A 72,089-nucleotide genomic window follows, 5' to 3' on the forward strand; every position below is an offset into this window, starting at 1 on the left:
CACTTCTGGAAGTTCAATTGAATATCCAGTAACAGACTCTCCTTAAGACCTTTAAGAAAGAACTGCAGATGCTGGAAAAATCGAAGGTAGACAAAATTGCTGGAGAAACTCAGCGGGTGAGGCAGCATCCATGGAGCGAAGGAATAGGCGACGTTTCGGGTCAAGACCCTGCTTCAGAAGGTCAGTCTGAAGAAGGCTCTCGACCCGAAAAACATCACCTATTCCTTCGCTCCATAGATGCTGCTCACCTGCTGAGTTTCTCCAGCATTTCTGTCTACCTCCTTAAGAGCTTGCTTGTTTCATTCAGATCATCTTTCATTCTTCCAAAACCAGGGAATTTGATGTAAGTTCCATAGATACGATCTGATTTCAGTGTGCATTACCACGGGATGGTCAGTTTAGACTTTATTTTACTTCAGAGATACAACATGGAAACAGGCCCCTCGGCCCACCGGGTCCAAACTAATATTTTCCATAGCCTACATAGGTACATACTTTGCAGGTAGCACCCCATCCGTTCTTGAAAAAGCAACTTATTCTGATTGAAATTAATTTTTAAACTCATACCAGCTTCATGCAGAAGAGAATAAAAGATGCATGCCTTCATTATGGGAGCAGGCTGCGAATGGAAACTGTCAGTGAGTTACTTAGATGAGGAATGGTGTTGAAATGAATACATTAAGGTACAGGTGGAAATCTGAATTCATTTTCCTACAATTGGTGCAAAACGGAACGGTGACTTGACGTCACCAATGTGTTTCCACGAATGTTACGTCACACCAAAAGACAGACTTTATCCACCGATAGTCTCCTTCCAGAATGCTCATAAGTTCTAGGAGCAGAATTGGGCCATTCGGCCCATCACGTCTACTCTGCCGTTCAATCATGGCTGATCTATCTTTCCCTCTCAACCCCACTCTCCTGCCTTCTCCCCATAACCCCCGACACCCGTACTAATCAAGAATCTGTCAATCTCCACCTTAAAAATATCCATTGACTTGGCAATGATTCCATAGATTCACCACTCTCTGACTAAAGATATTTCTCTTTATCTCCTTTCTAAATGTCCGCCCTTTTGTACTGAGGCTGTGGCCTCTGGTCCTAGACTCTCCCACTAGTGGAAACATCCTTTCCACATGCACTCTATCCAGGTCTTTCTATGTTCGGTAAGTTTCAATGAGGTACCCCCTCATCCTTCTAAACTCCAGCAAGTACAGGACCAGCGCCGTCAAATTGTACGTTAACCCAATCATTCCTGGGATCATTCTCGTAAATCTCCTCTGGACCCCCACCAACGCAAGAAAAGAGGTTAGTTGCTGCATGCCTTTTCTTTGGAAATGTATTTTTAGACCCATGTTAGAGGTTTGTATACCCTCACCTTTCCTCTTGAAATGCCTTGTTAGACCCACACGCTCAAGGCTTGAAAATCCTGCTGACCTGATGAGATTTCTCTAATTGGAGAAACATGGAACTGCAGATGCTGGTTGACAAAATAAAAACAACACAAAGTGCTGAAGTAACCCAGCAGGTAAAACAGCATAGACACAAAAAACTGGAGTAACCCAGCGGGTCTGACAGCATCTCTTGAGAAAAGGAATAGGTGACGTTTCGGGTCGAGACCTTTTTTCACCTATTATTTTTCTCCAGAGATGCTGTCTGACCCGCTGAGTTACTCCAGCTTTTTGTGTCTATGGTATAAACCAGCATATGCAGTTCCTTCTATAGGCTAAACAGCATCTTTGGAGAACATGGATAGCTGGAATAATTTCAGGTCTTCAGATGTCACCCATCCATGTTATCTAGAGATGCTGCCTGACCGGCTGAATTACTCCAGAGGTTGCTCTAAATGAGAGAAATAAACACTCTCAACATTTAATTCTCACTTAATCACGCTTGGTTTCCCATTCTCATGGTGTCACCTGCATGAGACACAAATAAGCAGCCACGAGGGAAGTAAATACACACAATAATCAGAAAACATAAACTGTTGTTTGGCATTTCCAATTTACTAATCTGTAATATGCCTTGTTATGTAATTGGCAACATTTGGTTTGAAGCTAACGCTAATGGTGAACAACACGTGCCATGCTGTTGCCCGGGTACTCAAGTACCCACTTTGCTCTGATGTGCAACAATTGAATATTTACGGTATATCTATGCAATGCAGGGATATTTAGATCTGAATGCCAGGTTTCATCTGTTCCTCGATTCACACCCTACTTTTACCTTTACATGGTCCACCTATGACTCCTTTCCATTCCCAATTTCTCGGCCACCATCTTAAGAGATAAACCAGTGACAAATATCCATTGTTTAAGAAAGAACTGCAGATGCTGGTAAAATTGAAGGTAGACACAAAATGCTGGTGTAACTCAGTGGGTGAGGAAGCATCTCTGGAGAGAAGGAATTGGCGACGTTTCAGGTCGAAATCTTTCTTCAGACCCTTCTTCAATCTGGAGAAGGGTCTCGACCCGAAACGTCGCCAATTCCTTCTCTCCATAGATGCTGCCTCACCCGCTGATTTATTCCAGCATTTTGTGTCTACCGACAAATATCCATTCCCAGTCCTTTCTATTCCCAATCTCTCGGTCACCATCTTACGAGATAAACCAGCGACAAATATCCATTGCCAGTCTATAGACTGCTACAGCTATCGTAATGTACTTCCCCACCAACCTGTCTCCTGTAGCAATTCCATTCAATTCATCAACGTCCTCCGTCTCCATCACATTTACTCTGAAGATAAATATTTCCCTGCCGATGCCTCTGAACTCCTATGCATGATCTTGAACCAAGGCGTCTCCTCAACTCATCCATATCCCATCCATTATCGCAGCTTCAATCCTTCTGGATTGAAGTCCACTGGAAATCCGAACCAGGAGACATCCTTCACAATTTCTTCCATCCTCCATGGAAAACCATCACCAGATATATTTTCATATGTTCATAAGTTTGAGGACCAGAATAAGCCATTTGGCCATCAAGTCTACTCTGCCATTCAATCTTAGTTGATCTATCTTTCCCTCTCAACCCCATTCTTGTCCTCCCAAGCCCCTTCCACCCCTTGTTCTCTGTGCAAAGACCTACTCATCATGTCATCTTTAAAACTCCTCTCTCACCGTAAACCAATGCCCTCTTGTTTTTTAAACCCACACCATGAGAAATAGATTTTGACTAAATACCCTATTTCTGCCTCATAAAGTAATATACATCTATCAGGTTAACCCTCAGTCTCTTTCTCTCTGAGGGAGACAAATGTGACATCCTGACCTCGGGTGCTGTCTATTTGGAGTTTGCACGTTTTCTCTCTGCGACTGCATGGGTGTCCTCCGTGCTCATCCCAAAGACGTGCAGGTTAATTGCCGCTAGTGTGTAAGGAGTGGATGCGAAAGTGAGATAACATCGAACTAGTGTGAATAGATGATCGATGGTCGGTGTAGACTTGGCAGGCCAAAGGGCCTGTTTTCACGCAGTATCTCTCTAAACTCAGCCTATAAGTGAAGTCCTTCAATCTAGGTAACACTCTGGTGAATCTCCTCTGCACTGAGTCTAGAGTAATCAAATCCTTCCCATAGTGTGGTCTAACAATGCTTTGTGTTTAAGAAGGAACTGCAGATGCTGGAAAATCGAAGGTACACAAAAATGCTGGAGAAACTCAGCGGGTGCAGCAGCATCTATGGAGCGAAGGAAATAGGCAACGTTTCGGGCCGAAATGTGGCTACTGAATGCCCAAACACTCCTATTCTATTTTAATTCTCCATCCCATTCCCACTCTGATCTATCACTCTTTTACCTCCTGCACAGTTACAACAAGGTCTAATGTAAGACCTCGAAGAACAGTACCTCGGTCTGGACCGATTGTGCCTTTTCAGAATCACAAAACACTAAAGCACAGGAACAATGATCCACATTGGCCCACAATGATCGTGTCAAACATGATACAAAAGTTAAACTAATCTCTGCCTGCATGTAATCCATATCCCATTCTGAGCAAATCCAAGCATCTTTCTTAAAAGCCATTAGAATATCTGTCTCCACCATCACCTCTGGCAGCGCATTCCAGGTACCCACCAATTTCTGTCCAAAAATCTTGGCAATCCCGTCTAATCCAGACAGCATTTTGGTTAAAAAAAAATAGAAACAAAGAACACTGGTTTGTACCAAAGTGCTGGAGGAACCTAATGGGTCATAGGATCATAAGTGATAGGAGTAGAATTAGGCCATTCGGCCCATCTTGTTCACACAGAGAGTGGTGAATCTCTGGAATTCTCTGCCACAGAAGGTAGTTGAGGCCAGTTCATTGGCTATATTTAAGAGGGAGTTAGATGTGGCCCTTATGGCTAAAGGGATCAGGGGGTATGGAGAGAAGGCAGGTACAGGACACTGAGTTGGATGATCAGCCATGATCATATTGAATGGCCTACTCCTGCACCTATTTTCTATGTTTCTATTAAGTCTGCTCTGCCAGGTCAGGCAGCAACTCTGGAGTAAAAGGATCAGTGACATTTCATGTCGGGACCCTTCCTCATTTTGTTAAACCTCTTCCCGATGTTGGGGGAGCCCAGAACCAGGGGCCACAGTTTAAGAATAAGGGGTAAGCCATTTAGTACGGAGACGAGGAAACACTTTTTCACACAGAGAGTGGTGAGTCTGTGGAATTCTCTGCCTCAGGGGGCGGTGGAGGCTGGTTCTCTGGATACTTTCAAGAGAGAGCTAGATAGGGCTCTTCAAGATAGCGGGGTCAGGGGATATGGGGAGAAGGCAGTAACGGGGTACTGATTGGGGTGGATCAGCCATGATCACATTGAATGGCAGTGCTGGCTCAAAGTACCGAATGGCCTACTCCTGTCTATTGAGCAACCTGTCCAAAGCCTCCACATCCGTCCTGCAATGAGGCCATCAGAAATGCGCACAATAATTCAAATGTGGCCCAACCAAACGACCATAAAGTTATAACATGACTTCCTAATGGGCCTGTCCCACTTAGGCGATTTTTTAGGCAACTGCCGGCGACTGTCCTAGTCGTAGCAGGTCAGCGACAACCTACGTCATCCTGGCGACACCTTACGATAGCACTTACGCCAGGAGAAGTCAGGCCATGCTCATTGGCTTAAAGCCACTGTCCCCGAAACATGTTGAAAATTTAGCGGCGACCAGAAAGACGCTACGACTTTTTGCGCGACGGAGGAGACTACTCTCGGCGACCACCGGCGAACATGTGGCGACAAACTAATCGCCTGTAGTTGCATTTTAAAAATTGCCTAAGTGGGACAGGCCCATAACTCTTGTACTCAATACCTCAATTCAATATTAATTTCTACAACTTCTGCTCCCCGACTTTCTTGGCCCATGTCAGTTCTGCTGTAGATTATCTATCGGTTATCTTTGCTCAGTTTTTCTCACTCTGGTAGCATATCCTGCAGTTCTGCACTTTGCAGTATCTTGTTTATGTTCTCAGTCTCTGTTATAGTTGTTGGCTGTGTGTCCCTGTGTGTTCCTCTCTGTGTGTCTAATTATCCTTTTAGCTCATCAACTTGAATGACCACATCCCTGACATATCCCCAGTGGCCTCCCCTAATCAGAGATGTTTATTCCACCCATCCCTGTTCACTCTCTCTTCAACATCCTGCTGCTTCTGTCAAAACATGTTTGGATGGGACCAGTAAATTCATAATTTCACTGATGCTGCCAGATATGTTGTGTATTTCCACCATTTCCTGTTGTTTATTTCAGATTACCATCATTTATTTTAGTTTAAACGTTTTCCTTTACAAGGAATTGAATTCCCCACAGCAGGTTTTCCAGCTATTGCCGGCACCTATCATGGTACAAGTTAGTTTAGTTTAGAGATACGGCATGCTTTGTGAAAAGCATATATAATTGCATTTTTGAGTTTGGTTTATTCGAGTTACTTATCCCACAGTGAAATAAATGTATTTACAATACAATACAAACAATACAATATTTATTGTCATTTGAGCCTCATTAAGGCTCAAATGAAATTCCGTTTCCACAGCCATACAAACAAAGACAATTTCCTACAGACATACACACAATTTAATTCACACAAACATCCATCACAGTGGACCCACTGTGATGGAAGGCAAAGTCTTTTCTCTCCCCTGTTCTCCATGTCTCTCCCGATGTCCAAGCCCCAGGCGGGAGATGAAGAGTCCCACGGCCATTTTAGGCCGTGCCGGGCGATTTACGACCCTGCTCCCGGTCTAAAAGTCACAGGCGGGCGCTGGAATGTCCCACGGCCATGAAGCCGTGCCGGGCGATGTACGTCCCCGCTCCGGGTCATTCCAACCCCGCGACACGGGCTGCAGAAGTCGCGTTGCGGGAGCTCCGGAAAGTGGTCTCTCCCCCCGGACCCGCGAGCTCCCGATGTCCCAGTCCACCGGACCTGCGGCTGCGTTGCTGGAGCCTCCGAGCCCCAGGAGTCGAGTCGCAGCAGCGAGTCACCGCCGCTCCACACGCTCCAAGGCCGGCCAGCCCCACGATGGTGAGTAGTCCGCAGCTCCGCAGTCTCCCGAGCCCCCGGGTCGTTCAGGTTGGAGGCCGCTCCACGGTGCTAGGCCCCAATGACAACGGAGACCCGACAGGGAAAAAGTCGGGTCTCCCGGACAGGGAAGAGATTTTAAACGGTTTCCCCCTTCCCCCCCCCCCCCCCGCCCCCCACATATACATATTTAAAACCAGTATTAAAAAAAAAACAACACTACATTTAACTAGACACTAAATAAAAAAAAGACAGACAGGCTGTAGGGGCCGCTGCAACGGGTGAGTCGCGCCGCCAAATTCTTAACTACGGGTTAAGAATTTGTTCCCTATTGTTCTGAATTATGCATGTATTTGTATTTTCTTTGGTTTTCAGAGACACAGCATGGAAACAGGCCCTTTGGCCCACTGAGTCCACACCGTCTGTTCACTCTAGTTCTATATTTCCCACTTTCTCATCCACTCCCTACTCTCCAGGGACAATTTACAGAGAGCCAATTGAGCTACAAACCTGCGCGTCTTTGAGATGTGGGAGGAAACCGGAGCACCGAAATCCACACAGTCACAGGGAACGTGAAAACTCCACACAAACAGCACCTGTGGTCAGGATGGAACCTGGGTCTCTGGCGCTTGTGAGGCAGTGGCTCTACCAGCCGTGCCAAAATTGGATAATGACACATTTTCTGTCTTCCTTATTTCTAGAAAAGTAACTTTCATATATTTACAAATTTAACACATTTAATCAAGCCAAAGGTTTCGAATGTCTTTTATTGACACATGTGCCAATTAAGGTTGTGATATGCGAATTACCATACAGCCGTACGAAAAAAACACAACAAGACACACAACTACATAAAAGTTAACATAAACATCCACCACAGCGGATTCTCCACATTCCTCACTGTGATGGAAGGCAAAAAAGTCTAATCTTCTTTCTCTTTATTCTATCGCGGACGGGGCAGTCGAACCATCCGTTTGAGCGATCGAAGCTCCCGCAGCTGGCGGTCGAAGCTCCCGCGTCGGGGCGATCAATGCCCCTGCGGCTTGGAGTTCCGAAGTTGATCTCTGACCAGAGATCGCGGGCCCCGCGATGTTAAAGTCCGCATGCTCCCGCGGTTTGAGCTCTAAGGTCGATCCCAAACAAAGGGATCGCGGGCTCTGTGATGTTAAGTCTGCAGGCGACCGCGGTGGATCTCTCGAAATCAGACTCCAGCAAAGGCCCCCAACTCCTCGATATTAAGCCGCAGTGCAGACGGAGATACGATACGGGAAATAAATTGCATTAGAAAAAGTTTCCCCCAACACCCCTCCCCAACCCCCTACATAAAACAAGCTAAAGAACACTAAAAACATACATTTAACACATACTATTAAATCACAAAGAAGGAAGGGCATTCAGGTTATTGGCGAGGCAGCCATTGTTGGCGCCATCCAGTGGTTAATGTGGTCAATGATTCCTCTCGAGTAATCTTTGATTTGAACAGGTTTCAGGGGTTTTGCGGAGAAGGCAGGAGAATGGGATTAGGAGGGAGAGATAGATCAGCCATGATTGAATGTACACAAAAATGCTGGAGAAACTCAGCAGGTGCAGCAGCATCTATGGAGCAAAGGAGATAGGCAACATTTCGGGCCGAAACCCTTCTTCAGACTAATAGGGGGTGGGGGGAGGCGGGTAGAAGAAAGGAAAAAGGAGGAGGAGGAGCCCGAGGGCTGAGGTAGGAAGGGGAGGAGACAGCAATTGGGAAAATTCAATGTTCATGCCACCAGGATGCAGACTCCCCAAGCGGAATATGAGGTGCTGTTCCTCCAATTTCCGGTGTTGCTCGCTCTGGCCGTGGACGAGGCCCAGGAAAGAGAGGTCGGATACGGAATTGGAGGGAGAGTTGAAGTGCTGAGCCACCGGGATGTCAGGTTGGTTAGTGTGGACCGAGCGGAGGTGTTCGGCGAAACGATCGCCATGTTTGAACTGCAGAGTAGACTTGCTGGGCCGAATTACACTCCCATTTCTTATGACCTTATGAGTAGCTTGTGGGATGCCAGGTGGCGCATCCCGTGCAGTGCTGATGACAAAAACTGTACCACATTGACTGACTGAAGTAGCCAATTCTGCAACCACCACTGCAACCATCAACCGTCACTGACCGACCGGAAAGACGTAATATGGAAGATGGCCGGACACGAGGAAGAAGAAGTAACTTGTTACGTGGTACATTTGTGAGCAAGAAAGTTTGTGTTTTATTTGTGCCAGGCCCAAGTTCTACCAAGAGGATTGTCTTCCAAGGTATTGGAGATTAGACAAAAAGAGGTGTCAGTGATAGTTCAAGTGAATTTGAGGTCAGGGTGGAAGTTAGTGGTGAAGTTAATGAAATCAACAAGTTCTGAACGGGTGCAGGAGGCAGCCACGAAGTAGTCGTTGATGCTCTCAGCAGAGTCTTGATCCGAAATATCACCTATTAATTTTCTCCCTGCAAGCTCCCAGCTAGCGCTGTGTAGCTGACCAGGACTGAGTAAGGAGAGACGTTGGCGAGCAAGAGGGTCATCGGACCAGTAACCCGCCCGAACGCTCGGTCGGTGGGACTGGGAACAGGCACAAAGGCTTGTCGGACGGCGTAACCGGGAGGGAGCTGGAGCAAGGGCCGGCAGGAGGGTGAACCGCTGTAAAGCCTCCAGCGCCTTCAAGGTCGGCTGCAGGAGGAGGCGGCCTCCGGGACACAAAGATGGCCGGGAGAGGAGAGGGACGTCAGATCGCAGGAACTGTGCTCCAGCACATCAAGGGCATGGGCCGACTGGACTTTGAATAATGGCGCCAAAACATGGCGGGGCCCGCACGTGTAATATTTGCAAAGTGAATTTCACTGTGCAGTTGCACATGTGACAAATAAACACCATTCACCTTGTCTACTGAACCTCTCCAGAGATGCTGCTTGACCCATTGAGTTAAGGGCCTGTCCCTCTTGCCGATTTTTTCGGCGACTGCCGGCATCATTGACTGACGTATCAAGCCACCGAAAACGTAGCGGTGTGATGCGGGGGTGACGCGGCGTGTTGACGTATTAACGTGCAGTGTTTCCTCAGGTGTCGCAACATTTATTTTTGTTGCCACTGGATTTTGAAATGTTTCACCGGCAGTCGGCAAAAAAAAAATCGCCAAGTGGGACAGGCCCTATACTCCAGCCCTTTGTGTCTAATTCAAAGTCAGCTGCTCCCATCCCTGCAGCCAGACTCGCCGACACAAAGCCCAATAAAAGCAACTGTGCCGATGTCATCCGTTACAATGCATTTAGTATCGGCTGCAAAATAATTGTCTGTCACTGTGAGGCTGCTACCTCATTTAGTACAGTGACATGTGATTTGCCTGCTGTCTGTTTATAGCGATCGTTTGCATTATCTTGCTGAACCACTCTGCAGAAGCCCTGGACAGGAACAATGGAGCAGAGACATAGAATATAACTCGAATTAATGTATAAATGCTGAGAATTTTCGTTCAGTTTAGAGACACAGCGTGGAAACAGGCCCTTCAGCCCATCGAGACCATGCCATCCAGCGATCACCCCGTGCACTACTTCTATCGTACACACTAGGAACAATATACAGGAGCCAATTAACCTTGTCCGAAGAAGGGTTTCGACCCGAAACGTTGCCTATTTCCTTCACTCCAGAGATCCTGCCTCACCCGCTGAGTTTCACCAGCAATTTTGTCAACCTACAAACCCTCATGTCTTTGGAATGTGAGAGAAAACCGCAACACCAGGAGAAAGCCCACGCCGTCATGGGGAGAACGTACAGACAGCACCCGTAGTTAGGATCGATCCCGGGTCTCCGGCGTTGTAGGGCAGCTACCACAGCACCACCGTGCTGCCTGGGAAGGTCAGAAGAGTTTTTGCACTGTTCCTGTTTCGTATATAGTTATTATCCTGAGTAAAGTTTATTTTTTAGGGGGTGGAAAAAAAGACACCCCTCAAACAAGGGAAGGGATAGCAACCCAGTGCCCACATGAGTAGCAAGGGTGCTTGGTTTGAGGATAGTTTTGTGTACACGACCGAATATAACACTAATGAATGTATAAACCCTGAGAATGTCGGCCTGAGAGTTTTTACACTGTTCCTGTTTTGTGCATTTTTATTATTCAGAAGAAAGTTTATTTTGGGGAAAATGAGATGCGTCAATAGACAATAGGTGCAGGAGTAGGCCATTCAGCCCTTCGAGCCAGCACCGCCATTCACTGTGATCATGGCTGATCATCTACAATCAGTACCCCGTTCCTGCCATCTCCCCATGTTCCCTGACTCTGCAATCTTTAAGAGCTCTATCTAACTCTCTCTTGAAAGCATCCAGAGAATTGGCCTCCACTGCCTTCTGAGGCAGAGAATTCCACGGATTCACAACTCTCTGGGTGAAAAGGTTTTTGCTCATCTCCGTTCTAAATGGCCTTATTCTTAAACTGTGGCCTTAAACTGAGTCTAGTCGATTCTTTGCCCACGAGATTATACATAAACCCCAGGGATTGGCAACCAGGATGTGAGTATCTGGGAAGGTGAACCATGTAAAGAAATATATGGTGTGTTGGGAACATTGGAAGAAAAGACAGCAAAACCTTGTCCAGGGGCTTGTTGTGTGACTAAAGGTGGCGCGGTGGCACAGCGGTAGAGTTGCTGCGTTATGCCCCTGTCCCACTTAGGAAACCTGAACGGAAACCTCTGGAGACTTTGCGCCCCACCCATGGTTTCCGTGTTGTTCCCGGAGGTTGCAGGTGGTTGCCGGAGGTTGTAGGTAGTGGAAGCAGGTAGGGAGACTGACAAAAACCTCCAGGAACTGCACGGAAACCTTGGGTGGGGCGCAAAGTCTCCAGGGGTTTCCGTTCAGGTTTCCAAAGTGGGACAGGGGCATTACAGCGCCAGAGGCCCAGGTTCGATTCTGATTTTAGTGATACAATGTGGAAACAGGCCCTTCGGCCCAACAAGTCCATGGCGACCAGCGATCACCCCGTACACTATTTCCTACACACCGGGGACAATTTAACAAATTACTGGAACCAATTAACCTACAAATCTGTACGTCTTTGGAGTGTGGGAGAAAACTGGAGCACCTGGAGAAAACCCACACGGTCACAGGGCATGGGTGAGTAAGGCCAAAGGGCCCGATTCCATTCTTCGATGACTCTAAAGCATGGAGAATATTACAATTTGAAAACAATGGGACTGGAGAACATAGAACAGTACAAGACTGGAACTTGCCCTTCGGCCCACAATGTCTGTGATGAATAAGTTGCCAAGATGAACCAATCTCCTTAGCCTGCACATGATTCATATCCCAATAATAACATTAAGATAGAATATGGGCGCTGGGGCTAAAGGTCAGTCCATCACTGTTAACTTGCCTGTCGAGTGTCCTTCAATGTAAATTGTGGATCAAATGAAGAGATGTGTCTCTTAAAAAAGACATTCTGCTACAGAAATACATTTGTCAGAATATCCTTGAAATAATATTTTGTCTCCGGCACCCACCGTGGGCTCGTCCCATGTTTCAAGTCGGGACCCTTCTTCGGACTTCAGAAGGGACTGATGTTGGCCCCTTCTTTGTTCGTTCTGACACAAAAGGTCTGCAATCCACTGAGGCGATCAATTAAATGCTGCAGTGTTACAGTGTGCTTAGACAGGTGAAGCGGAGGTAGCGGTGATGCCTCGCGGCGGTGGGGCCTTGGCGGTAGTGGTGGAGCCTCGCAGCGGTGGGGCCTAGCGGCGGTGGGGGCCTTGGCGGTAGTGGTGGGGCCTAGCGGCGGTGGGCCCTTGGCGGTAGTGGTGGAGCCTCGCAGCGGTGGGGCCTAGCGGCGGTGGGGGCCTTGGCGGTAGTGGTGGGGCCTAGCGGCGGTGGGCCCTTGGCGGTAGTGGTGGAGTCTCGCGGCGGTGGGGCCTTGGCGGTAATGGTGGAGCCCCGCGGCGGTGGGGCCTAGCGGCGGTGGGGGCCTTGGCGGTAGTGGTGGGGCCTAGCGACGGTGGTGGAGCCTAGCGGCAGTGGGCCCTTGGCGGTAGTGGTGGAGTCTCGCGGCGGTGGGGCCTTGGCGGTAGTGGTAGAGCCTTGACGCGGTGGGGCCTAGCGGCGGTGGGGCCTTGGCGGTAGTGGTGGAGCCTCGCGGCGGTCGGGCATTGGCGGTAGTGGTGGAGCCTCGCGGCGGTGGGGCCTTGGCGGTAGTGGTGGAGCCTCGCGGCGGTGGGGCCTAGCGACAGTGGGGCCTTGGCAGCAGTGGTGGAGCCACACCGGTTGACCCGCAATCGACGGTCGATGAGAGCGTGGGGGGACTGCCGTGAGGAGGGGAGGAGAAGAACAATGGAGGACCCGGCGTCGGGGGACCGCCGTGAGGGAGGGGGAAGAACAATGGACAATGGGGTGGAAGGGGGGTGAGGGTAGGAAGAACAATGGACAATGGGAACCCAGCATGGGGGAACCGCTGTGGGGGACAGGGGACCGCAAACAAGGAGCCGGCGTACTTTGTAACTTTCTCAGCACCTTAGGTGGCCGCTATTTGCATACCTTGGGTATGCAAAGAATTCCACTGTGCCTTGTCAATAATGTACTCCATTCCAAGATCGATGGGGGAAATGTGCGGTTGGAATCTGATGGTCATGGATCCACCTACAGTACAACTAATCACGGCCTTTCCATTGACATGCCTGGTGAAATGCTGAAGTATACAATTAAAGAGGAGAGCAGCAGAAGACAGATGGATGAGCGCAATGGGAGTGCGATCGATGAAAGCACTCACTGCAAGACATGAAAAGCCACAATAATTTGGCCTCAAGGACCTCGCGACCAAAGAAGATGCAAAATCAGCTCAACCAAGAATGAATACTGAAAAGCAAGACCACACAGCAATGATCAGCCCACGCAAGCATGGAAAGCAAGGAGGTCAGGGCGAAAGGATGCAAAAGTGGAAAGATGCAGTGTTTGGTATAGACCGAAGATAGACACGGAAAGCTGGAGTAATTCAGCGGGACAGGCAGCATCTCTGGAGAGAAGGAATGGGTGATGTTTTGGGTCGAGACTCTTCTTCAGAGTGAGAGTCAGGATAGAGGGCAACTAGAGATATGGAAAGGTACAAAGGGTTTGTAAGGTGAAAAAAAGACAGATCAATGTAGACGATGACAAGGAAATGTACAATGGTTCATTGGTGGCTGAGGGGAAGGTGACAACGAGGCATAGACTGACAGACTAGAAACAGACCCATAGGCCAACCCAGTCCACGCTGACCATCAATCGCCCATTCATTCTCGTTCTATTTTATCCCACTTTTAATCATTAGGGGCAATTATTACAGAGGCTAATTGACCTACAAACCCGCACGTCTTTGGGATGCGGGAGGAAAAGGAAGCACCAGGGTGGAGCTCACGCGGCCACAGGCAGAACATGCAAACTCCACACAAACAGCACCCCAGGTTGAGATCGAACCTGGGTCACTGGCGCTGTGAGGCAGTCCCTCTACCAACTGTGGCAGTGTTGGAAAATGACACACAGTATTGATGCGAGATACCTGCTTCATGTAACTGCTTAAACGTGGATGAAGTGGAAAAAGGTGACTAATTACAATAGACAATAGGTGCAGGAGTAGGCCATTTGGCCCCTCGAGCCAGCACCGCCATTCAATGTGATCATGGCTGATCATCCCCAATCAGTACCCCGTTCCTGCCTTCTCCCCATATCCCCTGACCGCTATTTTTAAGAGCCCTATCTAGCTCTGTCTTGAAAGCATCCAGAGAACCGGCCTCCACCGCCCTCTGAGGCAGAGAATTCCACACTCACAACTCTCTGTGAGAAAAAGTGTTTCCTCGTCTCCGTTCTAAATGGCTTACTCCTTATTCTTAAACTGTGGCCCCTGGTTCTGGACTCCCCCAACATCGGGAACATGTTTCCTGCCTCTAGCGTTCAGGACCCTTTCTTCAGACTGAGAGGAGGAGAACTTCTTCAAAGTAGGCATACCTTGATGAAGGTATGCTTCCTTAGGGTGATCGCATCAGAGCTTTGCCGGCTGTCTCACACAGGAGAACAAGGGTGACAGGGTAGTGGTTCAGGGCGGCACGGCGATAGAGTTGCCACCTTACAATGCCCCTGGGGTAGGAGAGGGGGAGAGAGGGGGGAGAGAAGGAGAGAGGGGGAAAGGGATTCAAGTAGCCCTTGCTTTCCCTCTCTCTCCTGCCCCTCCCCCTTCCCAGTTCTCCGACCAGTCTTACTGTCTCCGACTACATTTTATCTCTGTACCGCCCACATCTGTCTGAAGAAGGGTCTCAGCCCGAAACGTCACCCATTCCTTCTCTCCAGAGATGCTGCCTGTCCCGCTGAGTCACTCCAGCATTTTGTGTCTAACTCAGAACTCTAATGTTAGCGGCTTGTTTTATTTTGAAGGTAGTATATCGTGGTGCGTTCCTAGGATACTCTAATGGAGGGAACACTCCATTCTACTTAAAAGATGCCTATGTTCCATGTTCTGTGCAAAAAGCTAAGCTAGGTAGCTGTCAAACTCTACCAGGTTCCCTGTTGTTATCCTCTGCCATCCTAGCAGGCTCTACAATCACAGCCAACCTGCAGTTTAATCAAGATATTGATTAATCACGAATATTTTGTCTTGTGCTCACAGATCTGTTTCATATTATCTTATCCCCAGCGCCGACTACTGGGCATTTTTTGTTTGGATTTTTTCATTGATTGAAAGATACAGCATGGAAAACAGGCCCTTCAGCCCACCGAGTCCACGCTGACAACCGATCACCTGTCCACACTCGTTCTATGTTATCCCACATTCTCACTCACTGCCTGCACATCACGGGCAATTTTCTTTTCGCAGAAGCCAATTTAACTTACAAGCCCGCACGTCATTGGGATGATGGGAGGAACCTGGAGGAAATCCATGCGGTCTCAGGGAGAACATGCAAACTCCACACGGACAGCACCCAAGGCCAGGATTGAACCCGGCGCTGTGAGGCAGCAGCACTACCAGCTGCGTCAACATGCCTTTGTGTGTTGCTGTGCATTTACATCATGTGTTTCTCCAGATGCAGATGACATCTTAATCCAAGGCCTTACAATACTCAGACTATCCCCCTCTGAGCCGGGTGGCTGCCAATTCCAGATGCGATGCCTGTGTTTCTTCGCATTCACTGCCTGTTTTCTTTCCCTTTGCTGATAATAGCTCTTGGCCAGCTGGGATGAAAAGGGGTCAAAGGCTGAGCTGTGATAGAGCTCACAGGACAACAACGAAAGAGATAAGAAAGAAAGACTGCACATATCTATGCCATCTGCAGCTGCTTTGTGTCACAAAAGACTGTTGGAGAAGTGCAGAGATTGAGGAGTCTGAAGAAGGGTCTCGACCCGAAACGTCACCCATTCCTTTTCTCCAGAGATGCTGCCTGTCCCGCTGAGTTACTCCAGCTTTTTGTGTCTGTCTTTGGTTTAAACCAGCATCTGCAGTTCCTACACAGAAGGAATAACTCTGTAGATGCACTCACCAATGGACTTTCCTGCCCCAGTCAGTCACAGAGTCTTTACATCATCGATAAAACGTAATGTGAAATAATGTGCGCGCAGAGCACATCATGAGCGCAAAGCGTGAAGTCCCTCGATTCCAGGGTCCAGGGCCCGCTTAAGGGCCCTGGAAGCTCAGGGGTATTAGATGCTCTCTGGTGCATTCTGAGCCTTGTTTTGGAGCATTTTTGCACCAAATTTATGACCAATATTTCAGAAATTAACAGGGATCTGAGGTAGCTTTTTCACACCAAGGGTGCTGGGTGTATGTAACGAGCTGCCAGAGGAGGTAGTTAAGGCTGGGACTATCCTAATGTTTAAGAGACATTTGGACACGTACATGGATAGGACAGATTTAGATGGATATGGGCCAAACGCGTGTGAGTGGGACTAGTTTAGATGGGACATGTCGGTCAGTGTGGGCAAGTTGGGCTGAAGGGCCTGTTTCCACACTGCATCATTCTATGACTAAAAAGTGAAGAAGAAAAATGCATGTAGATAAGTAGAGCAGATTTGAAAGAGGAGTGAAATGTAAAGGCAGAGAGAGGTTTATGGGTGGAAAGGATGCGGAGAATGTGAATAGGCGACGTTTCACAGAGTGCTGGAGTAACTCAGCGAGTCAGACAGCATCTGCGGAGAATATGAATAGGTGACGTTTCACAGAGTGCTGGAGTAACTCAGCGGGTCAGGCAGCATCTGTGGAGAACATGGATAGGTGACCTGACCCGCTGAGTTACTCCAGCACTCTGTGAAACGTCACAGAACAGGGCAAGATTAGCAAGTTTGCTGATGATACAGAAGTGAGTGGTTTTGCAGATAGTGAAGATGGTTGTGAAAGATTGCAGCAGGATCTGGATCAATTAGCCAGGTGGGCAGAGGAATGGTTGATGGTTGCATGGTTCCTTGAAGGTCGTGTCGCAGGTATATCAGGTGGTCAAAAAGTATTTTGGCACTTTGGCCCTCATCAGTCAGAGTATTGAGTATAGAAGTTGGGAGGTCATGTTGCAGTTGTATAAGACGTTGATAAGACCGCATTTAGAATATTGTGTTCAGTTCTGGGCACCATGTTATAGGAAGGAATGTCAAACTGAAAAGAGTACAGAGATCCCCATCCTGGATCAGTCCAATCAGGGTTGTGTCATCCGCAAACTTGAGAAGCTTGACGGAGGTGTCTGTGGAGGTGCAGTCATTGGGTGTGAAGTGGTGATTGGAGTGGGGGTGGGTGTAGAAAGGCCCAGTCTTTGCAGACCGAAGTCAGGCTGTGAGTGGGTGTGAAGTGTTGGTTGGGGTGGGAAAGGGTCCACTCTTTTCATACTGGAGTCTTGCCTTAAGTAGGTGTGAAGTGGTGAATGGGGCAGGGTCCATTCTTTGCAGACTGGGGTCTGGCTGTGTTTGTTGGGGAAGGGGTACCAGGATTACGTTTCTGATTTTCAAGCCTGCAGTAAAACTCATTCAGGTCGTTCGTCAGCTGACGATTGTCCAAAGAGCGGTGGGCTTTCCTCTTATTGCTGGTGATTTCTTGCATGCCCTTCCAAACTGAAGAAGAGTCATTAGCTGAGAACCTCAACTTCTCAGAGTACCTTTCCTTGGCAGCTCTGATTCCTCTTCTCAGCTCTTTATCGATTAGGCTATCTTTTAACTCTTTAACGATTAGGCTATCGGCTTGATGCATATTTTCCCTCAGCGGGGGCCCAGCGGGCGGGGGGGATGAAGCTGGTGTGGGCCCAGATGGGTTGGAGGGGGCCCAGCGGGTATCAGTGGGGGTGGCGTGGGCCCAGCGGGGGTGGCGTGCGCCCAGCGGGGGTCAGCGAGGGTGGCGTGGACCCAGCGGGGGTGGCGTGTGTCAGCGGGGGTGGCGTGGACCCAGCGGGGGTGGCGTGGACCCAGCGGGGGTGGTGTGGAACCAGCGGGGGTGGTGTGGAACCAGCGGGGGTGGCGTGGAACCAGCGGGGGTGGCGTGGACCAAGCGGGGGTGGCGTGGGCCCAGCGGGGATCAGCAAGGGTGGCGTGGACCCAGCGGGGGTGGCGTGTGTCAGCGGGGGTGGCGTGGGCCCAGCGGGGGTGGCGTGGGCCCAGCGGGGGTGGCGTGGGCCCAGCGGGGGTGGCGTGGGCCCAGCGGGGGTGGCGTGGGCCCAGCGGGGGTGGCGTGGGCCCAGCGGGGGTGGCGTGGGCCCAGCGGGGGTGGTGTGGGGGGAAGATGGCTTGGGCCCTGGTGGCGGGGGGAGGCGAGGGGAGCGGGCTCCGCCACAGCGGTGTCTGGTGTTGGGGTTACAGCCGTCGGGTTCAGATTCAGCCACTCCCGCCCGGGGACAGGAGAACAGAGAACTGGCCGTTTCCAAAGTGGAAACGTTAATTTTCTTTCCCGATTTAAAAAAAAAAAAGTTTTTTACCGATTTTTTTTTTTTTTTTGGTGACTTCTTTCTTAAAGGGAAAAAAGGGGGGGTGCGGTCGCACCCAACGCACCCCCCCCCCCCTTCGGACGGTCATGGTTACCCAACCAGATGCAACTAAATTTAAAGTAGCTCTTTCTTCCCTCCCTTTACCACCTGCAGTTTAAATTCCATTTGGAATATTTTGGAGGACCAAGAAACCAAGAAAGGCAAAACTTCTTAGAATCTGAAGAAGGGTCTCAACCCAAAACGTCACCTTTCCTTTTCTCCAGAGATGCTGCCTGGCCCGCCGAGTTAACCACGCTTTTTGTGTCTATCTTCAGTGTAAACCAGCATCTGCGGTTCCTTCCTACACAAATCTTGTTAACTGGGATTCGAAGGTTTCAGTGAAGCACATTCTTATTGTCATCTCTACTTTTAATAAATGTCTTCACTGCAGTGCTCCACAAAGTGAAAACAGGTACCAACATTGCTTGTTATTTTGTCAACTGCTTTGTGGGAGAAGAGGAGGATTGGAGCAGCACTGGTTGTTTACACTAAACAATACAAAAACATTGAACTCAGAAAAACATATTATTCAATAAGTGAACAGGTCAAAGTACTTACTGTGAGCTCCTGGCTTGCTGTTGTGTGTGTGTGTGTGCGTGCGGTTTAAACACATTATGCCGTCTCTTGCCAGCTGTTCGTTAATCCAATTTGTTGTTGCATTACTCCATTGATTGATAATAAAGGAGAATAAAAGTTTCTAAGCTGCTGCAGGTTTTCCACCGGCCACTGCCTAGGTTGCTTACCTCATATCTTCAGACTGCAAAACGGCCAATGAGGGCTGAAGTTTTGCTTCCTTAATCTGCACCAGGAGCCGTCGGCTTGTCTGGGACAGAGGAGAGGGGAGCAAAGCAGTGCATAGAATAATAGTCTTGCAGCGTGGAAACAGGCCCTTCGGCCCAACTTACCCACACCGGCCAACATATGCCAGTCCCACCTGCCTGCGTTTGGCCCATATCCCTCCAAACCTGTCCCATCCATGTACCTGTTTTTTAAATGTTGGGATAGTATCTACCTCAACTACCTCCTCTGGCAGCTCCATACACCCACCTCTCTTTGTGTGAAAAAGCTACCCCTTAGATTCTTATTAAATCTTTTCCCCTTCACCTTAAACCTATGCCTCCTCGTTCTGTGAGCGATGTTATTGCAGAGAGGTCAGATAGCTTCGAGGTTGGAGTTGTGCCATCGTCGGAGTTTTAAGGTCGGGCCCAGGTGGAAGGCCTGCGTCGCCAAGAACATATGGGGACCCGGCGTGGAGGGGCCGCTGAGAACCAGTGGGGAGGGGGAGCGACAAAGAAGGAACGAGTACTTTTTGTAACTTTGTCGCCGCCTTTGTGGTGACTCTTTCGTGCACTGTGTATACAAGAACAAAGAATCTCACCGTGCCTACGTACGTGTGACAATAAAGTACCATCATCATCATTCCAAGGATTGGAAGATTTTGTTTAGTTTAGAAATATGGCATAGAACCAGAAGGACTCAAAGTGCTGGAGTAACTCAGCGAGTCAGGCAGCTTCCCTGGAGAGCATGGTCAAGTGACATTTCGGGTCAGGATCCTTCTTCAGACTGGAGTGCAGTAGAAATATGGGGTGCCACAGTGGTAGAGTTGCTGCCTCACAGTGCCAGAGACCTGGGTTCGATCCTGACCTCGGGTGCTGTCTGTATGGAGTTTGGCCATTCTCCCTGTGGCCGCATGGGTTTTCTCTGGGTGCTCCCACACCTCAAAGACGCACAGGTTTGTAAGTTAATTGGATTTTGTAAATTGTCCCTAGTGTGCAGGATAGTGCTAGTGTTAGGGGTCATCGCTGGTCGGCGTGGACTCGGTGGGCCGAAGGGCCTGTTTCCACACTGCATCACTGAAATCTAGTGAAAGGGAAAAGGGAGAGCAGTGAGAGATGGTCCAGTTTGAAGAAGGGTCTCAACCCAAAACATCTCATATCTATGATCTCCAGAGATGCTTCCCGACCTGCTGAGTTACTCCACCTTTTGCATATTAACCAGAATCTGCGGTTTGTTTCCACAGCATGGAAACTGTCGCATCAGCCCACCAAGGCCACGCCGACCATCGATCACCTGTTTACACTAGTTCTATGTTACCGAACATTCCTATCCACTCTCTACACACCGGAGGCAATTTAGAGAGATCAATTAACAGTCTTTGGGATGTGGGGGTTGTTCTGTGAAAGATTCTTTTAGTGTACGTTAGTGACTCAGCTAGTCAGTCGGCGGATGATGAGAGAATCTTCTACATCCGGAAGAGATTCCTGTGTGTTTTGCAGCCAATGTTCACAGAACATGTAGCAGACAAAAGACTCCCGAAACAGATACACTGCCATGCGAGGAAATAGATAAATGGACAGAAAAAACGTCAAGAATATGTTGCAAGATGCCTTGGAGAAGTTCACCTTCTCTGTTGACAATTTTAGAGATACAGTACGGAAACAGGCCCTTCGGCCCACCGAGTCCACGCCGCCCAGCGAACACCCCATACACCACAGCACTCTCCTGCACAATAGGGAAAATTTACAACTTACCAAAGCCAATTCACCTAGAAGTCTTTGGAGTGTGGGTGGAAACCGTAGCACCCAGAGAAAACCCACAAGGTCACGGACAGAAGGTACAAGCTCTATACAAACAGCACCCCTAGTCGGGATCAAGCCCAGGTCTACCGTTGCGCCACCGTGCTGCCCAATGGGAGCATTTGGCCTGTGACAGCTCAAAGTGGAGGAGGATTATTGGGACCGGTATTGGGAACCACAAGGCCCTGCGTTAGGGGACAGCATTGGGGAGCGCACCACCTCATAAACCACCACCCCTCTGCCCCATCAGACATCTCCGGCTGCACTTGGATGGGATACTGGCCTCAACAGCCACCTCAGAACCGACAAAACCAAAGTGGAACTTAGACATCCTCAGTCCTGAGGGACGGCCTGCGGGAGAAGAGATGCCTGAAGTGATAATTTGTAGGCAGAGGAACGAGGTTCCATAAATAACAAATGAATAAACAGCCATTTATCAAGTGCTATAAATATTTGGACAGAAACTGGTCATCTATCCCAAATGTCTGCAGTCGATTTTTACGCAGCTCACAAGCCACTTGCCGCTAATTATCTATTCCGACTCTGCTCCTGCATTCTACGGTATCTCTTCCCTCAATGTTCCCAACCTCCCAAAAATACTTTATCACCACCAGCTTCAGGAATAAAATCGTAATCAAACAACACCACTTCCATCAGTCCATGCTGCAGTGGGTTTCAATCTTTCACCACTTTCTTCATGAAGAAATTATATATATGTATACATATATATTTGGACCATTCTTCGGAAAGTGAACCAAAATGTCACACACGTTACAAAATGGCATCACATAAAGTAATACGTTAAAACATTCTTGTAAGAGATGAATCTTATTAATTGCTGTTTTCCTACCTACAGAACCATAATGCATGTCTGCTGAAGATATGAACATTCTAGCCTTTTAAAATTCACAAGAGTTTGTAAGATAATTTATGAAAAAAACGCTTCCGTGTGAGGTCACACACGTGACCAGTCATATTTGACCTTTGACCCTAAACAATCATTTTGTCAGCATTACAAATATTTCACTGAAAAAAATAAATATACAGTACAAAACAATAAACCCATAATGCTTTCAGAATCAGAAGAGACGTGTTCCACATTTTTCATATCTTTTGGTCACACACGTCTGCAGGCCATTTGTGAGTGTGTGTGTGTGTGTGTGTGTGTGAATATATAAGCACACACATATTTCTTTGCATAGAAAGTGTTGAAAATTTGAATATAAATATATAAAACAAACATATCCACATATATATTTTCTTCCTGAGTCAGCCAGAAATGGAAGCTTTTCATTCCAAGAGCAGCTCAAATTTGAAACAATAAACATCATCTCTCGTTCCCTCGGTCTGAAGAAGGGTGTCGACCTGAAACCCCACCTATTCCTTTTTTCCAGAGATGCTGTCTGACCTGCTGAGTTACTCCAGCATTTTGTGTACATCTCCCATTGATCTCTCCAAATCAATTATCTTGTCTTAGAAGGATAGTATTTATGATCTCGCCACAGTAAAGACGTAGTCTGGAGTGGAGCCATAATGGTTCCATCAGAAAAGTAAGGTTTCCCAATTACTAAAGGTTGCTGAGGTGATCTGCAGCTGAAGAAGGTGCAAAAAAAACTTTGGAGATTGAAATGAAAAAGAAAATGTCGGAAAAACTCAGCATGTCATGCAGCATGTACAGAAAGTGAAATTGTTATGTGTAGTAATTTTAAGACCCTTGCTGTATATAATCTTTTGCCAGCAATTCTGCAGCCATTGCTACAGCACATGTGAGCAGAAGGGGTGGCACAGTGGTAGAGTTGCTGCCTTACAGCACGAAAGACACGGATCAAATCCTAACCATGGGTGCTGACTGTACGGAGTTTGTATGTTCTCCCTGTGACCGCGTGGGCTTTCTCTGGATGCTCTGGTTTCCAACCCACCCTCCAAAGACGTATGGGTTTGTAGGTTAATTGGCTTCGGTAAGTTGTAAAGTTGGCCCTAGTGTGTTGGATAGGGTACAGGATGATCGCTGGTCAGTGTAGACTCAGTGGGTCGGAGGGCCTGTTTCCATGCTGTACCTCTGAAACATCTAAAATCAGAACAAGCAAATTTGCGTGAAAGACAGATGCCAAGAGTAAGAATAGTGACGATTAGTTGATTTTTGCATGTAATTTAAAATATCAACTTGGTTCCGTTTTGCATTCACTAGCTTTTGTTATGATAAACAGTTGAGTGAAGGTACTTTATTGTCACATGTGACAAGTCACAGTGAAATTCTTTGCTTGCACACCCAAGGTATGTAAATAGTCGCCAATAAAGGGCTCTGACAAAGTAACATAGTATCAGCGCCAGGTCCCCTTTTCTTCCCCCCCCCCCACGCCGAGTCCTCCATTGTGCTTCCCCCTCCCTCATGACGGACCCCCACGCCAGGTCCTCCATTGTTCCTCCCGTCGGCAGCGGTGCCCTCACTTCCACATGTCCGTCCTCGTCCACCGGTCGGTGTCATCGTCGACCTGCACCAACCTCGTCACTATCGCTGCCGGGTCCTCTCCGGATCCCTCTGTGGCGCCGGCTCTGGCTGTAGCAGCCTGCTGGTAGGCGTCTGCCACAGATGGAAACGATGGGGATTTGTTTCACTATACTCATAAATGGAGTGTGGGCATTACTGACTGTTGCCCATCCATAATCTCCCTATATAAGGAAGTGAGGGATTACCTTCTTGAGTCTTGGACAGAGCAGCTGCCAAACCAAATGTATTGACACATCCTGGTAAGATGCTTCTAGAGTGCATTTGAAGAAATCGGTAAGTCATTGAAGACATGCCAATCTGTCCAAGTCTTCTGAGAAAGCTGAAGCACTGCACCATCTCTGTAGCTGTAACATAATTTTGAACTCTTTATTTTCCTCTTTGCACATCATCTCCGTCTTTTTCTTTACTTGCTTCATAATAATATTTCATCATAATTAGTGAGTGCAACAGTGCGATATTTTGTCATATTATTAAATTAAGTATTATATGTTTTATTGTACTAGTTATACACTGGGATGTAGTGATAGGCTATAATATTGTTTGACCCTCTTGGGAGACCAGCTTGCCCCCCGCAGCAAAACCTGAAATGATGCTCCTGTTTGACAACTCCAGCACCTACAAAATTAGCACTGCAACTGTCCAGAGGTAATATTGTAACCCTAAGTATTCCAGTGCAGCTCAGTCTGTAGATTCAAACATAGTCAAGTATTTCTAAACTTCCTGACCTTAAAACACATTACAGTAGTATAACGTGTGTTTATGTATAATAAAATTAATTTTACAGCGAGTCTGAAGAAGGGTCTCAAACCGAAACATCACCTGTTGCTTTTCTCCAGAGATGCTGCCTGACCCGTTAAGTTATTTCAGCTTTTTGTGTCTATTTACAGTGAACCTGTTGAGTTCAATGAGCATTCTGGACTCCTGTTCCAGCCACAATCTAAACCTCATTTCTAATAAGACGATTGTGGAAATCTGAAATAAAGATGGAAAATGCTGGAAGTACTCAGCTTGTCAGACCACATCTGTCTCTTCCTGCAGATACCTGATCTATTTAATATTTCCAGCTTTTCTTGCTTTTTATTCCACATTCTGGATCAAAGCAAGGCTGCAGCCACACTCCAGACTCCCACTTCTGATGCACACCCTACTTGGTGGTGAATCTGTGGAATTATTTGCCACAGAAGGCTGTGGATGAAAAGTCAGTGCATATATTTAAGGCAGACATAGATAGATAGATTCTTGATTAGTGCGGGTGTCAGAGATTACGGGGAGAAGGCAGGAGAACGGGGTTAGGAGGGAGAAATAGATCAGCCATGATTGAATGGCGGAGTAGACTTGATGGGCCAAATGGCCCAATTCTGCTACTACTATCACTTATGATGATCTTGCATTCAGCACTAATGAGTGAACCAGACGCAGTACAATCAGTATTTCTGAACACTCAATATCATAGTATCAGAGTTTTAATTATAAAAGATCTAATCTAGCCTCCAACAAAACCATGAAGTTGCAGATGAACCACATTTTACTCATTAGTGCAGCACAGTGGCGTATTTCCCATTTGTATCTTTTTGCCCGTACAATTTCTCAGTTCTATCCACAATAACTCTACATCTTCTGATTCTATGTCACCCCTCGCAAAGGACTGAATTTCATTCCTTACCAACAGTTCCCATGCCATACAAGGTACATCTGCCCATCTCACTGCCCTTTACCTTTACAAAATGAGGTTTATTACAATTATTACGTAATATTTACAAACCCACAAACCACTAAAACACCCACCAAAACACCACACGATCATAAATCTTAGACACAAAGAACCACAGATGTCGGTTTACCAAAAATAGACAGTCAAGTGTGTTTTATTGTCATAAGTCCTGAAAAGGAACAATCAAATTCTTACTTGCAGCGGCACAACGTGTATGTAAACATAATACCCAGTATTATACATAATAAAAAAACAAGTTTAATAAATAAAAAAACAATATAGTGCAAAAAACAAAAACATTGCCTGTAGTGCTAGAGTGTACTCGTGTGTACTGCATCAGCATAATCTATATTCTTACACCTTTTCCTTAAGTATGATTGTACTTATGTATAGAGGAATTTCTTTAGTCAGAGAGGGGTGAATCTGTGGAATTCATTGCTACAGACGTCTGTGGAAGCCAAGTCAATGGATATTTTTAAAGGGGTTAAGGGGAGAAAGTAGGCGAATGGGGTTGAGAGGGAAAGACTGAAAAATTCAGCCTTGGATTGAATGGCAGATTAGACTTGATGGGTCAAGTGGCCTAATTCTCCTCCTATAACTTGGGAACATGAGTAAGATCTTATGGAACTGTATGCAAATAAAGAAGGCAAGGGGAAAAAATTTTTTCACTGTACTTGTATGTGGCAAAAAAAGTACCATTGATGGAGCAACTCAGTATCTGGCCTCAAACGTCGCTTGTCCAGTTCTGCAGTGATGCTACCGGACCTGTTGAGCGACTCCAGCACTTTGAATGTGTTTTTTTATCTTCCAGAGCATAAATCTCAAACGACTAGTGTTTGCAGTTCTCAGTGTAAATCAGTAACCGGAGTACTCTCCCTGTACCAACTATAATTCAACACCGCTGCACAACCACCCACCCCTCCCTCCCTCCTTATCACAGCTACACCGGGTTTATCGCAAAGGTAAACCCCCTCCCTTGTGCAAGTACTTGTAAGCCGAAGCTTGAAGCCGCCGCGGCATCCAGCGGGGAGAAGGAGAAGAGGAGGCGGCGGCAGCGGCAGGGGAAGTGATCCCATGTCGACTGTCTGGGGCAAGGCCGCAAGCCGCGGGCTCGGCCGGCGTCCGCTGCTGGTCCTCTGGGCTTGTCTCCGGCTGTGCTCCACCTCCACCGACGGTCGAGGCGGAGGTTCTCCCTGGGCCGAGTATTACGGCACCAAGTCGAGATACCGGGCGGTGGAAGGCGGCGGCGGCGAGGACGGCCCGTCACCATGGCGACCGCCGGCCCGCTGCGTCCAACTTCACCTCAGCGGCCTCATCCGCCACGGCACCCGCTACCCCACCAGCAGGAACGTGCCCCGCATGGCCGAGGCTCACCGGCTGGTGAAGGAGCGGGCGGACACCGGCCTGGGGCTGGTGCGGGACCTGGCCGCCTGGCGCATGTGGTACGACGGGCGGATGGACGGCCGCCTCCACCAGCTGGGCGCCTCCGAGATGGCGGCGCTGGCCGAGCGGCTGTCCGCCGGCTTCCCGCGACTCCTGCGGCCGCGGGGAGCCGTGAGACGGAGCGCCTCAAGTTCTTCACCAGCTCCAAGCACCGCTGCGTCAACAGCACCCGCTCCTTCATCCGAGGCCTGGAGGGAGCCTCGGGCCCAGGCCCAGGGGGCCGCTGGCAGGTCGACGACGGCCTCCTGCGCTTCTACGACACCTGCCAGAAGTTCATCCGGCAGGTGGGAGACAACGACACCGCCCTGCACCAGATGGACAAGTTCAAGCAGGGCCCCGAGATGGGCCGAGTGGTCGGCAAGATGGCGAAGAAGCTTGGAGTGTCACCGGACGCCATCAGCGCTGGTGAGTACCCTCATCATACATGTTCATTTCTCGGTCACTCACCTACAAGTAACTCACTCCTCCCCCTTTCCCACCTCCTCCCCTTCTTTCTCTTGGAAAATAAGTGCAGGAGTCGGCCATTAGGCCCCTCCCCCCACCGCCACTCAATATGATCATGGCTGATCATCCAAAATCATTACCTTGTTCCTTCCCAATCCCCCCCCTTCTCATTCCCCCCTCCCCTTCTCATCCCCACTCCCCTTCTCATCCCCACTCCCCTTCTCATTCCCCCCTCCCCTTCTCATCCCCCCTCCCCTTCTCATCCCCCCCTCCCCTTCTCATCCCCCACCCCTCCCCTTCTCATTCCCCCCTCCCCTTCTCATTCCCCCTCCCCTTCAGCATCCCCCACCCCTCCCCTTCTCATTCCCCCCACCCTTCTCATTCCCCACCCCTCACCTTCTCATTCCCCCCACCCCACCTTTCTCCTTTTCCCCACTTTTTGTCCCCTCCCCTTCCCTCTCATCCCCCTCCCCTTCGTCAATCATTGTAGACTGATTCTTGATTCTGGTTGATGTATTACTGCCTGAGAACGCTGGTGTGGTCACTTTCAACTGCTCTGGTGAAGTAGATGCAACACAAAGTCTTTAGAAAGTTTAGAAGTAGTTAGAAAGAGGCATTGTGTTCACTTACGTTATACGGCATGGAAACAGGAACATGAACAAAGTCCTATAATTCTTGCTTAACAACAGTGAAAGAAATAACAACAGGAATGGACCATTGATCCATTCTTGCATGCTGCACTATTCAAAATCATGACTGGTCTTCTCCCTTAGGATAACTCTCCTGTCTCAACCCCATATCCATGCAGACTTGGGCTGCATGGTGACGCATTGGTAGAGTTGCGACCTTACAGCACCAGGGACCTGGATTTGATCCTGACTATGGGTGCTGTCTATACAGTTTGTACGTTCTACCCGAGACCTGCATGGGTTTTCTCTGGGAGCTCCGGTTTCCCCCCACACTCCAAAGACATACAGGTTTTTTAGGTTAATTGGCTTGGTAAAATTGTAAATTGTCCCTAGTGTGTTTGCAAGCGTTCATCGTCAGTTGATTAATATCATGAAAAAATGTTAACAGTTGAGATGACCTCTTGCAGTTCTCAGCTTCTGAGGTCTCTTTGTTTATTAGGGTCATAGCATGTCCTTTCATGTATCAACCCTTGTAAAAACTCTTAATCATGTTTCAGCCATCTGAAGTTGGCAGCTATCCAGTGGAAATTAATCGGTGAAATTAATCTGTATTTTGTCCCATCGGTCGCATGTTTGGAGAACACGATTTTAATCAAACGATCAGGTTGCAAGACATTTTCAAGGTTGAAATGAATACGAGGTAAATCATGAAGCAGTGACTAAAAGTCATTTATCACAGATTTACAAACTTATAATCGGTGAAAGAATTAAGTTTGAAGGCGAATCCAACTTTAACTATGTTTAGCATCAGAGAAAGTTTTGTGGTTCAGCATGGAAACAGGCCCTTCGGCCCACCAATTTCGCACCGACTAGCGATCCCCGCACATTAACACTATCTACACACACTAAGGACTATTTACATTTGTACCAAGCCACTTAACCTACAAACCTGTATGTCTTTGGAGTGTGGGAGGAAACCGAAGATCTCGGAGAAAACCTACGCAGGTCACAGGGAGAACATACAAACTCCGTACAGACATGCACCCGTAGTCAAGATCGAACCCGGGACCCGGGGCTCTGGTGCTGTCAGGCAGCAACTCTACCGCTGTGCCACTGTTAGTCACCCAGAATTATTTAGATCAGGAGAGTATTTGCTGCAGGTTGGTACAGTATATCGAGAGCCAAGAGTGTTTAATTGTTAAATGTACTGAGTGTTTCACGGCACTGGGCCTGTGCTCACTGGAGTTTAGAAGGATGAAGGGGTACCTCATTGAAACTTACCGAATAATGAAAGGCTTGGATAGAATGGATGTGGAGAGGATGTTTCCACTTGTGGGAGAGTCCAGGACCAGGCTGAGGCCATAGCCTCAGAATAAAAGGATGTACCTTTAGAAAGGAGATGAGGAGGAATTTCTTAAGTCAGAGGGTGGTGAATCTGTTGAATTAATTGCCACAGAAGGCTGTGGAGGCCAAGACATTGGGTATTTTTATGGCTTAGATTGAAGATTCTTGATTGGTACGGGTGTCAGGGGTGATGGGGAGAAGGCTTGAGAGGGAAATATAGATCAGCCATGATGGGGGGTGGAAGTGGAAGATTGCAACCTTCACGTGGTCCACCCTGTTTCGACGAATGCAATCAACTCGACTTGCACAAACGGAAGATCATTGTGCAATTGAGGTTGCATGCAAAAAGATTCAAGATTCAATTTAATTGTCATATGTACCAATTAAGATACAGTGAAATTCGAGTTACCATACAGCCATACTAAGTAAAAAGCAAAAATACACACAGCACATAAAATACAGTTTAACATAAACATCCACCACAGTGGAATCAACATTTCTCACTGTGACAGAAGGCAATAAAGTTCAGTCATCTTTCTCCTTTGTTCACCCGTGGTCGGGTCCTTTGAATGGGGCCGTTGCTGACAGTCCGCTCTCGTCGGAATGATCGCAACAGCGTCGGGACAGATCGTGGAGCTCCCGAGTCGGCCGCTTCTTACCGGAGACCGCTGCTTCACGGTGTTAAAGACCCCAGGCCGGTCGGAGCTGTAATGCTGGCGATCCTCAGCAAAGGATCCCAGGCTCCGCGATGGTAAGTCCGCGCCGCATCCGCGGCTTGAAGCTCCGGGCCGGTCTCCAGGAAAGGCCGCAGCACTCCACATTGTAGGCCGCAAAGGGGGCGGAGATGCGACATGGAGAAAAATCACATCTCCGTCGAGGTAAGTGACTGAGAAAGGTTTCCCCCGATTTCCCCCCCCCCCCACACCCCCTACATAAAACATAATAAGGGACATTAAAACAAACATTCAAGACATACTCAAAATAATGAAAACAGAGAAGGGACAAGACAGAGTGCTTGCGAGGCGGTCATTACGGGCGCCACCCGTTGGTGATGCACTACGCACAGTGATGAAAATTCCAAGCTCCTTGTGTCCATTCGGCAGATGTTCTGCCATGTGCTGGGTGAACCACAAGGTGGTGCTAAGTTGATGTGCTTACTTTGTTTGCTGGTGCAACATGATAGATTATTGTGGGAGAGGGGGAGAGGGAGAGAGAGAGAGGGAGGAAGGAGGCAGAGTGAGTCACAGAAGTGTCACTAATGTGAAGGCAACACATTTGATCACACTGAGCTATAAATTCTGATTATGAATTTATAATAGATTTACAGAGCTGTTTATGGAGTTTAAACTGTACATGTCCAGGAGTAACTCAGCAGGTCAGGCAGCATCTCTGGAGAAAAGGAATAAGTAACATTTCGCATCGAGACCCTTCTTTGGACTGAAGTAGTCTGAAGAAGGGTCTCGACCCGAAGCATCACCTATTCCTTTTCTCCAGAGATGTTGCATTTCTTTTCCTTTGCTATTCCTTTTCTCCAGAGATGCTGAGTTACTTGTGTCTATATTCAGTGTAAACCAGCATCTGCAGTTCCTTCCTGCACATATCCAGGTGTGAATTAAGTCCCGACGAATTGCAGCAAGAGTTTTGGTCTCCTAGCCCTTTGCAGTAAAGGGCAATGTACCATTTGCTTTCCTAATTGCTTGCCCTACCTGAATATTTATTTTCTGCACTTTATTGGACTAGTCTATCAGAGTCCCTCTGCACACCTGAATTAAATAGTTGAAACAAAGAACTGCAGATGCTGGTTAATACACAAAATGATATCAAGTGCTGGAGTAACTCAGCGGGTCATGGGCAGCTGACGCTTTGGGTCGAGACTGAAGAAAGGTCTCGACCCAAAATGTCACATGTCCATGTTCTCCAGGGATGCGACCTGACCCGTTGAGTTACTGCAGCACTTTGTATCCTTTTGACTGTTAATAATTTATTGTATTATTGATTGTTATATATCTACATGCGTGTTATTGCGTTAATGGTCCTGTTAAACTGCAGCGCGTAAGAATTTCATTATTCTGTTGCCAGTATATATGACTATTAAACAATCTTGACTCTTAATCATTACCTGAGATCGGCCGATATTATACTTTATCTGTTTCCCCTTCATTATAACCTGTCCATATCCTTTTGTAAACTCATTGTGTCCTCCCAACATTGACCCACGGATCAACAGAGAAGTTGTCTATACTCTAATTAGCAAACCTGGATGGTCATGTTGTTTTTATTTTTGTATTGCAGATGTGGTGGAAGCAACATTTTATCTCTGCATTTACGAATACATCCTTAAAGGCATCGTTTCTCCCTGGTGTGATCTTTTCGATAAGAAAGATGCAGAGGTAAAAATGAATTCATTACAAATAAACTCTTAACAATTAAAGATAGACACAAAATGCTGGAGTAACTCAGCGAAACTGGAATAACATTGAACTAGTATACGGGTGATCGTTGGTCGGCGTGGAGTCGGTGGGCAGAAGGGCCTGTTTCCAGGCTGAATCTCTAAACTAATCTAATTCAGCAAATGCTGCCACATCTCAAGTGTTCAAGTGTTCAAGTGAGTTTATTGTCATGTGTCCCTGTATAGGACAATGAAATTCTTGCTTTGCTTAAGCACACAGAAAATAGTAGGCATTTACTACAAAACAGATAAATGTGTCCATATACCATGATATAAATATATACACACATGAATAAATAAACTGGTAGTGCAAATAACAGAAAGTGGTTGCTAATAATCAGAGTTGTGTCCGAGCCAGGTTTAATAGCCTGATGGCTGAGGGGAAGTAGCTATTCCTGAACCTGGTTGTTGCAGTCTTCAGGCTCCTGTACCTTCTACCTGAAGGTAGCAGGGAGATGAGTGTGTGGCCAGGATGGTGTGGGTCTTTGATGATACTGCCAGCCTTTTTGAGGCAGCGACTGCGATAAATCCCCTCGATGGAAGGAAGGTCAGAGCCGATGATGGACTGGGCAGTGTTTACTACTTTTTGTAGTCTTTTCCTCTCCAGCCTGGTGATTCATCTAAATATAATACATTCATACACCAGTTATTGATCAAAATGGCCACTGCAAATAATGGCTCAGTGCAAGGCTTGGATCGAGTGGATGTGGAGAGGATGTTTACACTAGTGGGAGAATCTAGGACCGGCGGCCATAGCTTGAGAATAAAAGGGTGCACCAGTATTTTCAGCAGTGGGAGACTCCAGGAACGGAGGGCACAGCCTCAGAATTAAATGGCATATCTTTAGAATGGAGATGAGGAGGAATTTCTTTAGCCAGAGGATGGTGCATCTGTGGAATTAATTGCCACAGGAGCCTGAGGTGACCAACTCATTGGGTATTTTTTAGGGATTGATAGGTTCGTGATTAGTAAGGGCGTCAAAGATTACAGGGAGAAGGCAGGAGAATGGGGTTAAAAGGAAAAAATGAATCAGCCATGATCAAATGGCGAAGCAGACTCGATGGGCCGAATGGACAAATTCTGCTCCCATGTCTAATGATCTTATGTTTGTAATGCAGTGAGAGCAAAAAAATATTCTCGTCATCGATACCAAAAAATGTCTAAACAGTACACTCATTTAAAATCAATTATCGCTCTCCAAGGGCTAAATCGGGCATCTGGCATATCACAAAAGGAAATATTGCTTTGTTGTCTAGAACACCATCTGTTACATCTGTTCATTCACATTTAATGTTTTTGCTTGCTTTGCATGAGTAATGCTTCAACTGGGAAATCTAAAAAACCAATAGACTGACTGTTCCGATTATCTGTTTGGTTCTCAGGTACTGGAATACTTGGGTGACCTAAAGCAGTACTGGAAGAGAAGCTATGGATATAAAATAAATGGTCTCTCTAGCCACAAGCTATTCCAGAACATATTCCAATATATGGACCAGACCATCGAAGAGAATGAGAGGTAATGATGATACCTTTGAAACAGAAGGTACACAAAAAAGCTGGAGAAATTCAGCGGGTGCAGCAGCATCTATGGAGCGAAGGAAATAGGCAGACTGAAGGGTTTCGGCCCGAAACGTTGCCTATTTCCTTCGCTCCATAGATGCTGCTGCACCCGCTGAGTTTCTCCAGCATTTTTGTGTACCTTCGATTTTCCAGCATCTGCAATTCCTTCTTAAATACCTTTGAAACATGTCACAACACTGGATTAACTGTGTGTCAGCGTAATCAAGCCATGATTCTTGTGCAGATACATAATAAGCACAGGAAAATACTTTATGTTTTAAAATTGACTGCTACGATTAAAGTTTGTACATTGTTTATCCCCCAAATTATACTGCACTTAATCCCAAGGGTAACCAGAGCGCTGGGGGGGGAAAAAGTCCCGATCTAAAATGTCACCTATCCATGTTATCTGAAGATGCTGCCTGACCTGCTTAGTTATACCAGCACTTTGTGACATTTTTTTATAGTGCAGCATCTGCAGCACTTTATTTCTACAGCGAAATGGGATGTATCACCTGGCTGAAAGAGAAACAATAGTCTGTGGTCTCAGTGTCAGCAATGTGGCTGCACGCTTAGAAAAATGAGGTAAAATGAAGGCCAAATGCATAGAACTTCTTCTAAGATCTTGTAAGAGGACCTTTCCAAACAAAACTCAACTTGCACTCCTCTTGAATCTTTCTTTTTAAATCATCAAATCTAATGTTATTATCTCAGCGACATTATCTGCTGTTCCAGGTGTGGGTTCCTGTAGGTGAGACCAAGCGCAGGCTCCGCGATCGTTTCGCTGGACACCTCCGTTCAGTCCACCCGGACCTAAGCGATCTCCCGGTTGCCAAACACTTTAACTGCCCCCATACTGACCTTTCTGTCCAGGGCCTCCCCCACTGCTATACACAAATTGGAGGAACAGCACCTTATATTTCGCTTGGGCAGCTTACAACCCAGCGGTATGAATATTGATTTCTCTAACTTCAAGTAACCCTTGCTTTCCCTCTCTCTCCGTCCCTGCCCCACCGTAGTTCTCCGACTAGTTTCACTGTCCTCCTGATTCATTTTACTGATTGTATGCTTTGTCACCTTTCCCTCAACCAACAATGTACATTTCCTTCATCATCATCTACTCTGATCTGTCTTTTTTTCACCTTACAAACTCTCTGTACCCTTCTATATCCCTAATTTCCCTCTCCCCTGACTCTCACTCCGAAGAAGGGCCTCGACCCAAAACGTCACCCATTCCTTCTCTCCAAAGATGCTGCCTGTCACGCTGAGTTACTCCAGCTTTTTGTGTCTAATCTAATGTTATTATCTTTTGTTATACAAGTTTCCTGACAGCAGATGGGGATGTGAAACCATGATTAGTCAGATATGCTGCCTTTCCATAGCCCTGTGGAGAGGAAGCTCTTTTGATGTCAAAGAATTCCAAGGGCCCTTCTTCGCTTGGGTAGCTTACACCCCAGTGGTATGAATATTGACTTCTCTAACTTCAAGTAACCCTTGCTTTCCCTCTCTCTCCATCCCTCCCCTTCCCAGTTCTCCGACCAGTCTGACTATCTCTCATTACATTTTATCTCTGTTTGCTTTGTTGTTACCTTCTCCCAGCTAACAATGATTTATTCTACGTTTTCCTTTATCTCCACCCCCTTTGATGTCTTGTTCTCACGCCTTACACTTCCTTATCTCTCTATCTCACCCTCCCTTGACTCTCAGTCTGAAAGAAGGACCTTGACCCGAAACGTCACCCATTCCTTCTCTCCAGAGATACCGCCTGTCCTGCTGTTACTCCAGCATTTTGTGTCTATGGAATTAAAACACTTTGTTTTACGAGCTTTTGTTCTTCATGGGGAGTAAATTTAAATCTGTACATGGGTGAATCTCTTTTTAGCGTTGTTTTGTTTGTAATGTTGAACTCCTAAACCAAAGGATACCATCCTAAAGTCTGTTTTCAAGGTCCCTTTTGTGAATTCTAGGCCAAAGTCAATAATTAAATACGTGGGTGTACTAGGGCACTGTACTATACTGTAGAGCTTCCACTATTAATGATCTCTAATTGTTGAAATTGTGGTGCGTAGGTCCCGAAACGAAAGAGAGGAGTCAGGTATTTCGAGAGGCACCTTTATTTATGTTCTTCCCGGTTGTAGGGAAGTCCACGAGAGAAAGATGGCACCCAAACCCTTGCCTTTAAACCCTCTGGTTAAGGGCCGCCTCTGGACTGAATCATTCCCGTGCCGAGGGGTTTGACAGTTAGGATGGCCCGACCCTTGGGAGCCGCCACAGGACCCCCCCCCCCCCCCAGAACCCAAGGCACGAAAAGCACCGGTGGGCACACAACCGGCGGAAGTCAGCCGACCGGGGGGCTGGCGGAGGGACAGGCGGAGGGACAGGCGGAGGGACAGGCGGAGGGACAGGTCGAGGGACCGGCGGGAGGACAGGTGGAGTTACAGGCGGAGGGACAGGCGGAGGGACAGGCGGAGGGACAGGCGGAGGGACAGGTGGAGGGACAGGTAACGGGACAGGTCGAGGGACCGGCGGGAGGACAGGTGGAGTGACAGGCGGAGGGAGCCGTGAAGGGGGGCGCCCTCGAGGCCGAGGTTGGGCAATCAGCACCGGATTTTGAGCCGCCACAAAATATCCAAATGCTTTATGTACTCAACATATAGTCCTTGGAAGAAACATAAAATCCTTAAGGGATTGGACAGGCGAGATGTAGGAAAAAAGTTCCAGATGATGGGTGAGTCCAGTTTAAGAACAAAGGGTAGGCCATTTAGGACTGAGATGAGGAAAAACGTTTTCACCCAGAGAGTTGTTAATCTGTGGAATTCTCTGCCACAGAAGGCAGTGGAGGCCAATTCACTGGATGTTTTCAAGTGAGAGTTAGATTTAGCTCCTAGGACTAAAGGAATCAAGGGATATGGGGAAAAAGCTGGAACGGGGTACTGATTTTAGATGATCAGCCATGGTCATATTGAATGGCGGTGCTGGCTCGAAGGGCCATATGGCCTACTCCTGCACCTATTTTTCTTTGTTTCTATGCTGGTTTACACCGAAGATAGGCACGAAATGCTGGAGTAATTCAGTGGGGCAGGCAGTATCTCTGGATGGAAGGAATGGGTGAAGTTTCGGGTCGAGATCCAATTTCAGACTCAAATCTCCAGCCTTTAAAAACATTTTTGATATTCAAGCGATTGGAGTGGGTTGGAATGCAGTGTCGCAATCAGAACATTCAGTCATTATCTTACTGTATGTGGAGAAGAATTCTGGGGCCTAATAGCCTACTACTGCTTCTGATGTAGAAACAAGGAACTGCAGATGCTGGTTCATTTTGAAAAAGAGTTCTGGTGTAGTTCGGCAGGTCAGGCAGGATCTCAGGAAACATAGAAAATAGGTGCTGGAGTAGGCCATTCGGCCCTTCGAGCCTGCACCGCCATTCAATATGATCATGGCTGATCATCCAACTCAGTATCCTGTACCTGCCTTCTCTCCATACCCCCTGATCCCTTTAGCCACAAGGGCCACATCTAACTCCCTCTTAAATATAGCCAATTAACTGGCCTCAACTACCTTCTGTGGCAGAGAGTTCCAGAGATTCACCACTCTCTGTGTGAAAAATGTTTTTCTCATCTCGGTCCTAAAGGATTTCCCCTCTATCCTTAAGCTGTGACCCCTTGTCCTGGACTTCCCCAACATCGGGAACAATCTTCCTGCATCTAGCCTGTCCAACCCCTTAAGAATTTTGTAAGTTTCTATACGATCCCCCCTCAATCTCCTAAATTCTAGCGCGTACAAGCCGAGTTTATCCAGTCTTTCTTCATATGAAAGTCCTGACATCCCAGGAATCAGTCTGGCGAACCTTCTCTGCACTCCCTCTATGGCTATAATGTCCTTCCTCAGATTTGGAGACCAAAACTGTACGCAATACTCCAGGTGTGGTCTCACCAAGACCCTGTACAACTGCAGTAGAACCTCCCTTCTCCTATACTCAAAGGAGAACCTGGATAGGTGATGTTAAGATGCCGAGATGCTGCCTGACCTGCTGAGCTACTCAAAGTGCACCATCTCACATTTGCTCAGATAAAATTCCATCTACCATTTCTCCACCTTACCTGTAACTGGTCTATGGCCCGGTGTATCCTGTGACAGCCTCTCACGCTGTCCATAGCTCCATCAATTTTGTTGTTATCTATAAACTTACAAATCAACCCATCCTCCTAACCCCATTCTCCTGCCTTCTCCCCATAACCTCTGACACCCATATTAATCAAGAATTGATCTATCTCTGCCTTAAATATTTCCACTGACTTGGCCTCCGCAGCCTTCTGTGGCAAAGAATTCCACAGGTTCACCACCCTCTGACTAAAGAAATTTCTCCTCATCTCCTAATTCTGAGGCTCTGACCTCTAGTCCTAGACTCTGCCACTAGTGGAAACATCCTCTCCACATCCACTCTATCCATTTAATCTCTATCTATTTGTTGTGCTTTGATCGCCGATAAAGTCAGGGTTTGACTAGGACTGGTGGCTTCTGGCCTGGAATTTGTTTTGTCTCCACGGATGTGACTGGATTTAAACGTAGAAAATCCTACCACCGTACTGGCTTCAGCTCTGCTGTTGTAGCCAGCATCGATCAAGATGTTCTAGAAGATTTGAGAAAAATAATAAACAGGTGCTTGGTCCAGAATTCAACAATCACAAATTCCAGGCCATCCTAATCAAATATCAAGCATATACTGTAAGTGCCTGTGATTCCGTACATTTTCTTCTCGTAAATATGCTTTAAATTTCTTCATTACATGGCAAACTTTGCTCACAACAGTAGTTTAGTGTAGAGATACGGTGCGGAATCAGGCTCTTGAGCCTACCGAGTCTGTGCCGACCAGCGACCACCACACACTAGTGCTATTGTACACCCGCCTGGGACAAATTACGATTTTGCCAGGCCAATTAGCTTACAAACCTGTACGTCTTTGGTGTGTGGGAGGAAACCGGAGCTCCCGGAGAAAAACTACACTGGTCGTGGGGAGAATGTACAAACTCCATACAGACAGCACCCGTAGACAGGATTGAACCCAGATCTCTGGCGCCGTGAGATCTGGGTTCAATCCTGTCTACGGGTGCTGTCTGTATGGAGTTTGTACATTCTCCCCACGACCAGTGTAGTTTTTCTCCGGGAGCTCCGGTTTCCTCCCACCTGAACTCTACCGCTGCGCCACCATTCCTCCAAGTAATTTAGTTTAAGGATTTTATAATAGGAAGGTTCTGCTGATGCTGGTTTAGACCAAAGATAGATGCAAAGTGCTGGAGTAACCCAACGGGTCAGTCAGCATCTCTGGAGAAAAAGGATAGGTGACGTATCAGGTCTGACAGTCTAAAGAAGGGTCCCGACCCGAAACGTCATCTATCCTTTTTCTCCAGAGATGCTGCCTGACCTTGTGTGCTATCCACTCAAAGAAAATAATCAAGAATCAATGAATACAATCAACCCATCCACAGTGCTAAGATAAAGGATAAAGGGGACAACATTTTGTGCAAGATATAGTCCAATAAAGTGTGAACAAAAATAGTTAAAGGTTTCCAATGAGATAGATAGGTCAGGTCCGCACTCTGTAACTGATGAGAGGACCGTTCAGTATTTTCAAATTATGTCTTGAACAGTTTGGTTTACTTTGTGATTACCCATTTTTTGGCCTTCATTCTGATATGCTATTTGTAGACTGTTTCTGGTGTTAAATGTTGTGACTGTGAGCAGTTAACTCTGTTGGCCCAAGCTGTGAACTGCCCGAGGCAACGTTCATACATATTTATATCGGTGAACCTTGTAGCATTGACTGATGCATTATATAAATGAACATCTAGCCCTGTCCTGCAGTTCCTTGCAAAGATCATAGAGCGGAGCAAGATGGTCCACTTGGCGAAAAAGCCGTAGTAGGTCATGGGTAATTTTTAGCGCCATCTTCGGAACCGGCTTTGCGATTAGTATCTTTACCTGCAAGTGCAGAGAATGCAGCGCACCTTTGGTTTCTTGTGTCTCCATCTAACCTTGTGAAGTGAAATGTACAGTTTTGCTCCTAAGAAAAAGAATGTATGTATTTCTATGAAAAGTAATACATATCCTCTTTATGAAGGTGCAGCACAGTGGCACCGCGGTAGATTTGCTGCCGCCTTACAGCTCCAGAGACTTGGCTTCAACCCTGACTACAAGTGCTGTCTGTACGGAGTTTGCATGTTCTCCCTGTGACCACGTTGGTTTTCTCCGGATGCTCCGGTTTCCTCCCACAGTCCAAAGATGTGCAGGTTTGTAGGGTTAATTGGCTTCCGTAAATTGTCCTTAGTGTGTAGGATAGAACTGTGTGTACCAGTGGATTTATTTCAGAGATAGATAGATTCTTGATTAGTACAGGCGTCAGAGGTTATGGGGAGAAGGCAGGAGAATGCAGTTAGGAGGTGGAGATAGATCAGCCATGATTGAATGGTGAAGTTGAGTTGATGGGCCGACTAGCCTAATTCTGCTCATTTCACTTGATCTTATAATCTTATATTGTTGACAGGACTGTGCTTGTGTATTATGAGCTGTCATTCACAATAAGTCAGATGATGTTTAGTTTAGAGATATGGAGTGGAAACAGGCCCTTCGGCCCACCGAATACATGAAACATGAGATTGCGCGAGGGCGGGGGGGAGAAGGGTGTCCGTCTACCCCACGACAAAAGGGGGAGGAGTTGTACAGTTTGATAGCCACAGGGAAGACTGATTTCCTGTGGCGTTCTTGGTGGAACCAGTCTGTTGCTGAAGGTGCTCCTCGGGTTGACCAGTATGTCTAAGAGGGGTCATTTCCATTTGTCATTTCCATTTTTGAAAAAATTATACACATTTCAGCTCTAAGCAAACCTTTGTATTCGTAATAATTAATTTAATAAGGGTAATGAAGGGTTGATAAAGGGATAGGGTTAATAAAGATTCAGACATTTTGTATCAGATATGTGACTTCCTTTGTATGTTTGCTCAAGTTGAGCAAAGGAATTTGTAACGTGGATGTATACCAGTCTATGACATTGCCTGTGTCTTGCATAGAAGTGTGACACAGGATATGCATCCTTGAAGCACCATGCTTAAACCATACGATAGATCTTTATTCATCCCCAGAGGGGAAATTGCCAACAGTCATAACACACAACAAGGTACACGAAAACTTGACATTATAATTAAGTTAAAAGTGAAAGTAATAATAATAATAATAATAAATTTTATTTATGGACGCCTTTCAAGAGTCTCAAGGACACCTTACAAAATTTTAGCAGGTAGAGGAAAAACATGTAAGGGGAATGAAATAAATAGTAGAGACATGACTAGTACACAAAGTAAAGACAGAATTCAATACAAAACACAATATGAGGCAATTAATGCACAGATGAAAAGGGAGGGGGACGTAGGGCTAAGGATAGGCAGAGGTGAAGAGATGGGTCTTGAGGCGGGACTGGAAGATGGTGAGGGACACGGAATTGCGGATCACACTGGGTCCCCCTTTGTTCTCCCACCGTCCCACATGGCGGCCCCCCCGCGCCGGGTTCCCATTGTTTTCCCGTCACAGATCGATATTGTCACAGGTAGATAGAAACATAGAAATTAGGTGCAGGAGTAGGCCATTCGGCCCTTCGAGCCTGCACCGCCATTCAATATGATCATGGCTGATCATCCAACTCAGTATCCTGTACCTGCCTTCTCTCCATACCCCCTGATCCCTTTAGCCACAAGGGCCACATCTAACTCCCTCTTAATATAGCAATGAACTGGCCTCAACTACCTTCTGTGGCAGAGAATTCCAGAGATTCACCACTCTCTGTGTGAAAAATGCCTTTCTCATCTCGATCCTAAAAGATTTCCCCCTTATCCTTAAACTGTGACCCCTTGTTCTGGACTTCCCCAACATCGGGCACAATCTTCCTGCATCTAGCCTGTCCAACCCCTTAAGAATTTTGTAAGTTTCTATAAGATCCCCCCTCAATCTTCTAAATTCTAGCGAGTACAAGCCGAGTCTATCCAGTCTTTCTTCATATGAAAGTCCTAATATCTCAGGAATCAGTCTGGTGAACCTTCTCTGTACTCCCTCTATGGCAATAATGTATTTTCTCAGATTAGGAGACCAAAACTACGCAATACTCCAGGTGTGGTCTCACCAAGACCCTGTACAACTGCAGTAGAACCTCCCTGCTCCTATGCTCAAATCCTTTTGCTATGAATTGTTGTGCTGGGGAGGAACTTAGTGAATGTTCAGCATGTAATGCATCCTATTTTTAAAATGATTGCAATCTTTGTTTTCATTCCTAGTGCATTCTAAGATGGCAAGATTTAATTTGTGTTGTACTGTTCAACATGGTTGAAGTTTAACATTTGCCGGTGTTGTTCCATTGAATCACATACAAAGGTTAAAATAGTAAGCATCACCCATACCGACAGCCCAATTGTCCCAAAGGCTAATAATTAAATATTGGTCTAATTAGTCTATTGTTTGAGGGAATGCCTTGATCAAGATAGACACAAAATGCTGGAGTCACACAGCGGGTCAGGCAACATCTCTGTAGAAAATGACTATTATTTTTCTCACACCAGTTTTTCTCCAGAGATACTGCATGACTCCAGGGTTTTCGCTTAACTTTTTTTCCCTGTTGCCAGCCGGGCAACCTTGGCAGCTTTTTAGGATGGTCATTTAAGATGGCTTGCATGACGCGTGCGATAATGTGCTCGGAGGAAGTGCGTAGTTACCAGTCGGAATTATACTCAATGAAGCATTCACATATTATTTCTGCTTCAAATAAAGTCACAAACTAAACATTCACCAATCAAGATCTGTGCAGGATGAATGGGGTATCACTACAGGATGAATGAGGGGAAGGTGCAGGGTAAGTGGAGGGTGGGTCAGTATGGGATGAATGCGTGGATTAGTACAGGATGGATGGAGGAGAAGTGCAGGATGGATGGGAAAGGGGTAAGTACAGGGTGAATTGGGGAACCAGTGTAGGATGGGGGGTGGCAGGAGAATCAATGCGAGGTGGATAGGGTGATCAGCGCAGGATGAATAGATTGGGGGGGAGGGGGGAGATGGGGAGGGGAGCACAGGGGATGTCAGTGAGGACTGAATAGAGGCGGGAATGGGGATCAGTGCGGGATGGAGAGGAGGGGTCCCAGGATAAGGGGGCGTACAAGAGAGAGAGAGAGAGAAGGGGGGGCGAGGTGGGGAGGAAGGAAACATAGAAACATAGAAATTAGGTGCAGGAGTAGGCCATTCGGCCCTTCGAGCCTGCACCGCCATTCAATATGATCATGGCTGATCATCCAACTCAGTATCCCGTACCTGCCTTCTCTCCATACCCTCTGATCCCTTTAGCCACAAGGGCCACATCTAACTCCCTCTTAAATATAGCCAATGAACTGGCCTCGACTACCCTCTGTGGCAGGGAGTTCCAGAGATTCACCACTCTCTGTGTGAAAAAAGTTCTTCTCATCTCGGTTTTAAAGGATTTCCCCCTTATCCTTAAGCTGTGACCCCTTGTCCTGGACTTCCCCAACATCGGGAGCAATCTTCCTACATCTAGCCTGTCCAACCCCTTAAGAATTTTGTAAGTTTCTATAAGATCCCCTCTCAATCTCCTAAATTCTAGAGAGTATAAACCAAGTCTATCCAGTCTTTCTTCATAAGACAGTCCTGACATCCCAGGAATCAGTCTGGTGAACCTTCTCTGCACTCCCTCTATGGCAATAATGTCCTTCCTCAGATTTGGAGACCAAAACTGTACGTAATACTCCAGGTGTGGTCTCACCAAGACCCTGTACAACTGCAGTAGAACCTCCCTGCTCCTATACTCAAATCCTTTTGCTATGAAAGCTAACATACCATTCGCTTTCTTCACTGCCTGCTGCACCTGCATGCCCACTTTCAATGACTGGTGTACCATGACACCCAGGTCTCGCTGCATCTCCCCTTTTCCTAGTCGGCCACCATTTAGATAATAGTCTGCTTTCCTGTTTTTGCCACCAAAATGGATAACCTCACATTTATCCACATTATACTGCATCTGCCAAACATTTGCCCACTCACCCAGCCTATCCAAGTCACCTTGCAGTCTCCTAGCATCCTCCTCACAGCTAACACTGCCCCCCAGCTTAGTGTCATCCGCAAACTTGGAGATATTGCCTTCAATTCCCTCATCCAGATCATTAATATATATTGTAAATAGCTGGGGTCCCAGCACTGAGCCTTGCGGTACCCCACTAGTCACTGCCTGCCATTGTGAAAAGGACCCGTTTACTCCTACTCTTTGCTTCCTGTTTGCCAGCCAGTTCTCTATCCACATCAATACTGAACCCCCAATGCCGTGTGCTTTAAGTTTGTAAACTAAAGGTCAGCGCTCCTCGGACAATATCGCCCCGCTGCCTTGGCCGTTGGGAATTCGTCGCCACCGCCTCCCTCCTCCGCCAGCCAACAGCAAGGTGCGGGGCCGAGTGGTGCAGCACAAAGATCCCATAGGATCTTTGGTGCAGCTGCTTCAGAGGTGTCGGAGCGAATGACGGGTCCCGCACAGCAGCAGCAGTGGCTCCATCTCCTCCTCCTCCCTGATAGCGGCCGCTGCTTGCAAACCCGCTAATGGCGATAACCGCTTTTTTTTTTTAAACCCTCCCGCACGCCGAGGCCTCCCCCTCCCTCCCTCCTCCCGACCTCGGGAGGGTTTTTTTTTAAAGCGCCGTTAGCGGATTTGCAAGCAGCGGCCCTTATCAGGGCGGGCGGGGTGCGGGAGGAGGAGGAGATGGAGCCGCTGTGCGGGGCCCGTCATTCGCCCCGACCCTTCGTCACCCCGCACCTAGTATCTTTCCCATGCAATACAGCCGTCATCGCCAACACAAAACGTCGCGTTCCTTTTCTCCAGAGATGCTGCCTGACCCGCGAGTTACTCCAGTTTTTTGTGTCTATCTTCGGTACAAACCAGTATCTGGTTGCCAAGCCGGGCAAAATGACTCGGTGTTTATGTTGCCCGGCGGCGCTTTGAGTGGTCAGTGGCACCCGGGCAACCGTTAATTTCGAGCCTTGGACTCGCTGAGTTACTCCAGCATTTTGTGTCTATCTTCGGCATCAGCATCTGCAGTTCCTTCTTGGACATGCCTTGATTAAGGTCAGGAATACTGAGGCTGTACCCAACACACTGCCTTTAGTTTAGTTTAGAGATACAGTGCGGAAACAGGCCTTTCGGCCAACCGAGTCCGCACTGACTAACGACCCCCGAACATTAACACTATCTTACACACACACACACTACAGGCATTTTACATTTATACCAAGCCAATTAACCGACAAACCAGAACGTCTTGTGGGAGAAAACCAAAGTTCTCGGAGAAAACCCACATAAGTCACGGAGAGAGAGCACACAAACTCCATACAGACAAGCACCCGCAGTCAGGATCGAACACGGGCCTCTGGCGCTGTAAGAGCCGCAGATGCTGGATAAAATTGCAGGTAGACACAAAATGCTGGAGTAATTCAGCGGGTGAGGCAGCATCTATGGAGAGAAGGAATGGGTGACATTTCAGGGTGACCTGTCTACCTTTGTTGTTGAATCATAACTGAGGTTCATCAAGTTTACCTATCTACCTGGAAGGTGTTCAGATGTTTCAGATGTTAAAAGTATAATAGCTCATAACTTTGAAAACTTTTGTCTTTCTCGGAGTTATGCTGAATTTCGATTTCTCCACTTGTGGGAGAGTCTAGGATAAGAGGTCATAGCCTCAGAATTAAAGGACGTTACTTTAGGAAGGAGATGAGGAGGAATTTCTTTAGTCAGAGGGTGGCAAATCTGTGGAATTCATTGCCACAGAAGGCTCTGGAGGCCGTCAATGGATATTTGTACGGCAGAGTTAGATAGTTTCCTGATTTAAACAGGTGTCGGGTTATGGGGAGAAGGCAGGTTATGGGGCTGGGGGGGGAAAGATAGACCAGCCATGATTGAATGGCGGAGTAGACTTGATGGGCCGAATGGGCTCATTCTGCTCCTATCACTTATGACATGATTTCTAGCTCTTTTACAATTTGACTATCCTACAAAGCACACACTTTATCAAAACTGTAAGAATGAAAAAAACAATTTGTGTCAATTGATTTGCAATATTCCTTTTGATTTTAAATTGAATGGCCTTTATATAGTACTGATCTACTGCTCGAGTTACACAGAGGCAGTACAGTGGCCAAATGGTGGAGTTGCTGCCTTAGAGCACCGGAGACCCGTGTTCGATCCTGGCTACGGGTGCTGTCTGTACGGAATTTGTACGTTCTCCCTGTGACTGCGTGGGCTTTTTTCCGCTTGCTCCGGTTTCCTCCCACATTCCAGAGGCGTACAGGTTTGTAGGTTAATTGGCTTCTGTAAATTGTAAATTTTTCCTTCGTGTGTAGGTTAGTGCTAGTGTTTGGGTGATCGCTGGGCAGCACAGTGGGCTGAAGGGCCTGTTTCCACACTATCTTTAAAGTCTAAAGTAAAGTCTAAAAAGTCCAGTAAAGGGCCTGTCCCACTTTCATGACCTAATTCACAACCTTTTTTACTCGTGGACATTTTTCATCATGCTAGAAAAAATGCCCCGACCTACTTGATGCCATGAGTACCTACGACTAGCATCACGGCCTGCTACGACCTACCTACGACCTACGACCTCGTGACGACCATGCTGCGAGTATGAGTCAAAGGCAAACTAGGCAGAGGTCGTGAATTAGGTCGTGAAAGTGGGACAGGCCCTTACAAGGATGATTCCATACTAAAATTCTTGAGGTAAGCTGTGCTATTCTTCACACTGTTATTGCAAGATTTGAGGGGGGAAATGGTGAAGTGGCTGCAGTTTTAACCACTATCTTTGGCCACATTTCCTTGTTGCACAACACACTAATGTTATCTCTGTCAACGGCCCAGGATTTCAGTTAATAGATGTAGCCATGAGTATCTCATTCAGGAGCCCTTTCTCAACACGTCATCAAGTGCTGGCATTTGAACGTGAGGCACAACGTTGCTGAGCCAGGCAAATGGACTTTGGTCAATCTTGTCACCTCCTTATTTTACACCACCGTTTATTGTTTGGTGATTAGAAACATATAAAATAGGTGCAGGAGTAGGCCATTCGGCCCTTCGAGCCTGCACCGCCATTCAATATGATCATGGCTGATCATCCAACTCAGTATCCTGTACCTGCCTTCTCTCCATACCCCCTGATCCCTTTAGCCACAAGGGCCACATCTAACTCCCTCTTAAATATAGCCAATGAACTGGCCTCAACTACCTTCTGTTGCAGATAGTTCCAGAGATTCACCACTCTCTATGTGAAATATGTTTTGCTCATCTCGGTAGCAGAAGCAGAAGCATTGGCTGATTTTAATCTACCTCTCCTGCCCAAGGAACGTTGGAGCCATTTTGAACATGCCAATGACTGATTTATTCCTTTTATTCCATTGTTCTCTGTACCTTTTCACACCTCTAGTTTCCTTCTCCCCTTGTCACTCAGTCTGAAGAAGGTTCTCGACCCGAAACGTCACCTGTTCCTTCTCTCCATAGATGCTGCCTGACCCCCTGAGTTACTCCAGCATTTTGTGTCCATCTTCGGTGTAAATCAGCATCTGCAGTTCCTTCCTACACGCCAATTGGAAAGTTGGAGTTTCATGTGATTTTGTTAATGATTGGAGCTCCCATTTCTAGTATTTTCAAAAATATTTCATCTTAACCTTTGGGACCCGACACTGAGCCCAGTACATTTAGTTTATCAACAGTTCCAGTCTTTTATCACACGTTTCCAGGATTCTGAGATTTTTTTTCTCTCTCTCTCTCTCTCTCTCTCCTGGCATTTCATATTTCATTCACCTCCTCCTACTTTGTGCTACTTCCTTTCAGCCCACTGCCAAGTTGTGTCATTCCATCTCCCCTGATCTCCACCCTGTCTCACACCCTCCCTTTTGTTCCGCTTGCAACCTGAAACCTGCGTCACTTCTAAATTTTCCGTGACCTGCTAAGTTTATCCGGCCTTACCTGTTTATAACTTCTGTAACAAAAGGGCGCTGTGTCGCCAGGTGAAAGAAGAAAGGTATTGAGAAACCTGTCACTTTTCAGGGTGAATGAACAATTGCCATTGTAGCCCAGGGCTGCTGTCTTTTTCGTGAGACACTAATTGCAAGTTATGTCCACGCTCCTACATGAAGAAAACACGCAATTGTGCTCAGATGCATAAAAGAATGCAGCACCGGCAGAAGCCATTAGAACGGTAAAATAATTGCAGATGCTTCAAATCCAAAGAAGAAATCAAAAAAATTAGAAATGCTCATCAGGTCATAGAGTCATAGAATGATACTGTGTGGAAACAGACCCACACCGGCCAACATGGCCCAGCTACACAAGTCCCACCTGCCTGCGCTTGATCCATATCCCTCTAAACCTGTCCGATCCATGTACCTGTCTGTTTCTTAAACGTTGGGGTAGTCCCAGCCTCTGGCAGCTTGTTCCATACACCCACCACCCTTTGTCATGCAATATTTGGAAAGAGAGGGGGGGAAAAGCTTAATAGTTTAGGTGACCTTGCACCATGTTAGTGCTGGTACTTTGGAATGCGCTGATAATCCCAGTTCCACCCACTTTCCCCATGTTCCACGAACGTCTATCACCTTTAAACATTGAACAGAATAGAAGAGCACAGGAACAGGAGAATGAGGGGGGACCTCATTGAAACGTACAGAATAGTGAAAGGCTTGGATGGAGTGGATGTGGAGAGGATGTTTCCACTAGTGGGAGAGTCTAGGACTAGAGGTCGTAGCCTCAGAATAAAAGTACGTTATCTTAGGAAGGAGATGAGGAGAAATTTCTTTAGTCAGATGGTGGTGATTGATCAGCCATGATTGAATGGCAGAGTAGACTTGATGGGCCAAGTGGCCAAATTCTACTCCTATCACTAATGATCTTATGATCGTCCCATAACCTCCTTAACCTGCACGTGATCCATGATCCCTCCAGTACCGGCAGATCCATGTGCCTATCTAAAAGTCTCTTCAACACCACTATCGTATCTGCTTCCGCCACACCCTGTCAAGGAACCCACAACTTTTTACGTTTTAAAAGAAAACTTGTTCTGCACATCTCTTTAAAACCTCCCATTTGTGCCCTTAAAGCAACTTTGACATTTCCACTGTGGAAAAATAGTTCTGACTGTTTACCTGAACTATGACTTTCATAACTTTATACACTTCTAGTTCAAGTTCAAGTGAGTTTATTGTCATGTGTCCCTGTATAGGACAATGAAATTCTTGCTTTGCTTCAGCACACAGAACATAGTAGGCATTTACTACAAAACAGATAAGTGTGTCCATATACCATGATATAAATATATACACACATGAATAAATAAACTGATAAAGTGCAAATAACAGAAAATGGGTTATTAATAATCAGAGTTTTGTCCGAGCCAGGTTTAATAGCCTGATGGCTGTGGGGAAGTAGCTATTCCTGAACCTGGTTGTTGAAGTCTTCAGGCTCCTGTACCTTCTACCTGAAGGCAGCAGGGAGATGAGTGTGTGGCCAGGATGGTGCGGGTCTTTGATGATACGGCCAGCCTTTTTGAGGCAGCGACTGCGATAAATCCCCTCGATGGAAGGAAGGTCAGAGCCGATGATGGACTGGGCAGTGTTTACTACTTTTTGTAGTCTTTTCCTCTCCAGGGCGCTCAAATTGCCGAACCAAGCCACGATGCAACCGGTCAGCATGCTCTCTACTGTGCACCTGTAGAAGTTAGAGAGAGTCTTCCTTGACAAACCGACTCTCCGTAATCTTCTCAGGAAGTAGAGGCGCTGATGAGCTTTCTTGATAATTGCATTAGTGTTCTCGGACCAGGAAAGATCTTCAGAGATGTGCACGCCCAGGAATTTGAAGCTCTTGACCCTTTAACCCGTTGATATAAATGGGGCTGTGGGTCCCCCTCCTACTCCTTCCAAAGTTCTATCATGTCTCCCCTCGACCACGGATAGCTCAGAGAAAACAATCCAATTTTGTCCAACCTCTCCTTATAGCTAATACACTCTAAATCAGGCAGTGCCTGAAGGAACTGCAGATGTGCAGGAAAGAACTGTGGATGTTGGTTTAAACCGAGGCTAGACACAAAATGCTGGAATAACTCAGCGGGAGAGGCAGCATCTCTGGAGAGATGGAATGGGTGACGTTTCGGGTCGAGACCCTTCTTCAGACTTCAGAAACGTCACCCGTTCCTTCTCTCCAGAGATGTCGCCTCTCCCGCTGAGTTACTCCAGCATTTTGTGTATAAATCAGGCAGTGTTGTGGTAAGCCACTTCTAAACCCTATTTTAATCCTCGAAACATCCTTCTTGTAATGGTTCATGGTCATTTATTGTCACGTACCAATTAAGGTACAGTGATATTCGATTCACCATATAGCCATACTAAAGAAAGCAACAAGACACACAACTACATAAAGGTCAACAAAAACGTCCACCACAGCAGATTCCCCACATTCCTCACTGTGATGGAAGGCAATAAAGTCCAATCTTCTTCCCTATTTATTCTCCCGCGGCCGGGACAGTCGAACCATCCGCAGTCGGAGTGATCGAAGCCCCTGCGTCGGTGCGGTTGAGGCTCCCCCATCTGTAAAATCTGAGCAAGTTAAATCATTTTACAAAAAAAGTTACTGGAAGATTAGAGATAATTACACAAGGTTTGTTATAATCCTTTAACATTTCTTTCCCATTATTTTTTTCCTCCCTTTGCATTCTCGGGTTTAGTCAATGTTCCTTTTAGCCTGACTACAGGAGGGGACGGGGATGGGGACGGAGGGGGGGGGGAGCAAAAGCAATTTGAAAATTATTGGTGTAGAATGTTGTGTTTTTGACAACCAAGAAAAATCATGAGTTGGCAAAAGCACACCTTTGAAAGGATAAGCGGGGATCTCATTGAAACCTACTGGATCATGAAAGGCTCAGATAGAGCGGACGTGGGAAGGATGTTTCCAGTAATGGGAGAGTCTAGAACCAGAGGACACAGCAAAAAAGGACTTACCGTTAGAATGGAGATGAGGAGGAAGAGGGTGGTCCCGGAACCCAGGCTGTTGAAAGCCTCTAGCGGCCCACTCCACCATCGAGGCCGTGCATTCTCCCCCGCAGCCACTCCGCCTACCGGCCCTCCGTCTGACTCCGTTCCCTCTGGGCGGGTGAGCTGTGCCTGCCGAGCAGGTCAGAAGGTCATAATTGATAGGACTAGAATCAGGCCATTTGGCCCATCAATTCTACTGTCATTCAATCATGGTTGTTCTATCTCTCCCTCCTAACCCCATTCTCCTGCCTTCTCCCCATAACCCCTGACACCCGTACTAATCAAGAATCTCTATCTCTGCCTTAAAAATATCAACTGACTTGGCCTCCACAGCCTTCTGTGGCAAAGAATTCCACAGATTCACCACCGTCTGAAGATATTTCTCCTCGTTTCCTTCCTAAAAGAACGTCCTTTAATTCTGAGGCTATGACCTCTCGTCCTGGACCCTCCCACGAGTGGACCAATCCTCTCCACATCAATCTGAAGAAGGATTTCAGCCTGCAACGTTGCCATCAGTCTGAAGAAGGGTTTCGGCCCGAAATGTTGCCTATTTCCTTCGCTCCATAGATGCTGCTGCACCCGCTGAGTTTCTCCAGCACTTTTGTCTGTCTCTCTCCTCTCCATATCCACTCTGTCCAAGCCTTTCACTATTCTGTATGTTTCAATGAGGTCCCCCCCCCTCGTTCCCCTGAACTTCAGCGAGTACAGGCCCAGTGCCGACAAAGGCTGATTGTAGGTTGACCTACTCATTCCTGGGATCCTCCACCCTACGTGAGTGAGTCCTCGGTCCGCGGCGGGTGAGCCAGGCCCACCGAGTGATGCGGGCCCGCAGTAAGCAAATCTGCAGGCACTGGTGATGTACTTCCAAATCAAGATAATGATAGAGTATGTGACTTGGGATGATCCTTTGGGCGGCGTTCCCATAGGAACAATGCCTCTTTGTTGCATAGAGCTGCCATCAGAAGAAAAGAATGGATTGACTGGGCTTATATTCACTGGAATTTAGAAGGATGAGAGGGGATCTTATAGAAACATGTAAAATTCTTATGGGATCGGACAGGCTAGATGCGGGAAAAATGTTCCCCATGTTGGGGGAGTCCAGAAACGGGGTCACAGTTTAAAAATAAGGGACTGAGATGAGGACAAACTTTTTCACCCAGAGAGTTGTGAATCCGTGGAATTCTCTACCACAAAAGGCAGTGGAGGCCAATTCACTGGATGTATTCAAGAGAGAGTTAGATATAGCTCTTAGGGCTAACGGAATTAAGCGATATAGGAAAAAAGCAGGAAAGGGGTACTGATTTTGGATGATCAACCATTGAATGGCTGTGCTGGCTCAAAGGGCCATATGGCGTACTCCACCTATTTTCTATGTTTCTAAGAGTCTCAGCGAGTAACTATTGGATATTTATGGAGATGGATATTAATTCAAACAAATGCGAGATATTGCACATTGGTAGATAAGGATAGAGGGGAAATCCTTTAGGACCGAGATGAGAAAAACTTTTTTCACACAGAGAGTGGTGAATCTCTGGAACTCTCTGCCACAGAAGGTAGTTGAAGCCAGTTCATTGGCTATATTTAAGAGGGAGTTAGATGTGACCCTTGTGCCTAAAGGGATCAGGGGGTATGGAGAGAAGGCAGGTACGGGATACTGAGTTGGATGATCAGCCATGATCATATTGAATGGCGGTGCAGGCTCGAAGGGCAGAATGGCCTACTCCTGCACCTTTTTTCTATGTAGGTCATTCGAATGTAAGCGGAAGGTCTATGGTGAATGGCAAGACCCTCAACAGTATTGATATGCAGAAGTATCATGGGGACTATGACCACTGCTGGAAAGTGTTAAATTGGTAAAGTTTGTACGTTTGCCTTCATCGGTCGGGGCATTATGAGGTGATTGAGAGACTGGTACTCAAAATAATCCTAGACAATACTTTGGTATATTGTGGCTCCGTTTTCATGTGTTTAAAAGAAAAAGCCCTTTGTACCCTATCTGAAAAGTGCAACACGCACAGTCGGATAAAGTGCACAGAAATGTTAGTGTGCATAGGGGGGGAACATTAGCAGACGTATTAGCAAAACCAATCCTGCACAAATATCGCAATGCTGTGTCTAGGTTTGATCATAACCAGATTTAGATTGCATTACATAAAGCACATTTAGCATTCCAGTGATTAGGAGATTCAAAATAACAATATTCAACATATTTAATAGTGACCTTTGATTTGAGAGTATGTCGCCGACTAAAAAAGTTTTTATTAAGTAGCCTTTCCAAGAAAGTAATAGGCAGGAAAATAAGTCTTCTTGCCTAGAAGGTAGATGGAGTGCAGCTGTTACACAATTGAAAATGTATTTCACCGACTGAAGCACAAGTACAATAATTTCAGGATCATTTGGTGTCGTACTTGTAAACTTGATTAACATTTCCCAGAATGTATTGCATTTACATTTTGGTTGAAGTTTCCATGTCAGAAATTAGTTTAGTTTAGTTTAGAGATACAGCGCGTAAACAGGCTCTTCGGCCCACCGAGTCCGCACCGACCAGCAATCCCCGCACATTAACACAAGCCTACACACACCAGGGACAATTTACACTTATCCCAAGTATACAAACCATAGCCAATTAACCTACAAACCTGCACGTCTTTTGTGTGTGCGAGGGAACCGGTGATCCCGGAGAAAACTCACGGGGGAGAACGTACAAACTCCGTGCAGACAGCACCCATAGTCGGGATCGAACCCAGGTCTCCAGCTTTGTAAGGCAGCAACTCTACCGCTGTGCCACAGTGCATGTTACATTATTATTTCGAAAGACACAAGTGCTGGAGTGACTCAGCAGGGTCCCACTGAGTTCCTCCAGCATTTTGTATATATTTTTCGTATACCAGCACCTGCAGTTCTTCGTGTCTCCTTCTTACATTATTGTTTGTTCATTACTGTTTTAGCGATCCTGCTGAAGAAATAGGACAGCTTGGGCAGCTTACAGCCCAGTGGTATGAATATTGATTTCTCTTCAGAGATGCTGCCTGTCCTGCTGAGTTACTCCAGCTTTGTAACTGTCACTGTATGTCATATTGTTACTTGTGGGCGGAGCACCACGGCAGATTCCTTGTATGTGAATTCCTTGGCCAATAAACTTACTTACTTTTTGTGTCTATCTTGGGTTGAAACCAGCATCTGCAGTTCTATCTTACACACTAAAATAACTCCTGTACTTACAGGTTTTCCTTTGGTCTTCATAACTCGCCCCGCTCCAATCTCTGTCCTGCTTTACTCCCCCACACCTTGTCCTTCGCGCCTTCTCCATACCTTCCCTGGCCTTAAACCTCCTGATCAACCCAAGCTCCCTGCACTCCCAGCTTTACGTCTCAGCCTAATGTTTTTTCTGCCATATGTGAAGAAGTCTGTGTTTAGGCTTCGATTGACATTTCAAAAGATTTTTGTTCCAATGTTTTAACCTCTTTGAAAACCAATTTAACTAAAAATATAATTGAGTCATAATCATGTAACACCCAACTTGCCCATACTAACCGGGATGCCTCCCCCATCTATGCTAGTCCCACCTGCCAGCGTTGGCCCAAATCTCTTTAAATCTTTACTATCCTTGAACCCGTCAAAATGCATTTAATGTTGTTATACTACCTGCCTCAACTACCTCCTCTTGCTGCTCGTTCATATATCGACAACCCCCTGTATGGAGAAAGTTGTCCCTCACTTTCCTATAAAATCTTCCCCCTCTCACCTTAAGTCTATGTCCTCTGGTTCTTGATTCCCCTACTCTGGGTAAAATACTCTGTGCATTCATTCCTCATCCTCCTGTGCTCTAAGGAATAAAGTCCTGGCTCGCCTAACCTCTCCCTATAACTCAGGCCTGGCAACACTCTTGTAAATCTTCTCTGCACTCTTTCCAGCTCCTATGAGATCACCCCTTAGCCTCTTGCGCTCCAAGGAATAAAGTCCTAGCTTGCCCAATAGTTATCGATATATAGCTCAGGCCCTCGAGTCCTGGCAACGTCCTGGTAAATCTTCTCTGCACTCTTTCTAACTTAATGACATCCTTTGCTTAGCAGGGTGAACAAATCTGACCATGGAACAAGACATACTTTAAATTCTATTTATTACATTTTCTAAATTAATTTTCTTTTCCGCAATAATATTTTACTGAATAGCAGCACAATGTTTACCCGTTTATTATTTATTTTGTGTCTATTTATTATTATTTTTAATTTATTTAATAATTATGTTGAGGTTTTGTTGTATGTTTTTAGTCATTCAAATCTGAGCAAGTTAAATCATTTTACAAAAAAAGCTACTGGAAGATTAGAGATAATTACACAAGGTTTGTTATAATTCTTTAACATTTCTTTCCTGTTATTTTTTTCCCTCCCTTTGCATTCTCGGGTTTAGTCAACATTCCTCTCATTAGTTAACGGAAATCTTCACCGAACAGGATTTAAAACCAGGATGTTTATCTTAATATTTTCCTATCACTCTTTTATCTAATCCATGTGTTTGTTGACTTACCTGCAGGTGATTTCTGCTCATCCGTGTGCCTTTGATGGGGTTGTCTTAACTACTGGATATTAGGATATATGTTCCTTTTAGCCTGACTACAGGAGGAGGAGGGGAGGAGGGGAGGAGGGGAGGGGGGGGGGAAGCAAATGCAATTTGAAAATTATTGGTGTAGAATGTTGTGTTTTTGACAACCAAGTAAAATCATGAGTTGGCAAAAGCACACCTTTGGAAGGATAAGCGGGGATCTCATTGAAACCTACTGGATAATGAAAGGCATAGATAGAGTGGACATAGAAAGGACGTTTTCCATAATGGGAGAGTCCAGAACCAGAGAGCACAGCCTCAGAAAAAGAGGACGTACCTTTTAGAATGGAGATGAGGGGGAAGAGGGCGGTGAATCTGTGGAATTCATAGCCACAGACAGCAGAGGAGGCCATTAAGTTATATATAAATCATTTAAATGGTCACATTATTTTTGGAGGGCAAACCATTGGGTACTTGTCTGTACGGAGTTTGTATGTTCTCCCAGTGGCCACATGGGTCTTCTCCGGGATCTCCAGTTTCCTCCCACACTCCAAACACGTACAGGTTTGTAGGTTAATTGTCTTTGGCTTTGTCGGTTGTTGGTTTTGGGATAATTGTCTTTGGTATAATTGTAAATTGTACCTCGTGTGCGTAGGATAGCGTTAGCGTGCAGGAATCTCTGGTCGGCGCAGAAGCGGTGGGCCGAAGGAGCCTGTTTCCGCGCCGTATCACCAAAACAAAGAAGTAGGATTCGGCAATATTCCGCCATGTTTGGAATAAGTTAAAGATTGAACTGCTTTTGATCAAGTAAAGAATGTGTGGAAGACAAAGGAAGCAGAAGCAGGGAGGAAGCAGATGGAGATTGTGCTCAGGTCACCGTTCAATGCCACATGCAAACCTCCAAATCACAAGTGCTGTGTTTAAATTACATTCCATAATCTTCCCTGCTGTGAGCAATGTTAGAGGTCACAAATGCTTTTTCCTTTAGATGACTTGCATCAAGATATTTAAATCCAAAAAGTTTGCTTGAATGACTTCCTTTGGTTAAGGTTCATTGGCCATGGTGCCCTATTTTATCCCTCCTCTCTTCCTTGAGCGCCTAGACTCCCATCCATCCTCCCCCTTTCCCCGCCCCGTCCCCTTCCACCAGCTTCGTAATTCACACCTCAGCTGTCCTTTATCTCACACTTTTTGCCTTAAAAACTCCAGCCTTTGTCCAATCATCAGCCTATCATACCCCTCCCCCCTCACCTGTCTCCACCTGTGACTTGCCTGGAGGACACACGGTACTGGAGTACCTCAATGGGTCAGGCTGCATCTCTGGAGAACATGGATAGATGGCATTTACTGCAAGACCCTTCAACAGCTATCTTTGCCCACCCGCCACCTCACCCATCCATCAGAATAATTCTGAAGATGGGTCCCAGCCCAAAACTTCACCAATCCATATTCACCGAAGAAGCTGCCAGATCCGATGACTTTCTCCAACACTTTGTGTTTTTTTTTTTTTGCAAAACCAGCACTTGCAATTCCTTGTTTCAGCAGACTGAATAACCTGGTAAACTCAAACCACTTGAGAGGCAATACACATACATGTATTGGATGGTAGTACTGGATTGCGGGATGAAACCGGAGATCCCGGAGAAAAATCACACAGGTCACGGGACAAGCACCCGTGGTCAGGATCGAACCCGGGTCTCTGGCACTGTTATGCAGCAACTCTACTGCTGCGCCACCATGCCGCACATATTTTAACCCTTTGACTTCTGCAGCTATTATGTAAGAATTCTTTGTAAGAATTATGCCATACTTACAGCTTTGGCATGCAGAGCCCTAGTCAGTTTACATTCTGGTTGGCAGATTATTTCTAATTGCCTTTAGCTGTTCCTTTGTCCCATTCGTTAAAACAGACTAGGGAAAAAACAATTAGCATGCTAGCTTTGCTCTCCATATTATGTTGTCCTGTAACTCACAAAGTACAGGGAAACGGATTAGCATTCCCTTGACGTTCTCATTTTATGCGTCTGAGCATTCTCTTTATCCAACTTGGAAACTTTGTAAACCTGAAGCATTGCCAAATTCTTTCCCCTCTGAATCACAGCCAGTCAGACTTTGTGGAAAATTAGTGCAAATAATTGGGGCATTTTAGGTGTCTGGTGCTTTACTGTTTTGAATGTTGGAGTTTGCTAGATCATTATGGTTTGGTTGTAACAAAAGGAAAAATTTGACTGGAGGGATTTGACTAATTTTCCCCAGGGGCTTCAAAGACACAAAATATTCACAGCGCAATGTGCAGAATAAATACAGAACCAAATTTAAAAGATCGGATGATGTTTTGACAAAAGTAAAGAACTTATGTTAGTATAAGCACAAAATGGCAGAAGGCACTTTGTTGCAAAATCCCTGAACTCAAGGGTGACTGTAAATTCTCCACTAATGAATACAAAACAGTAACGGAGTCAGTCTGTAGAGGCTCACTTTGTGCCAAATTCTTTGAAAAGTATTTTCATAATGACTCTTAAGTATTTTCCTTCTCTTTTGTACACAGGAACCAAACGATATCACACCCCGCTGTCTTGCGATTTGGCCACGCAGAGACCCTCCTGCCAGTTTTGACTCTCATGGGGTATTTTCAGGATGAACGGCCCTTACTAGCGAGCAATTTTGAAGAGCAGAGGAATCGCAAGTTTAGAAGCGGGCGGATTTCACCTCTTGCCGCAAACCTGATCCTTGTGCTGTACCAATGCCATGAAGCCCAGAGCCTCGGGGAAAAGTACAAGCTCCAGTTGTTCCTGAACGAAAGGCCTCTGCCGTTTCCTCAGAGCGGGAAACTTGTCTCGGACTACGACGAAGTGAAGAACCACTACCAGCATCTTATTGACACACTGAAGTTTAGCAATGTATGTGAGTTTGCCTCGAGGGAAGAGTTAGATAGTGCACAACATGCTGACCTATGAGCTGGGAAGAAACTGCAGACGCTGGTTCAAACCAAAAGCTGGAGTAACTGCTGGCCGGGACCGGAGGAAAGGAATAGGTGACGTTTCGGGTTGAGAGTGTGGGGAAATGGAAACGAGAGATATAAACGGTACTCCGTCCCTCCCCCACCCTAGTCATCGTACTACTGTTACTGTTGTCCTGTTGAGTTCATTTGTCTGCATAACTCGTTGTCACCTATCCCAAACCCAACAATGGCCTAGATAGACCCAAAGTGCTGGAGTAACTCAGCGGGACAGGCGGCATCTCTGGTGAGAAGGAATGGGTGACCCGAAACGTCACCCATTCCTTCTCTCCAGAGATGCTGCCTGTCCAGCATTTTGTATCTATCTTCGATTTAAACCAGCATCTGCAGTTCCTTCCTACCTAACAATGGCCGATTGCTTTACCCTTGATTGCCGTTGCTTTTTCCATTCATTTTTCCTAAGGACTGTCTCTATCTCTCCTTCTCCTTTCCCCTGACTCTCAGTCTGAGAGGGGTCTCGACCCGAAACGTCGCCTAGCCCTTTTTTCCAGAGATGCTGCCTGACCCGCTGAGTTACTGCAGCTTATTGTGTCTGCCTTATGATGACTCATGAGTTAACTCAGATGGGATTGGGTTGGTTTGGTTTCATTTTTAGTTCTTCTTCTTTTCCACACAACTCAAAATGTGACTCAATATATTTCTTGAAATTCGGCTGGGAACAAATTGCATATTTTGGGACAGGAAATTATAATTTCTCTTATGTGTCACACTCACTTCAGTCGTTGTTAACTGATGTTCCCTGTAAGCAGCATCGTGGGTGTAGCTGTTTCGAATGGATTTGTTATCGTTGAAAGTTTCGAAACTCCTGTACGTCTAAAGAAAAGATAGGCACACTCTTTCTCTCCAGAGATGCTGCCTGGCCCGCTGAGTTACTCCAGCATTTTGTGTCTATCTTCAATTTAAACCAGCATCTGAAGTTCCTTCATACACACCTCAAAAGAAAAGGTTGCGTTGGGTTTGTATGGATCTTTGGCAATTAATCCAACAGCCGGTTCATCTGAGATAAAAATAGAAATGTCTCTAAATGCCCAGCAGGACAGGAAACTTCTGTACACGGAGACACAGGTAACGTTTCCAGTCCAAGGGTTCTCAGAATAGAAAGATGGACATCTGATGATCAGCCATTGATGGGAAATCATCTAGCACCTGAATTACAGGTCCACCACTGATTTTCCGGCACCCTTGGTTCCAGAGTCTTTCTGGAATTATTTATCCGTTTTGCCGAGCCACAGTGGTCACGGCCTCCGGAAGGGGCTGCCGAGGGACCGAGATACCGGCCCGCAAAGTCGGCTATGGGAACGGATCTGCCGGCTCCAACCGGGCCGGAGTTCCAGAGGCTCTGCCGCAGGGGGCAAATTTGACCCACCTATCAGCCGCGGAAGTACCGATAAGGTCGGGATCAGCCGCCTCACCCGGCCTAGGGCACCACATTTAAGGGGGGACTTCCAGAGGGATTTCAAGTGCACTCGTAATTTTCTCCGGATCAAAGGAAGCGCTGGACCACCTGTTGCCAGGAGATCAGTGATGGACCTGTATTATGCTTCTCTTTTGGTTCTAACAAGGTTGTTTATTAATGATTCATATATTTATTGGTGAAGTTCCACAAAATTCATGTGCACTTGTATATTTCCCAACCATTATTATGTCAACAATGCAACAGTATTTTCATGTCCTTTGTGTTGTAACTTGGTGACCAACAGCTGCAGAAGTTCAGTCTGAGCTCTTAAGTTAAGACCAGTGTGGTATGAAATTGCACTCAGACCAGTGTTACCTGGCTTCTTTGTGACCACTTTTCATAAGTTCAGAAGAAGTGATTCCAAAGCTTTGCTGTCCCTTATATTAATTTGTGCTCGAATAGCATTTAAGGAAGTGAAGTTGAAATATTTTTTGTATCTTACACAATCTCTCTACACTTGTAAAATTATTTAGATCCTGACACAAAACGTCACCTAGTCATGTTCTCCAGAGATGCTGCCTGACTCGTTGAGTTACTCCAGCACTCTGTGTCTTTCCCAGCATTGTTTGTCTTTTACATAATCTCTCTATACTTATATAATTCTAACTAGTTGTTCCAACTTAATGGAAACACAAGGAACTACAGATGCAGGTTTACAGGAGAAGACACAAAATGCTTGAGTAATGCCCCTGTCCCACTTAGGAAACCTGAACGGAAACCTCTGGAGACTTTGCGCCCCACCCAAGGTTTCCGTGCAGTTCCCGAAGGTTTTTGTCAGTCTCCCTACCTGCTTCCACTACCTGCAACCTCCGGCAACCACCTGCAACCTCCGGGAACCGCACGGAAACCTTGGGTGGGGCGCAAAGTCTCCAGAGGTTTCCGTTCAGGTTTCCGAAGTGGGACAGGGGCATAACTCAGCGGGTCAGGCAGCATCTCTGGAGAAGGTGGATAGGTGACATTTCGGCTCGGGATCCTCCTTCTGATCAAACATCACCTATCCATGTCCTCCAGAGATGCTGCCTGACCTGCAGAGTTACTGCAGTGGCATACCTATAATTGGTATTTGCATCTTACGTAACACTTTAGAGTTCTAACTCCCCAACCAAATGGAGAACTACAGATGCTGGTTTACAAAATGAGACACAAGGCACTGGAGTAACTCAGTAGATCAGACAGCATCTCTGGAGGATGTGGTTAGATGACATTTTGGGTCAAGACCCTTCTTCAGAAGGAGGATCCTGATCCTAAACATCACGTATCCATCTACGTTCCCCAGAGATGTTGCCTGACCCGCTGAGTTACTCCAGCAGTTTGTGTCTTGTTCTGTCCCAACTAATGTTTGTTTCCAAGCAAGTATCATCCTGACAAAATACCTGATATCCAATATTACAGCAGTTGAATGAAAGTGGATCAGCATTTGTTTAGTGGTCAGTGGAAAATCAGTGAATTCAGTGCGAGTGTGCAGGGCTCAGTTGGATGTTATTTACAGACTTGGATAGTAGTGATGTTACAGAGGATATATATGAACCGACATCAGCAAAGCATGAGAGACTTTTGTTTTCCACATCAAATAGCCAGAGTGATAATAGCAAAGATATTTTATGGGAAGTTTTTATGAAAAAAATATTTTTGGAACTGATCGGTGAATTAACCATACCTGGCTTAGTTATGAGTAACAAGCCCAAATGAATAAATAATCTGAAAGGAGGGAAGTGTCTTGAGATGTTTTTAACATGATAAAAATCAAGTAGGGCAAAGTTTGTGGAATGGGGTGCAATCTAGATTCATTTAAAAAAATAATTTAAGTTAGTTTAGTTTAATAGTCACATGTACCAACATACAGTTAAACATCTTTGTGTGCGTGCTGTCCCTTTAACTCATTACTATACATGCGTACAATCAAGACATACACAGATACAAAGAGAAAAATGCCAGATTGTTATAGCCTAATAGCATTGCAGGTATAGAGAAAGTGTTGATTATTTTTAAAAACAAGTGCAAATGCTGCAATGAAGTAGGCTGGAAGATCAGGACTACAACTTTAAATTATGAGAGTGAAGGAGCTGTTCCTGAATCTGCTGGTATATGCGCTTTTGCGCTTTTACATCTTCTTTCCAACAGCAGAGGGGAGAAGAGGGAATGTTCAGGATGTAAATGGTCCTTGATTTTGTTGGCTGCTTTCCCGAGGCAGGGTGAAGTGTAGGTGGAGTCCATGGGGGAGGAAGGTAGGTTTGTGATGGATGGGTGTAATCCACAACTCTCTGCAATTTCCTGTGGTCATATACGGACCTCTTGTCAAACCAAGTTGTGATACCTCCCTTCTATAATGCAGAAGTTCGTAAATCGTTGGATTCATGCCAGACATCCTTAGTCTCCTGAGCAAGTAGAGGCGTTGGTGTGTTTGCTTAGCCGTAGCTTCAGTGTGCAGCTTGGTCCAAGACAAATTGTTGGTGATATTTACACCTGGGAGCTTGAAGCTATCAACCTTCTCCACTTTGACACCATTACTGACTGGAGTATGTACACTACCCTGTTTCTCCAAGTCAATAATTAGCTCCTTTGTCTTGCTGACATTGTATAAAATCGCGAGAGGAATAGATTGGGTAGATGCACAGAGTCTCTTGCCCAGAGTAGGTGAATCGAGGACCAGAGGACATAGGTTTAAGGTGAAGGGGGAAATATTTAATAGGGATCTGAGGGGTAACATTTTCACACAAAGGGTGGTGGGTGTATGGAACAAGCTACCAGATGAGGTAGTTGAGGCTGAGACTATCCCAACATTTAAGAAACAGTTAGACAGGTATATGGATAGGACAGGTTTGGGGGGATATAGACCAAACACAGGAAGATGGGATTAGTGTAGCTGAGACATGAGGGGCAAGTTGGGCCAAAGGTCCTATTTTTGCACACTGTATCACTCTATGACTCTATTGAAGGACAGATTGGCGTATTGACTCCATGTTACTAAGTTCTCTATCGTTTCCCTGTACCCCGTCTCGTCTTTGTTCATCCAGCCCACCATGGCAGCGTCTTCGGCAAACGTAAGTGTAGTTCGGGCAGGAATTGGCCACACAGCCGTAGGTGTCTGATGGCGTCTGCCATCTTACTGTGTCTTATCGCGAGGGTAGGCATACTGCAGTGGATCAAGGCTGTCTGGGAGGCTGGAGTTAATGTGCTTCATAACCAGCCTCTCGATATATACACACACACTTCGCGATGGCGGATGTCAGAGCCACTGGGGGGGGGGGGGGCTGTAGTTATTGAGACACACTACCTTGCTTTTCTTTGGCACCAGGAAGGTAGTGGTCTTAAAGCGCAGGTGAGAACGACTGAATGGAGTAGGGAGGTTAAAGATGCCTGTGAATACTCCTGCCAGCTGGCTCTTGTAGCTTCAGAGGATATTAGCTTCAATCATATATGTCAACAACTGAGGTAAGATGGAGTTCAACAAGTACCCTGCGGCAAAGACAATAGTGACAGAGTAAACTAGCATTCAACAAACAGCATAAAACATGTCAATAGTGTTTTATTGTCGTACGTCTCAGATCAAACAATGAAATTCCTACTTACATGCAGCAGCACAACAGAATATGTAAACACAGTACATTGTAAATATAATAAACGAGAGAGAGAATAAAACTTATATTGCACAAAAACTGCATATATATAGAAGGTAGACACAAAACGCTGGAGTAACTCAGCGGGACAGGCAGCATCCCTGGAGAGAAGGAATGGGTGACGTTTCTGGCCGAGACCCTTCTTCGGACTGAAAAAGGTCTTGACCCGAAACGTCAGGGTTTAAAAAGCAGATTTGCTCAACCAACTCCCTATTCCTTTCCCCGATAGAAGAGGAGAACACACAACAGTACAGCACAGGCAAAGGCCCTTCGGCCCACAATGTCCCTGCCGAGCATGACGCCAAGTTCAACTACTCGAGTCATAGAATGAAAGAGTGTGGAAACAGGTTCTGGCGCTGAAAGGCAGCAACTCTGCTGCGGCGCCACCAATAGTTGCCCTATTTCAATGTTGAATATTGTCATGGTTCTTACCGCAGCCACGAATCCTGGAAATAAATTTAGCTGCATAATCTCTGGTAATTTACAGTAATATATCTTCGATAGTTCTAGAGTCATAGAGTGATACAGTGTGGAAACAGGCCCTTCAGCCCAACTTGCCCAAACCGACCAACATGTCCCAGCTACACTAGTCCCACCTGCCTGCGTTTGGTCCATATCCCTCCAAGCCTGTCCTATATGTGTCCTGTACCTGTCGAACTGCTTCTTTAACATTGGGATAGTCCCTGCCTCAACTACCTCCTCTGGCAGCTTGTTCCATACACCCACCACCCTTTGTGTAAAAAAGTTACCCCTCTGATTCCTATTACATCTTTTCCCCTTCATCTTGAACCTTATTATGTCCTCTGGACCTTGATTCACCTACTCTGGGCAAGAGACTGTGCATCTACCCGATCTATTCCTCTCACGATTTTACACACCTCTAGAAGATCACCCCTCATCCTCCTGCGCTCCAGGCAATAGAGTCCCAGCCTACTCAACCTCTCCCTATAGCTCAGACCCTCTAGTCCTGGCAACATCCTTGTAAATCATCTCTGTACCCTTTCCAGCTTGACAACATCTTTCCTCTAACATGGTGCCTCGGACTGAGCAGAATACTCTAAAAGCGGCCTCACCAACGTCTTCTACAACTGCAACAGGACCTTCCCAACCCCTATACTGAATACTCTGACTGATGAAGGCCAATGTACCAAAACGCACGTGACCCATATCCCTCCATTCCCTGTGTAAAATAAAATACCAGTGATAGATGGAAAAATTCCAAATGGATCAAGGGGAGGAAGATATTGGATTTCAAATTGTAATGGAGGAAATAAAGATTTTTCACAACAGATTATCAAACTAATTATATGAGAGGATTGCAAAAGTTCCGTCATATCCTTTTAAAGCATCATTGATTCAGGAAGTATTTAAGAAGAGCCAATTCAGTGATTCAATGATTCTTTATTGCCACCTGTACCTAGGCACGGTGACATTCTTTGTGTTTGCATACAATACACAAAGTACATGAAGAATCGCCACGTATATCCAGGGCCGGCAAAGTTACAAAAGTAATCGTCATAATGTCCCGATAGTCCCTCTTTGTTCTTGGCGGCCCGACCGTTTCTCCACAACCTACGGTTCACCAGCGAGCCGTCCCTCTTCTCTCCAGTCCATCGGTCTTCGTGCCCTCGGGACATCTTGGAGGAAGTGTAGAAGACGCTTTACGAGGATGTTGCCGGGACTAAAAAATTTTCCGCGACTGCCGCCGTCATATCAGTGTCGCCAAAAGATTTTGAACATTTCAAAATCCAGTGGCGACAAAAAATTTTTTGCCACACTTGAAAAAACACCGCGCATCAAACGTCACCGCGCCCCGACACCGCCGCATCACGCACACATTTTTTGGTGACCCTTTACGTCAGTCAATAATGCCGGGAGTTGCCGAAAAAAACGGCAAGTGGGACAGGCCCTTAAAGGGTCTGAGCTATAGCGAGAGGTTGAGTAGGTTGGGACTCTATTCCTTGGAGAGCAGGAGGATGAGGGGAGATCTTATAGAAGTGATCTTATAAAATCATGAGGAGTAGATCAGGTAGATGCACTCGACTCAAACATGTAGAATCCCTCGCCCAGAGTAGGGGAATCGAGGACCAGAGGACGTAGGTTTAAGGTGAAGGGGTAAATATTTAATTGGGAATCTGAGGGGTAAAGGGCCTGTCCCACTTGGGCATCATTTGCGCGTCACGCAAATGGTGCGCAAAGATTTTGTACATCCCAAAATCCTGGGGCGCCGCGCGCGATCGCACATCAATGCCTACGTCATCACGCACCATGCGCGCGGGACGCGTAAATGATGCCGCGTAAATTACGCGCAAATGACGCAAGGGGCGGTGGGTGTATGGAACAAGCTGCCAGTGGAGGTGGTTGAGGCTGGGACTATCCCAATGTTTAAGAAACAGACATGTACATAGATAGGACAGGTTTGGAGGGATATGGACCAAACGCAGGCAGGTGGGACTAGTGTAGCTGGGACATGTTGGCCGGTGTGGGCAAGTTGGGCCGAAGGGCCTGTTTCCACACTGTATTACTCTATGACTAAGAGGAGATGGTATTGGAGCAAGGTCACCACATTGGCTTCCTCCCTCTACCTTCCCTCAGGCAACTAGAAGCTGGTCTTGCCATGGCTTGCCTATGCCCTTCTCCCTTTCCTTTTACAGAGATGCTGCCTCGCAGCGTCAAGTGACCCAGGTGCTGTCTGTGTGGAGTCTGCACGTTCTCCCTGTGACCACGGTTTCCTCCCACACCCCAAAGACGGTTGATTGGCTTCTGTAAAATGCCCCTGGTGTGCAGGGAGCGGATGCAAAAATGGGATGACATGGAACTAGTGTAAACGGGTGATTGATGGTTGGGCCATTCTCGGTGGGCTGAAGGACCCGTTTCCATGCTATATCATTCAGATAATGAGAGATCCGCATGCCCAATTAAGTGTAGAACCACTTACCTTCGTACAGGTGAAGAAAAATAATTTACATTGTTGGTAAAATATCTGTTCAAACATGTCGCAGAAAGTCTGCCGTTATACATTACAGATGTATAGGGAGGAACTGCATATGCTGGTTTACACCGAAGATAGACACAAAATGCTGAAGTGTTCAGCGGGACGGGCAGCATCTCTGGAGAGAAGGAACTGGTGACGTTTCGGGTCGAGGCCCTTCATAGAAACATAGAAAATAGGTGCAGGAGTAGGCCATTCGGCCCTTCGAGCCTGCACCGCCATTCAATATGATCATGGCTGATCATCCAACTTAGTATCCTGTACCTGCTTTCCCACCATACCCCCTGATCCCTTTAGCCACAAGGGCCACATCTAACTCCCTCTTAAATATATCCAATGAACTGGCCTCAACTACATTCTGTGGCAGAGAATCCCAGAGATTCACCACTCTCTGTGTAAAAAATGTTTTTCTCGTCTCAGTTCTAAAAGATTTCCCCTTTATCCTTAAACTGTGACCCCTTGTTCTGGACTTCCCCAACATTGGGAACAATCTTCCTGCCTCTAGCCTGTCCAACCCCTTAAGAATTTTGTAAGTTTCTATAAGATCCCCCCTCAATCTTCTAAATTCTAGCGAGTACAAGCCGAGTCTATCCAGTCTTTCTTCATACGAAAATCCTGACATCCCAGGAATCAGTCTGATTCAGATTCAGATTCAATTTTAATTGTCATTGTCAGTGTACAGTACAGAGACAACGAAATGCATTTAGCATCTCCCTGGAAGATCAACATAGCAAATGATTTAAATAAATAATAATAAGTGTCCGGGGGGTGGGGGGGTGATTGGCAGTCACCGAGGTACGTTGTTGAGTAGAGTGACAGCCGCCGGGAAGAAGCTGTTCCTGGACCTGCTGGTTCGGCAACAAAGAGACCTGTAGCGCCTCCCGGATGGTAGGAGGGTAAACAGTCCATGGTTGGGGTGAGAGCAGTCCTTGGCGATGCTGAGCACCCTCCGCAGACAACGCTTGCTTTGGACAGACTCAATGGAGGGGAGCGAGGAACCGGTGATGCGTTGGGCAATTTTCACCACCCTCTGCAATGCCTTCCGGTTGGAGACAGAGCAGTTGCCATACCATACTGTGATGCAGTTGGTAAGGATGCTCTCGATGGTGCAGCGGTAGAAGTTCACCAGGATCTGAGGAGACAGATGGACCTTCTTCAGTCTCCTCAGGAAGAAGAGACGCTGGTGAGCCTTCTTGATCAGAGTTGAGGTATTGTGGGTCCAAGAGAGGTCATCGGAGATGTTGACTCCCAGGAACCTGAAGCTAGAAACACGTTCCACCTCCGTCCCGTTAATGTGGATGGGGGTGTGCGTGCCGCCCCTGGACTTCCTGAAGTCTACAATGAGCTCCTTGGTCTTCTTGGAGTTAAGGGCCAGGTTGTTGTCAGCGCACCATGCTGCTAAGTGCTGGACCTCCTCCCTGTAGGCCGACTCATCGTTGTTGCTGATGAGGCCAATCACCGTTGTATCATCTGCATACTTGATGATGGTGTTAGTACCATGTACAGGTGTGCAGTCATAGGTGAAGAGGGAGTAGAGGAGGGGGCTCAGCACACAGCCCTGTGGAACGCCGGTGTTCAGGGTGAGGGTTGAAGAGGTGTGCTTGTCTAACCTAACAGACTGGGGTCTGTTGGTTAGAAAGTCCAGTATCCAGTTGCAGAGGGAGGGGTCGATGCCCAGGTTACCGAGTTTGGTGATCAGTTTTGATGGTATAATGGTGTTGAATGCTGAGCTGTAATCGATGAACAGCATTCTTACGTAAGTGTCTCTGTTGTCGAGGTGGGAGAGGGCGGAGTGAAGTGCCGTTGAGATGGCATCCTCCGTACTCCTGTTCTTGCGGTAGGCAAACTGATAGGGATCCAGTGTGGGGGGTAGGCAGCTTTTGAGGTGTGCCAGGACCAGCCTCTCGAAGCACTTGGTGATGATGGGGGTAAGTGCAACTGGGCGGAAGTGGTTGAGGCTTGCCGCAGTGGAGTGTTTTGGCACTGGCACGATGGAGGTGGTTTTAAGGCACGTGGGGACAACTGCTTGGGCAAGTGACAGGTTGAAGATGTCAGTCCAGACGTCTGTCAGCTGCGCAGCACAGGCCCTGAGCACGCGCCCGGGGATGCCGTCGGGGCCAGCAGCTTTACGTGAATTAGTCCTACTCAGTGCCACGAATACGTCGTAGGGGGTGAGTGTGAGGGGTTGGTGATCGGCAGGTAGCACAGCCTTGATGGCTGTCTCTAGATTGTCCATGTCGAAGCGGCCATAGAAGTGGTTAAGCTCCTCAAGGAAGGAGGCGTCGCTGGATGTGGGGGTGGTGTTGGAGGGTCTGTAGTCCGTGATGGCCTGGATGCCTTGCCACATGCGTCGGGGGTCGGAGTTGTTGTTGAAGTGCTCCTCAATCCTGAGCTTATGGCAGTGCTTGGCCTTCTTGATGCCCCTCTTCAGGTTAGCCCTGGCTGAACTGTAGGCTCGAGCATCGCCTGACCTGAAAGCAGTGTCCCGTGCTTTCAGCAGTAGCCTGACCTCGCTGTTCATCCATGGCTTCTGATTCGGGAATATGGTCACCTGTTTGAGGGAGGTGACACTATTGATGGTGGAGTTTATAAAGTCCAGAACAGAGGATGTGTAGGAATCAATGTCCGTGTGGGAGTCAAGGGTGGCCTGGGCTGCAAACACCTTCCAGTCAGTGTTTCCAAAACACTGCTGAAGTGTGGAGTCCGCTTCCTCTGACCAGACTTTAACTGTCCTCACAGTTGGTTTAACCCGTCTGATGAGTGGGGAGTACTTAGGGAGCAGGAACAATGAGACGTGATCAGACTGACCAAGGTGGGGGAGGGGGATGGCTTTGTAAGCTTCAGCCATGTTGGTGTAGACTTTGTCCAGTGTCTTGTCTACTCTAGTGGGGAAGGAGACATGTTGGTGGAATTTGGGGAGTAGTCTTCAGGTTAGAGTGATTGAAGTTACCCGCAACAATGAAGGCTGCCTCGGGGTTGTGCGTCTCTTGATTGCTAATGGCAGTATGCAGCTCTTTCACTGCAAGCTTGGCATTAGCATCAGGAGGGATATAGGCTGCAGTCACAACAGTGGAGGTGAACTCTCTGGGCAGATAGAACGGTCTGCATCTAACCAAGAGGAACTCAAGGTTAGCTGAGCAGTGACTCTCGATGATGGTGGAGTCCGTGCACCATGCTTTATTTACATAAATGCACAGACCCCCTGGGCACTGGCGAACGTTCTTTGTACTCCCTCTATGGCACAAATGTCCTTCCTCAGATTAGGAGACCAAAACTGTATGCAATACTCCAGGTGTGGTCTCACCAAGACCCTGTACAACTGCAGTAGAACCTCCCTGCTCCTATACTCAAATCCAGACTGAGAGTCAGGGGAGAGGAAAATTAGAGATATGGAAGGGGACAAAGAGCATGTACGTGTGAAAAGGACAGATCAAAGCAGACGAAGACCGAGGAAATGTAGAATGGTTCATTGTTGGCTGAAGGGAAGGTGACAACGAAGCATACAAACAGTAAAATTAATCAGGACAGTGAAACTAGTCGAAGAACTAGGGTGGAGGAGGGACGGAGAGGGGGAGAAAGCAAGGGTTACTTGCAGTTAGAGAAATCAATATTCATTCCGCTGGGTTGTAAGCTGCCCAAGCGAAGAAGGATCTGTTCTTAGCTCCGAGACCAAATGAATGTGATATGGTATGTATCCCTTTCAGTAACGTATGAAAATCTACAACGCCCAGTTTATTGCTGACCATTGCTGTTAGAAGAAATGCCATGTATCAGAATAATTACTGATCCCTTCAAGCCAGGCAACCAAGCATAATAAGACTCTTAAAAAGATTCGGGAACTGAATTCAAATGCACACCTTTACATGATTAACCAAGATGGTTTCAGGTACTAAATATAGACACAAAATGCTGGAGTAACTCAGCGGGACAGGTAGCATCTCAGGAGAGAAGGAATGGATGACATTTCCAGTCAAGACCCTTCAGAGGGAGAGGCAGGGGAGAGGGAGACAGAGATATGGATGGGTAAGGTGTGAAATCACAGATCAAAGGGGACAAAGTTCCTGGTAATGTGGAATGATTCATTGTTAGCTGAGGGGAAGATGACAACAATGCATACATCAGTAACATTTAATCAGGAGGACAATGAATGTAGTCGAAGAACTGGGGTGGAGGAGGGACGGAGAGGGGGAGGAAGCAAGGGTTACTTGCAGATAGAGAAATCAATGTTCATACCGGTGGGGTGTAAGCTGTTCAAGCAAAATATGACGTGTTGCTCCTCCAATTTGTGTTGGGTCTCACTCTGATAGTGGTGGGGGTCCAGCATTGTATGATTGTGTACACACTGATTGTATGCCTCGTTGTCAGCTAACAATGTACCATGCGTATGAAGGAACTGCAGGTGCTGGTTTAAACCAAAGATACACACAAAATGCTGGAGTAAATCAGTGGGACAGGCAGCATCTCTGGAGAGAAGGAATGGGTGACGTTTCGGGGTCTCGACCTGAAATGTCACCCAATTCCCTCTCTCCAGAGGTGCTGCCTGTCTCGCTGAGTTACTCCAGTTTTTTGTGTCTAGAAACATAGAAACATAGAAAATAGGTGCAGGAGTAGGCCATTCGGCCCTTCGATATGATCATGGCTGATCATCCAACTCAGTACCCCATCCCTGCCTTCTCTCCATACCCCCTAATCCCTTTAGCCACAAGGGCCACATCTAACTCCCTCTTAAATATAGCCAATGAACTGACCTCAACTACCTTCTGTGGCAGAGAATTCCACAGATTCACCACTCTGTGTAAAAAATGATTTTCTCATCTAGGTCCTAAAAGACTTCCCTCTTATCCTTAAACTGTGACCCCCAAGTTCTGGACTTCCCCAACATCGGGAATAATCGTTTTTTTGCATCTAGCCTGTCCAACCCCTTAAGTCTGCCAATATACTCATCTACATTTCCTTGATCATAAACCCCTTTGATCTGTGTTTTCACACCTTACTCTTCCACATCTCCATGTCTCCCTCTCCCCTGACTCTCAATCTGAAGAAGTGTCTTGACCTGAAAAATCACCCATTCCTTCTCTCCAGAGATGCTGCCTGTCCCGCTGAGTTGTTCCAGTATTTGGTGCCTATCTTTGGTGTAAACCAGCATCTGCAGTTCCTTCCTACACATTTCATGTATTAAATTTGCATTCCAGTTTGGTCACCTATCTCATTAACAAGTGAGCATGAATATTACAACGCATACATATCCACCTGTCTGAAAATCCCCAATAATGTAGTTACTGATTGTTACATTCGCTACCAACACTGGAAATGTTAGATATAATTGTAAGAATTTTGAAAAGATCTATGCATAGTCATAGAATGTGGAAACAGGTCCTGTAGCCCACTTGCCCACACCGACCAACATATCCCATCTATACTAGTCCCACCTGCCTGCGTTTGGCCCATATCCCTCTAAACCAGTCCTATCCAGGTACCTGTCTGGCTATCCAGCTACCTGCCACATTAGGCAGGAAATGGTGTTGGATAGACTGCTGGGACTGAAGGCTGATAAATCCCCAGGGCCTGATGGTCTGCATCCCAGGGTACTTAAGGAAGTCGCTCTAGAAATCATCGATGCATTGGTGATCATTTTCCAATGTTCTATAGACTCAAGATCAGTTCCTGTGGATTGGAGGGTAGCTAATGTTATTTCACTTTTTAAGAAAGGCAGGAGAGAGAAAACGGGGAATAATAGACCAGTTAGCCTGACATCGGTGGTGGGGAAGATGCTGGAGTCAATTATAAAAGATGAGATAGCCGCACATTTGGATAGCAGTAACAGGATAGATTTACGATGGGGAAATCATGCTTGACTAATCTTCAGAAATTTTTAGAAGATGTAACTAGGAAAATGGACAAGGGAGAGCCAGTGGATGTAGTGTACCTGGACTTTCAGGAAGCATTTGATAATGTCCCACATCGGATATTAGTGGACAAAATTAGGGCACATGGTATTGGGGGTAGAGTGCTGACATGGATAGAGAAGTGGTTGGCTGACTGGAAACAAAGAGTAGGGATTAATGGGTCCCTTTCAGAATGGCAGGCAGTGGGGTACCGCAAGGCTCGGTGCTGGGACCGCAGCTATTTACAATATACATCAATGATTTGGATGAAGGGATTCAAAGTAACATTAGCAAATTTGCAGATGACACAAAGCTGGGTGGCAGTGTGAACTGTGAGGAGGATGCTATGTGAATGCAGGGTGACTTGGAC

General features: G+C 46.6%; 1 protein-coding gene across 1 annotated transcript; it reads left to right on the forward strand.

Annotated features, from left to right (window-relative positions):
• Positions 1–26,037: 26,037 nt before the first annotated feature.
• Positions 26,038–59,661, forward strand: minpp1 (multiple inositol-polyphosphate phosphatase 1). Its single transcript, XM_033034358.1, is given in 5 exon segments — positions 26,038–26,799; positions 26,802–27,093; positions 31,398–31,495; positions 32,937–33,070; positions 57,299–59,661. Coding segments are annotated over 5 exon segments (1,413 nt in total). The 5' UTR covers positions 26,038–26,319; the 3' UTR covers positions 57,708–59,661.
• Positions 59,662–72,089: the final 12,428 nt, after the last annotated feature.

The sequence above is a fragment of the Amblyraja radiata genome, chromosome 15 (assembly GCF_010909765.2).
Source record: "Amblyraja radiata isolate CabotCenter1 chromosome 15, sAmbRad1.1.pri, whole genome shotgun sequence".
NCBI lineage: Eukaryota > Metazoa > Chordata > Chondrichthyes > Rajiformes > Rajidae > Amblyraja > Amblyraja radiata.